The sequence below is a fragment of the Styela clava genome, chromosome 8 (assembly GCF_964204865.1).
Source record: "Styela clava chromosome 8, kaStyClav1.hap1.2, whole genome shotgun sequence".
NCBI lineage: Eukaryota > Metazoa > Chordata > Ascidiacea > Stolidobranchia > Styelidae > Styela > Styela clava.
The window spans coordinates 8,250,516-8,322,604 of NC_135257.1; the positions used below are offsets into that span (position 1 = coordinate 8,250,516).

Consider the following 72,089-nt stretch of genomic DNA (forward strand, 5'->3'; position numbering starts at 1 on the left):
ATAATCGCGGCTGGCTGACCGATAATGTTGCTTGCGCATACATTCAGCAATTGACTCGCATTTACAACGAAATTATAAGAAAATAATATTTATGGTTCTTGTGATGCTTTGTTCACTAACCATATTTTATCTGGGAAAAAAATAAAAAACTCTACCAACATGAAACAGGAATTAACTACACCTACCAATAACAAGATTCTTCGTGAGCATACATTTTATCCAATATTGTACGAAAATCATTTTACTTTTCACGACTCGCAACCTGTATAATATGAAAAAGTCTCAAGTAGGAGGATCTCCAGTCATCGTCAACATCATGAATGTGTATCGCAACCTGGTGGACTTAGTTTCAATAAATCATGAAGCTGTTGAAAAGTATATTCGTATGATATGTGCGTGCCTTGGCTGGAGGTTCGGTTTACAACAAGATGCACAGGAGTTCCTACTTCAATCAGGCCTATTAGCCGCTTTAAAAAACTATGGATACAAACACGAAGTGTCAGTAAGGTCACATAGGACGTGCAATAATTGTAACTGGGCTTCAATTGGACAATTTATCAAGGAGACATGCATTATTCTAAATATGTATGGAGATTTGACTGATGGATGCTGTATTGCTGACTACATCAAACACTATCAGCGCATGCCGTCCGATATGGTCTGTCCGTCTTGTCAAAACCAAGGCATTTCAGAAAAAGTTCATTTTGAAAATATGCCTATATATTTGATTATTTGGCTTGCAAGGTACGAATACTCGGATCAAAAATGTTCCAAGATTATTTTTCCAAGTATTGAATTGGAGCTAAATGAGACAACGTACAATTTGAACAGTGTACTTGTACACCTAGGAAATGATACACGATCTGGCCATTACCTGACCTATAATCTCATTGATAACAATTTTATTAAATGTGACGACGAACAAATTTCGTTGGCTTCTCACACAAACGCAGTTCGGGATATTGGCGAAAATGGGTATTTGTACTTCTTCACGCGCGGTCGCCATTCACCAATCGAGGACTCTATAACCAGGAAAAAAAAAATCGGCAAATCTTTGTCGTCGGTTGCCTGGTGAGCTTCCTCCCGTAGTCGTCACTATTACCAACGTTGAAGATTCATATGAAATAAAATTCGATCGTGAATGGGAGAAAAGCAATGGGGCATTGTTAAAGAAATAATATGTATTTTGACCACTACTGCTCAACTGACATACGAAAAATCAAGAACTGACTGTAGATATTTCAGACATTGTTTGTTTATGAAGGGATTTAAAGATACGAATGCTCCTATAAAAGAATTAGCTACAGTAGACGAGGACACACTTAACAACCTTCGTCCTCATTTTTTTTCGAAATTTTGTAGACGCACTATCAGGAAGCGAATGAATGGGAAACATGAACTATCCCGCTTCACTTCGCCCATACCTATTCATAATTCGACCCTCATTGGACATCAAACAGAACTTGAACACATATTTACCAAAAAAAAAGGGACGATAACAGAGTATATAGATAGAGTTTTGATTTTGGAAGGAATTATATTAATTAATGCAAGTATCCAGGGCATCGGTTATGAACAGTCATCGGAGGCCTTGTTCCAAATTCCCCCATGCTCCTTCAATGATTTTATAAAGGATAGAAACTATTAACATGAAAAAGAAAGAAAAAGAAGATAAATAGGTTACAATGCTGGATAAACATCATCAACAGCATGCAACGCTTCACTATAATTCATTATTTTTTATTTCAAAAGAAACGTTTTATTTAGACAGAGGATTACATTTTGCACTGATTGGTAAAATTAACAGTATAGCGTATTTTATAGCATGGATATGGAGTCTGGCGTGTTTCAATCGGAATCGAAACGACACCTATGTTTTCTAGTATAGTTTAAAATATTTGTACGTAGAACAATCTAGTTTATCGCAATTGCTTTCTATTTTAAATATTTGTGAAAAACTCATACCGTCCACATTGGTGTTTATTTTTTGGGCACGAAATGGACCTATGCATCGTTTTGTTTTTATGTTGTTGTTGTTCTTTGGCATAAAATTGTATCGTTATGAAAAAATTATTTCGAGCGTTTTCGCGTTCGAATATCAGACCTACAGGGTACGGTACCAGTAAGTTACCGCATATACATGATATTCGGGAAATTGATGATGAAATATTTGTTTTACCACACCTGTCCATATTTTTTGTCATACGTGTACATATATTGTTACGTCGCCTTCTTGTGTTATTATGTTGTTGTCTTGTTGGATACGAAATGTACCTATGGATCTTTTTGTCATTATGTTGTTCTTCATATTGTTGGTATTTTTCCTTTCTACCGTTATGAAAAAATCGCTGGACCATTCGTTTCAAATTTTAGTTTGCTTGAAGATGTTATTTTTTTAGAACGTTATAATTTTGGTCTTTGATTAATCATAGCATTTGGTTCTTGAATAACTGAATTATAATGTGTATTAAAAAAAATCTTTACGATTGTTGTATTTCCATTGCTGCCGTAACTCTAGATAAAGAGGTCAAAGACCATTACAGCGATAGTTATTAGATAGTGAGTTGCTAAGACAAATACCATTAAACTTTAATATCAGACTCGAAATATACTGGATTTTGTAGTAAAAAAAACAATGCTTTTATGGTCAACTAGACTAGAGCAGGGGTTCTCAAACTTTTGGTGTCGCGGAGCCCTTGAAAAGGTTGACTATTATTCACGGAGCCCCAAAATAAATGTTAAAATTGTTACTTTCAGATTTATATTCCTGAGCAAGTTAAAAGTACTTTACTCAATTTAAATGCTGAACCTTTTTTAATAGGGTTAATACAAGTCATAAATAAATCTTAATTTCAAACATAAATTATATATACTAAAGCTATAAATTTGACACTTGACAGAAATACTATCTTTTCCTTTTTGACATTTTTGGAAGACTTAAAAGGCCGCTAATAATGTGCGCGATTGCATTTTGTTACAATCGCCGATTTTTTTCCTCAGCTTGGCGTGTTTTTGAACCTTTGAACATCTTTACGCCGGTGTTTATTCTCCCTAAATCAAAAATTTCCCTCGTCATATACATGTATTGTTACACAATGACGACGTTAATTGCTTTTTTGTTCTCGTGGAGAATTTTGAGTTCAATGTGAAAAACATGTTACCATATTATAGTCATCGACGGCGAAATGATAAATATAATAATTAATAAAGAGGTAAATCCGCAACTCGAATTTCTTGATTGAAAAGCGGCATTCTAAAATTTTAAAACTAAAACTTAAAATGAAAGATTTGGTTTCACGTTTGGTTTCAGCAGACTCAACTAGGATTGAAAACGCTTTCGTAGACATTGTAAATCACAAAATTTGGTGTTATGTTAGGTTTTCATCGTAGTAACTGCGAAATCGAAACACAGTCAATTGTTCGCGCGATGTACCTTTTTCTCATTCTGAAACTACAGACGGAGCCGTATGCAATAAAATGTTCGTATTTTGCTCAGACATTGTGATATTTTAAACGGCGATATCGTGCTTAAAAATAATCTCAAACGCGAAAGAACAAATCAAGTTTGACAAATCCCAAGATCGCAAAAATACGACTCCAATTTATTTACAGTTGGCAGTTTATCACATATTTTATGTTATTTTAGAATACTATTATTTCATTTTAGTAATCCTAATAGTAATCTCGAATCAAACGTGAGTAACGATGAGCACAATTACATTATAACGACGAGACACGTTAAATGCCCGCATCGGTCATGAATTGAATATTTTACGCAACAGAAATTTCGTTATACGTTTTTTTAATCGCGAAGAATGTTTCGCGGAAATTTTCGATTTTAATTTTGAATTTGAACCACCTCCCTCTCAAGAATCCTGACTGCGCTCCTGCTTATAAATAATGTCATTTTTTAATTCCGTCTCTTTGCCATATTTCGAGGCTATATTATTGTCCGATTTTATCAAAGCTGTTATTGCCTCTTTGAACAGTCACAAAATTAGTCATTATTTTGAAAAGTAATTGAATAGCTCGCGGAGCCCCTGGGTTTCTCTTGCGGAGCCCTGGGGCTCCGTACGGAGCACTTTGAGAACCTATGGACTAGAGGACCAACCAATATTGTCATATATCAAGTAAAATTGTTTTCATTATCACGGGTTCCCAGAAAGTCTAATATTTAATCAAATATTACGCTGTCTTAGCGTTGTTGGTGGAACCGCTTTTATATGTTGAAAGCGAAAAAAAATTATACAATATGTTTACAATATTCAAACTGAAAAAAGTTTGAAAACGCTAGATGTCACCCCAATTATAGTTCTCATTATATTAGTTTAGTCCTGGGGTCGGCAAACTTATGTCGTTCGCGGGCCAAAATTATAGGCGGGACGCGCATAAGTTAAAAACCGAAAGAATGGCCAATGAATCACAGATTTCAGTTAAATTTCAAGCAGTGCGCGAAGACTGATCATTTGAATATTTTCTGCGCCATTAAACCATGTGCACTCAGCATCAACTTTTTTTACATTCTGTTGACATTTGTCTAATTATAATCAATTTATAGGCTCATTAAACGAGTGATCGTGAATTATATACTTGTTAGGTTGGTGTCTCAAAACGAATTCTGTTACGTAAAGAAAATAATCGTCAATACAGTTGTTTTGTTAATATAATTCAGTGAAACGTCGCGGGCTGGATTATATTGTTCCGCGGGTCGGATCTGGCCCGCGGGCCGTAGTTTGCCGACCCTTGGTTCAATCTATTAATTGGTAATTTCAATATTCGAAACCAAAGAAGTTTGAAAAATCGCAGGAAAGCACCAAAATTTTTTTGTTGCGCTGAGTTTTTATATTAGTCCTCTATTCATTGATCAACTCATATTTTTGGCCCCGGGACCGGAAAAGTTCAAAAAAATAGGTTATCTTACCAAAATTGTCATTTTTTTTCACAATTCCCAATATTCGAACCCAAAAAAGTTTGAAAAATCGCAGAAAAGCACCAAAATTTTTTTGTTGCGTTGAGTTCGCATGTTAGTCCTCTATTCATTGGTAAATTCATATTTTTGCCCCCTGGACCGAAAAAGTTCAAAAAAATCAGTTATCTTAACAAAATTTTCAATTTTTTCACAATTCCCGATATTCGAACCCGAAAAAGTTTGAAAAATCGCAGGAAAACACCAAAATTTTTTTGTTGCGTTGAGTTTTTATATTAGTCCTCTATTCATTGATAAATTCATATTTTTGCCCCCGGTACCGGAAAAGTTAAACAAAATCGGTTATCTTACAAATATTTTTAATTTTTTCACAATTACCGATATTCGAACCCAAAAAAGTTCGAAAAATCGCAGGAAACACCAAAATTTCTTTGCTGCGTTGGGTTTTTATATTAGTCCTCTATTCATTGATCAATTCATATTTTTGCCCCCGGAAACGGAAAAGTTCAAAAAAATAGGTTATCTTACCGAAATTTTCATTTTTTTCACAATTCCCAATATATGGACCCAAAAAAGTTTGAAAAATCGCAGGAAAGCACCAAAATTTTTTTGTTGCGTTGAGTTTTTATATTAGTCCTCTATTCATTGATCAATTCATTTTTTTGCCCCCGGGACCGGAAAAGTTCAAAAAAATCCGTTATATTTCCGAAATTTTTAATTTTTTCACAATTTCCAATATTCGAACCCAAAAAAGTTTGAAAAATCGCCGGAAAGCACCAAAACTTTTTTGTTGCGTTGAGTTTTTATGTTAGTCCTCTATTCATTGACCAATTCATATTTTTTCCCCCGGTACCGGAAAAGTTCAATAAAATCGGTTATCTTACAAATATTTTTAATTTTTTCACAATTACCGATATTCGAACCCAAAAAAGTTCAAAAAATCGAAGAAAAGCACCAAAATTTTTTTGTTGCGTTGAGTTTTTATATTAGTCCTCTATTCATTGATCAATTCGTATTTTTGCCCCCGGGACCGGAAAAGTTCAGAAAAATCCGTTATATTTTCGAAATTTTTAATTTTTTCACAACTTCCAATATTCGAACCCAAAAAAGTTTGAAAAATCGCAGGAAAGCACCAAAATTTTTTTGTTGCGTTGAGTTTTTATGTTAGTCTTCTATTCATTGATCAATTCATATTTTTGCCCCCGGTACCGGAAAAGTTCAACAAAATCGGTTATCTCACAAATATTTTTTATTTTTTCACAATTACCGATATTCGAACCCAAAAAAGTTCGAAAAATCGCAGGAAAACACCAAAATTTCTTTGTTGCGTTGAGTTTTTATATTAGTCTTCTATTCATTGATCAATTCATATTTTTGCCCCCGGGACCGGAAAAGTTCAAAAAAATAGGTTATCTTACCAAAATTTTCATTTTTTTCACAGTTCCCAATATTCGAACCCAAAAAAGTTTGAAAAATCGCAGGAAAGCACCAAAATTTTTTTGTTTCGTTGAGTTCGCATGTTAGTCCTCTATTCATTGATAAATTCATATTTTTGTTCCCGGGACCGGAAAAGTTCAAAAAAATCTGTTATCTCAACAAAATTTTCAATTTTTTCAGTTTCCAATATTCGAACCCAAAAAAGTTTGAAAAATCGCAGGAAAGCACCAAAATTTTTTTGTTGCGTTGAGTTCGCATATTAGTTTTCTATTCATTGGTAAATTCATATTTTTGCCCCCGGGACCGGAAAAGTTCAAAAAAATCTGTTATCTTAACAAAATTTTCAATTTTTTCACAGTTTCCAATATTCGAACCCAAAAAAGTTTGAAATTTTTGTTGCGTTGAGTTTGCATGTTAGTCCTCTATTCATTGGTAATTCATATTTTTGCCCCCGGCACCGGAAAAATTCAAAAAAATCGGTTATATTACCGAAATTTTTAATTTTTTCACAATTCCCAATTTTCGAACCCAAAAAAGTTCGAAAAATCGCAGGAAAGCACCAAAATTTCTTTGCTGCGTTGAGTTTTTATATTAGTCCTCTATTCATTGATCAATTCATATTTTTGCCCCCGAGACCGGAAAAGTTCAAAAAAATAGGTTATCTTACCAAAATTTTCATTTTTTTCACAATTCCCAATATTCGAACCCAAAAAAGTTTGAAAAATCGCAGGAAAAAACCAAAATTTTTTTGTTGCGTTGAATTTTTATATTAGTCCTCTATTCATTGATCAACTCATATTTTTGCCCCCGGGACCGGAAAAGTTCAAAAAAATAGGTTATCATACAAAAAATTTTAATTTTTTCACAATTACCAATATTCGAACCCAAAAAAGTTCGAAAAATCGCAGGAAAGCATCAAAATTTCTTTGTTGCGTTAGGTTTTCATGTTAGTCCTCTATTCAGTGGTAACCTCATATTTGCCATGAATCCACGATAAATATGGTAAAAATGTAAATATATCTTCTGTTCCTCATTTTGGGATTCAAGGCACACAGGCGTTGAGTTTTTATGTTAGTCTTCTCTATTCATTGATCAATTCATATTTTTGCCCCCGGTACCGGAAAAGTTCAACAAAATCGGTTATCTCACAAATATTTTTTATTTTTTCACAATTACCGATATTCGAACCCAAAAAAGTTCGAAAAATCGCAGGAAAACACCAAAATTTCTTTGTTGCGTTGAGTTTTTATATTAGTCCTCTATTCATTGAGCAATTCATATTTTTGCCCCCGGGACCGGAAAAGTTCAAAAAAATAGGTTATCTTACCAAAATTTTCATTTTTTTCACAATTCCCAATATTCGAACCCAAAAAAGTTTGAAAAATCGCAGGAAAGCACCAAAATTTTTTTGTTTCATTGAGTTCGCATGTTAGTCCTCTATTCATTGATAAATTCATATTTTTGCCCCCGGGACCGGAAAAGTTCAAAAAAATCTGTTATCTTAACAAAATTTTCAATTTTTTCAGTTTCCAATATTCGAACCCAAAAAAGTTTGAAAAATCGCAGGAAAGCACAAAAATTTTTTTGTTGCGTTGAGTTCGCATATTAGTCTTCTATTCATTGATAAATTCATATTTTTGCCCCCGGGACCGGAAAAGTTCAAAAAAATCTGTTATCTTAACAAAATTTTCAATTTTTTCACAGTTTCCAATATTCGAACCCAAAAAAGTTTGAAATTTTTGTTGCGTTGAGTTTGCATGTTAGTCCTCTATTCATTGGTAAATTCATATTTTTGCCCCCGGCACCGGAAAAATTCAAAAAAATCGGTTATATTACCGAAATTTTTAATTTTTTCACAATTCCCAATATTCGAACCCAAAAAAGTTCGAAAAATCGCAGGAAAGCACCAAAATTTCTTTGCTGCGTTGAATTTTTATTTTAGTCCTCTATTCATTGATCAATTCATATTTTTGCCCCCGGGACCGGAAAAGTTCAAAAAAAATAGGTTATTTTACCAACATTTTCATTTTTTTCACACTTTCCAATATTCGAACCCAAAAAAGTTTGAAAAATCGCAGGAAAGCACCAAAATTTTTTTGTTGCGTTGAATTTTTATATTAGTCCTCTATTCATTGATCAACTCATATTTTTGCCCCCGGGACCGGAAAAGTTCAAAAAAATAGGTTATCTTACCAAAATTTTCATTTTTTTCCCAATTCCCAATATTCGAACCCAGAAAAGTTTGAAAAATCGCTGGAAAGCACCAAAATTTTTTTGTTGTGTTGAGTTTTTATATTAGTCCTCTATTCATTGATAAATTCATATTTTTGCCCCCGGGACCGGAAAAGTTCAAAAAAATTGGTTATATTACCGAAATGTTTAATTTTTTCACATTCCCTATATTCGAACCAAAAAAAGTTTGAGAAATCGCAGGAAAGCACCACAATTTTTCTGTTGCGTTGAGAGTTCATATTAGTCCTCTATTCATTGGTTCATATTTTTGCCCCCGGGACCGGAATAGTTCAACAAAATCGGTTATCATACAAAAAATTTTAATTTTTTCACAATTACCAATATTCGAACCCAAAAAAGTTCGAAAAATCGCAGGAAAGCATCAAAATTTCTTTGTTGCGTTAAGTTTTCATGTTAGTCCTCTATTCAGTGGTAACCTCATATTTGCCATGAATCCACGATAAATATGGTAAAAATGTAAATATATCTTCTGTTCCTCATTTTGGGATTCAAGGCACACCCTGGTATGACACCCGGTACAATGCTTAAAACATTTGGCTGGAATTTTGCTGGTATTGCGGTGGCCTCCATGCTTGATGTACCGGTACTGCGGCGTGGGAAATCCCTTTTTGCCGTGAGCAAGGCACAAAATAATTTCAATCTGAACATTTAGTCGTGACTCGCAACCAGGGTTCGATTTTCCGGATAGCGGATAACCGAGAGGTATTTTGCAATCTAATATACGATTATTATAGTGAAGTTATCCGGATAACAAATTAGCATGAATAACGCATATGCTAATTGGTAAATTTGATATTTTCTGTTAAGTGACGGCTGACATCTTCCAGAGCATATAATATCATCTTTTATTAACACTTCATTGCCTATATCCTAGCTCAGGGGTGGGCAATTACTTTCCTGAGTGGGCCGGATGCGGATAATAGGCTGGATTACTGTGCCGGATGATCAAAACTCAATATGATTAAAAACGGTTTTGCAAATTCGCAACTCGAAAGTCTATCAATCATTAGTCAATCGCCTTCCCGTTTCACTAATCGCGTTTAAGTGATGTAAAGCATCAGGTATTTGCAGCAGGGGATATAGTAAATACCATTGAAATATTAGCGTTAAAAGAACATTGAAAATGTCATGAGTACAGACAGAATAATTGAAGTACTGTAAATCATGTACTAGACTAGTGGTTTTCGAACTTTTTTCGCCCCATACTGTACTTTTAACGGTATCATTGCCCCCCAAAACTACAACAAAACATCAAGTTACAAACAAATTTATTGCGAATCAATTAAGAAATAGCATGGTACCTGATGTTGTTAATAAGATGGAGGAATTTTACTCAGGTACAATCTAAAATCCTCATCAATATTACCATCAAATATGATGTTAGAAATGAAAGAATCAACAATTTTAGTTTGTCAAAAATGCCAGATGACTTGCGGTTACTATATTTTCAGTACATTTACAGGGGAAACGAGTCGTCGCGCTTACGATGTTCATTAAAATTGCTGACTTTGTCACCGATGATGATTTTCTGTTGCGTAAAATATTCAGTTTATGGCCGATACGAGCATTAAAATTGTCTCGCGATATTAATTCAATTATTTTCAACGTAAATCGCCGTTGCGCCGAGTTACAATAAATGAAAATTTCACTATTCTGAAATACTACAATCTGAATTTTGGTTTAAGATAATTTTAGGATATCACCGTTTGCAAAATCCCAATGTCTGAGTACAATTTAATACGATAAAGTAAAAGCATTATAACTCTAATGGCGCCGCACAAACAAAATGTTTGGGAACCGCTGGACCAAGCAATAGTTTCCGATTGAAAATTTCAAGATAATTTAGTTAACCGACATAATTTTGATGTTCTCGGCTTAAATACCCACGTCAGGATAACAATCGGTGTTTTAAACTTAATTTTACTCACCGAAAATGCGCAATTGCCCCCTGTCGCCCCTTTTGTTATCTCTTTTGCCCCCACTTTGGGAATCGTTGTACTAGATTAGACAAAAGGAAAGAACATATGTTGGGGCATCCACAAACGCACGAAAAAATTTGCAGGCCCAAATGCTGATATATCAGGAGCATAAGTTTTTTTAATGACTTAAATGATTCGGATGGATGATTTTTGCACATCATATTCAGGTGCTTATGATACGCGATAAAATACGGTGTTTACTTTAGCCGACGATCAGTTTCAATTTATATCATCGATATTTTCAACGGATATTTATATTCCTAAAAACTATGGTCATAATTTCAGCGGGCACGAGTGGGCCGGATGAAACACTTCGGTGGGCCGGATCCGGCCCACAATTTATCAACCCCTGTCCTAGCTTTAGTCATGCGCTCACATGAACTTCACTATCACATCACAAAATACGCAAAACAAATTTCATTATCATGTAATGCATTCGCTTTATAAAATATCAGTGGCCGCTTTTATGTAGCCTCGACTTGTTCGGAGCAAAAGGCATGAGTATAAACGAGTAAAAAAAATGAGTAAAAAAAATGCCCCCCCCCCCCATCAAAAAATGGACTAGCTACGCTCTTTTGTTGTCGGTGGTGGATGGCCTCGGCCCTATCCTATATTTTGAATTCGTTTGTATTCTGGCGCGGCTGAGTGGTACATTGTGATCGCTATATGAAATGTAACGCACGGATTGGAGTCTCAAACTGCGCTACGTTCATACCCAACCACTGACAAGTACCACGTCCCGGTTCTCCTACAATTTGTAATGCAAACTCGTAACAATCAGTCCCCACTCACAGTCTTGAACCACTGAACCCCAACACCTCAGAAGATCACACGAACTGAATAAACTTTGTTGTAATATTCCACTTGAACACACGATCGAATAATAGGGCAATAACACTCACAAAATGCACTTGTGAATAACACACCGGGTCTTGAGTTTGACTAATACACACAGAGTTTGATTTCAAATATTGATAGATTCCGGGATTAAATAACTAAATAAAATACAGAACAGTTAGTAAATATCAACACACAATAAATCCCAGCTTATCCTATATACTAACATAATGATCCCTACTAGATAGTAAACTAACAGCAATCTAAAAACGATTCATAATACATGCACTACTCTAAATCCTAAAAGACCGACAAAGCAGATAACGGCAGATTGCGCCATCACAGCTCGTCGCGCTCACGCAAGCATAGAGCAATACAGGATACTAACTACAGAGCAAGAGTCGTCGTCGGTCGATTGCCGCAGCCAATAGCGTGCAAGGTAAACACGTATTGCACCATAGCTAATCTCATTCTCTCGAATACGATAATAAAGAAATACATAAATGCAACCTGCGTCCATTACATGAAGCACTGCTCATTATACAACCTACCTCTGCGGAAGCAGAAGGAGCATTCAGTGCATCTGATTCCGGACTGTTCGTGAGAAAACTTCGTTCTTGTTTATATGACTCGACAATTGATGCGTTGTGGCTTGTGGTTCATACAAAATGCATTACAGAAAAGGAATAAATCTGGCTTCATCGAAACCCTATTCTGTATCTTACACAGTTTGTCTGTTTTCACCACTGGAGCATTTTCTAGGTACTTCTCACCAAAAAACTGCTTGAAATGCGTGAACATGATTTTATTTTTAGTTGAAAGACAAAATATACGGATATATATGCGTATACTGTATCTAGAATTAGACAGTAAAAATACTAGATATTCGAACTCAACTAACCCAAGTCGTACCGGTCGTAAAATATCTCCTTCATGTCCGTAATAACCATTACGCAAGGTAGACTGAAGCATCGACATTCCATATTGAACTCTTATTCATTCTCGAGTTATTCTTTAAATTGTAAAGGCTTGTTGCAGAATACAGCCGGTAAAAATGTTATAATGTTGTTTGTAGTTTTTACCAGGTTAATAATTATTGCCACAAATATTTTAAAATGAATCGAAAACGGTCGAATGAGAAGAATAAAATGATAATTTTGTTCGTCACTAATGTTCGCCAACATCTCCCCATCGCGACAAGGAGGTATTATCGTAGTAGTATATATTTACGGTATTATGACGTTAGGTTTTCTGGCGCTAATTGTTACAGCCTCAAGGTCATATCCGCAGAAAGTTTTAAAATAAATAAGAGCCTTCTAGCAAAAATACAAGCGTTAACTACTTAAGTTAAAAAGAAAAACAAATTTTTCATGGAAGAAAAATACTAACAAGAAACACAACGCAATAACAAAACGTATTTGTTTTCATATTCTTCTATCTATACCATATTCTATATAGTATGTACAATGGTACGAGATTCTGTGAGTAAGATGGTTGAGTTATTCAATAAATTTATATTATTAATAAAAATATTAAAAAAAAAAGTTTAGTGAGCTCAACGACTAACATACCGGTGAGCTTGATCTTACTTAGCGCGATAAAAGGCCGCAAAGGCGCTACGGTTCCTGGGAATACAAACGGCGATTTTAATATTGAGCATTTCAACGTTCTCATAAAACTATATTATAAAATGGTTAGGTTAAGTTTTGTGTTACTTGTGAAGATTAATCCTTTCAATATGGACAGAACTGACCTATCATTTTAGTAAGATAGTTCTTTTATGAATTAAAATTTTAAGAATGAACAGAATAGAGACGCAGTCTTTTTAGTTTAGTATAGACCAGGGCAGGGGCGGATTAAGCCCCTTTGGTGCCCTAAGCACTGAAGACTTTAGTGCCCCCTCATGTGTAATTTAATTATAAAAACAATAAACCACATAAGTGTATTATCCATTAAAAATAATCACAACCAACAGTAAATAAACAACTTTTACGAACATTTTTAGGTTTTTTAACTCTTATATATAGCCGATATATATATCGGCCGTTTACTGCCGATAATATATATATGCAAACACGCAATATCGGGCCGATATATCGGTTGAGCTCTAATCCTGAGGAAGTGTGACAATAAAGATTCATGCCTCAAGTCCTCAACGTGAATCGAAATGCCATAGGATACAAGTCACAACTGTAGTTTGAAATTTTACCGGTACCTTGTAGTCTACCTCAGAGTGGTTCAAGGTTGCTAGGTTGAAGGACCGCAAAAACTTTTGAGGAGGTCTCGCGGGCCGCAAGTCGGAAACCCAAAAGTGATCAAAATATCGCGAGTTTACTTACTTTAAATTTAATAAACAACGAGAGTTTACCGTTCTAATCAGACTATTATTATGTTGCATGGTTGGCGTCCGTTTGAAGAAGATATATAAAGCCTTCAGTTATTTTGAATTTAATTCCCGAGAATTACCGTTGTATTTTGCGCATCTCGCGTTTAATGTCGCTTCAAATTATATTCTTTCGTGACAGATATTACTTGAAATCAAACCAGACACTGCGTGATGGGCAAGGAAATACATTTCCGCCGTGTTCTCTTATGTCACCTTTCTTGCGACACTCATTTTATTACGAATTGTTATATTGAATAATTTAAAAACTTGAAGCGTGAGCAAGCTTAGTGACATCGTCAAATACCAACCAAGTCAGTCTAAGTTGGTTTTCGGGACCTAGCTAAAAAAAACTGGATTACGTGGCGTTATGTCGGCTCTGCGTTTCGTCACTACTGTCACATGGCCGACGCTTGTAAACAGAGGAGTGTTTTTACTAAAATAAAGGCACAAAGCGTTAGAAAAAGGGTTTGAATTTCGGGATCCCAACCCCAGTTGGAATATCTAAAAAAAAAAAAACTCAAAAACGTTGCTCCATTAGATACAAATATACACTAAAATTATTCTGTGAGTCGCACGGAATGTATCAGCATCACAGAGTTTGGACCACCCTGGTCTACCTTATCAAGAAACTCCCGACTTTGCTGACAAATATATCGTTGAAATGCGATCGTGGAACCGCCACATAGGCTAAATAGTTCATTGATCCAATTGTTGAAGAGAATAGAAATTATTTTCAAAATAAAAGTGTAACAACAAGGTGAATACTAAAAAGAAAAAACAACAACAATTTAAGAAAACGACTTATAGACCCATTTCGTGTCCAATAAATAAGTTTCAGTGTTTATTTTTAGTAAAGAAGGGTAATATGATACTTGAAGACAAAAAATAAGCGAATATTTTGAAGTTTGAGTCGCCTGGTGAACTCGTAATATTTTAATAAACACCGATAAACTATATAAAATTCTGCTATAAAATTTCTGTGGTGTCCCTCTTTGCTTGGTCCCTTAAGCACGTGCTTATATTGTTTAATGGTTAATCCGGCGCTGCTTAGAGGTGATGTCACATTCAAATCAATTAAAGTATTCCAGGCGCCAAGAAGATCTTCCGCTGTTGGATATATGATGTTGGTGTATACACTCCGATTCATCGAATACCTGAAAATTTTGAGACTATGTTATAAATAGCGTTGTATTTCGAAAATAATTATCATAGTGAATATTGGTATGAACTAATCACGGCGCCACGGTTTCAGTTTTGAGACCTTATTTTACACACTTTGGAATTATTTCATTTTATATGATTATGGCATCATTTATTTTGTGCTGAAAAAGTACTATAGTTTTATTTCATTTAATGCGTTTGATGTTTCCGCTCTAAACTTGCGGTTGTATGCAAAGTAAAAGTTAATTTGTTTTCTGCACTTGTTACACTTCAAAAATTACCTTCAAATTTATTACAATCAACAGTCAGGATAAATAAACAAGAGGGCTATTCTCAAATATATAGACACGTTACGCTGAAATTCACTGTGGTACGGTACGGTAACTTACCAGCAGGCTTGACCACGGAACCTGTTCGTTGATCAAGTGATCGATATATGTTTGCGGAATCGCCACATGGTGGCAAATTCTGATGACGTCATAGCTCAAAATAAAAACGAATCTCATAAAGCTCACAGGAATATTTGAAATTAATATAAGAAATAGCCTTCTAGAACAAAATTCCATCTTTAACTACTAAAAATTTCAAAGCAATTGGTCCAGTAATCAAAGAAAAAAGCGACTTTTTAAAAAAGTGTCAAAGAACAAGAACAGGAACAATAAGAACAACGACTATATTGCGGAAACTGGCTGTAATCCAATCACAATGTTTGGTTGCATTAAAAAGTACTCCTATTTTAGCGTTACAATCCCAGTGTAACGAAATGCCTTTACATATTATACATTATAGAAAATGTCTACATTACAAATGCAGAATGATTCCTCATGACAGCGAAATTACAGCACAATTATTCAAACAGTCGTAGGAAGAACATTTTCCTGGCAAACCGTCATTTGCAACGTTTATTATGTAAACAACCAACGCCTTTTTACCGACTTCTCTGTTGCAAAAGATGGCAATTTCAAGATTCCTCCCTGGATAATGAAGCCACCGCAAATGATACATCGTTAACGATTTATGGTACAACATGTTCACCAACAATACTTCAAACGTCATTTCTTGATCATACACACGAAAACTATCGAGACTATTGCAACGGTACGACTTAACCGGAATACCGGTAGGTGCTCGCCACTGATACAGTCTAGTAATACTGTAATAATTAGCTAGAAGATCCAATGTGCTGCAAAGACACACAAATAGGTTCGAAGTTCACGATGCAAACGAAGAGACCTTATTAAAATAGTGTAAAATCCACGCTTAAAGCAGATAACATAAGAGCGACAAAATACCGTCCTTACTCAGCGACAGCAAAGAAAACCGAACACTGCGTACGCAGCACAGTTCACATATGCAGTGGTGGTTGGAGTCGAGTTACTGGATCAAACTATCGGACGAATTAGGGCTCAGACTCCAAACACCAATGCATATACATTAACTAGACAAGAAATACAAGTAAAACTAGAGCCGCGTGCAGCTTTAACAGGCTTCCCGCGTAAAAAAAACTGAAGACGCGTTTTGCTCACTGGAGCGTGAACGCGTGGTCAGTCATGCATAAAATTTGCAATTTATGATGGGGCACTTATTATCTGCATGTGATGTAAATTTCAAGTCTCTAAGTAGTGTCGTTCTCGAGAAGAAGATGAAAATGTAAAATCCTATTTTGCTCACTGGAGCGTATCGCCGAGGTCACTCATGCGTATCCTTGACATATCGTATCCGGAACATGTCCATTAATCATTGTTATGAATTTCAACCCAATAGCATGTATCAATTTTGAGAAATCGCGAAAAAACTGAAAACGCGTTTTGCTCACTGAAGCGTGAAAGCGTGGTCAGTCATGCATAAAATTTGCAATTTATCATGGGGGACTTATTATCTGCATGTGATGTAAATTTCAAGGCTCTGAGTATTGTCGTTCTCGAGAAGAAGATGAAAATGTGAAATCATATATTGCTCACTGGAGCGTATCGCCGAGGTCACTCATGCGTATCCTTGACATATCGTATCCGGAACACGTCCATTAATCATTGTTATGAATTTCAACCCAATACCATGTATCAATTTTGAGAAATCGCAAAAAAACTGAATACGCGTTTTGCTCACTGGAGCGTGAAAGCGTGGTCAGTCATGCATAAAATTTGCATTTTATTGCTAGCTGAGAACTTCTGCACATTTGAGGTGAATTTCAAGTTTGTAGGACCAATTTGAAAAAAAAATAATAAAAATAAATAATAATAATAATAATAATAATAAATAATAATAATAAAACACAGGAATACAATAGGTTCCCTGCTGACAAGCAGCGGGAAGCCTAATAATAAAACAATAAAAAATAGAACAATCCAGTCCAGCCACAATACCACCCTTTTCATTAGAGAAAATTAACAAAAAATTTACTCTTAAAAAAAATAAAAACATCTCCTAAGAAAAGTATATTAACACAGTAAGAATACAAAACTCGTAAAAAACACAATGTGTATGTCCATCGGCAGGTATTAGCAAAATATGAAACACAGTGGAACGAAATATCAAACAGTAGAAAGCATTCCTGAAAGTATAACAAATATGAAGCATACTATTTACAAATACACAATAAAAATACAAAAAATTCCCAACTACAAAATCAAATAAACCCTATGTAAAAACACTAACTAGTCCTACCTAACCATATACATTATAGCACAATTCCCAATGTAATTCAAAACAAAATGTTACAGCGCATAAATCAAGTATGAAAATCATCCAAGTAGGCAGGTCTACGCCTTGACCTACCAGAACGAGTAACAGTCTGATGATCAGAATCCCTAACAGGCAAATCAGGATTAACTTCTGGTTCAATAACAACATCCTGTACATCATCATTGGAAATAGCAATATTGTCTGGGAAATCGGCATTAATATTAGGTAAATTGTCACAATCTTCCATCAAATATAAACGAAGATGATCAACATGAGCTATTCTACAATTACCAGTGTTAACATTCTTGATACGATAAACAAAATGTGAAAAACAATCTAACACTTCAAAAGGACCTATCCAACCAGTCGAAAGTTTTCTACTTTTAGGAGGATCAAAATACCACACAAGATCACCAACATTAAAGGATAAAGGCTTAACAGTTGCATTAAAATTACGTTTCTGTCGGACAGCAGATTTACCCCCAACTGTTCTCGAGCAAATTCAAAAGCTTCAGATGTAGCATTATCAAACCATTCAACAAATTCATCATAACACTTACGGACATTATGATCAGGAGATTTACCAAAAAGTAAATCAGTCGGCAATGAAATTTCACGTCCAAACATTAAACGATTCGGAGTAAAACCTGTACTTTCATGTACAGTAGATCTATAAGCCATTGAAAGATAAGGAATGTTCAAAAAATTCCGTTACAAGTACATCGGCTGCTGTACTGGCCTTTTGATTAGGCAAAGGATAAGCCTCAACCCATTTAGTAAAATAGTCTGTGACTACTAACAAATGTTCATTGCCCCGTTCAGTTTTAGGCAAAGGACCCACAAAATCAAGACTAATTCTGAGAAGTGGCTCAGTACAAATCATTTTACACATTTCTGCACGACGTTTTCCATGAGGGGTTTTGGTAGCAGTGCAAGCTTCACAATAACGACACCAAGAGGATACTTGACTGTGCATTCTAGGCCAATAAAATCGTTCCCTAAATTTTTTATAAGTTCGTTCTTTACCCAAATGTCCACCAGTACGCAATCCATGGGGTTGTCGATACATTTCGCGACGCAAAACTAAAGGCAACACAATTTGAAAAATGGATTTCCCTACAGGCGCGGATGGCAAAAACTCTCGATGAAGCACTCCATCGATGACTCTCAATAATTTCCACTGACTGCACAGGATTCGAACTTCTCTGGAGAAAAACAAGAGTTCTGCAGCTGGAGGTGGTTGATCCAACGTTTCCTTCATTGTCAGTACTTTAGAGATGTTATCGTCCTTCATCTGCATCTCACGCATATCGGTCGATGAATACGAAGCGAGCCATTCCATAGAATTACCATGACTCGGTTGCAAAGCAGCAACTTTGACAGTTCCCAATTCACACGGCTGATCACCATTCCCACAACTATTGCAGGAATCACGCTTACATCGGCGACGAATACGACTCAAACCATCAGCATTGCCATGCTTGGAACCAGCACGATGTTCAACTGTAAAATCGTAAGTGTCCAGAACTGATATCCAACGAGCTACAATGCCTTCAGGATTTTTAAAATTCAGAAGCCAACGTAGTGAAGCATGGTCAGTTCTCAGTTTGAAATGTCGACCCCACAGGAAGTGACGAAAATGTTTAATCCCCCACTGCAACGCAAAAAGTTCTCGGTACGTTGCACAATGTCTCTTCTGTGCCTTGTTAAGGGTAACGCTGGCATATGCAATAACTTTTTCCTTGCCATTCTGGATTTGACTTAAAACTGCGCCAGCTCCAAAACCAGAACAATCAGTATCTAAAATGAATTCGTCTCCATTTTCCTGTGGAAATGATAAAACAGGAGCACGAACTAAAAGTTCTTTCAAGCGACTAAAAGCGACATCACACTGCTTTGTCCAAGCAAATTCTACTTTCTTCTTCGTCAGATGAACAAGAGGATGTGCAATGGTAGAGAAATCTTCAACAAAGTGTCTGTAATAATTACAATTCTTTGACATTAGCAGGCTTGGGCCAATCACGAACAGCAGCCATTTTTCCATCGCTACAGCTTACACCATATTCAGATATTACATGTCCCAAATATTCCACCTTACGACGAAAATGTTTACACTTCTCCGGCTTGAATTTAAGTCCAGCAGCACGAATTCTTACAAAAACTTCACGTAAGCTGCTCATGGCCAGATCAAAGTTTTCTCCATAGGACAAAATATTATCCAAGAATGCAAGACAAATTTTTCATAGAATTCCAGCCAAAATTTTGTCCATTAAACGCTGGAAACAAGATGGCGCATTGGCCAGACCGAAGGCAAGGACACGGAATTGAAAATGATTATTTCCTGGCAAGCTGAATGCTGTTTTTTCCCGATCATCTGGGTCGAGTTCTACTTGCCAGTACCCACTCGCCAAGTCCAACGATGAAAACCACTTTGCTTTACCTAATGCATCCAAAATATCATCAATTCTTGGCAAACTGTAGGCATCTTTGAAGGTTACCACTTACCAGATTAATTTTCCGGAAATCGATACAAAAACGACAACTTCCGTCTTTCTTAGGAACGAGAACAATAGGCGAATTATAGGGACTTTCACTCGGTTCTATTACACTTGATCAAGCATGCTCTGCACTTGTTTCTCTGCGATTTCTCTCTTCGACCATCCCATACGTCGCGGTGGAACTTTGATTGGTTCAGATGTTGACGTTTTAATCTTACGTTTGACTACAGAAGTTCGTCCCAGTTTGCCATCAGGACCAGCAAAAATATCCTGAAATTCGACGAGCAAATCACGAACACTTTGACGTTGTTCAACCGTTAAATCTTCTGGATCGTCGACGAGCTTCTTTAAATGTTCAGGTAGTTCCCTGGTGTCCATGACATCACCAGGCACCATTTGTTCCAGAGAAGAGACAGTCAGGTTTTCTCTTGGGCATAGTAAACCGATAAGCTACCGCTTCCTTGCTAACATTGACCACCATGAGAGGCACTAGAGAGCATGAGACGTCCACCACTCCGGGAAATAAAAATAAACCACGATGGCCATACTCGCTCTCAAACACACACGCAGCCTCTGCCACAGCTATGACGTCACTATTGGGTTTCCATGGGCAATTCAAACGACCATAAATCACCATCTCACTCTCTCTGGGGACAGTCACACATTTATCTACAACAATTCTACAACTAGGAACAGACGAAACAGACTTAGTCAGAGAAACTGTTTTACCATCAACCTCCATTTGACCTACAGACATATGCAAAACACAGTCATGCTCTTGGAAATAATCCATACCAAGCAAACCATAGGGGGCACTAAGATCTGCAATAATCACTCTCTGAACAGCACACACAGAATCAATACAAATTTTCAAATCAATCATACCACGAGCTTTCAGAGAAGTACCATTAGCAGTTTGAAAACAAACATCACAAGGAGACAAATCACACTCCTTTCCACCAATAGAACAAAATACTGCATAATCTATAAGAGTAGCAGCACTACCAGAATCAATAAGAAAACGTACAGTAATGCCATTCACATCAACCATAGCATACCAGCTAGTGGGTAATCTCAAAAAACAAATCAAATTATCAAAATCATGGTCCATGCATACATTCGTCATCTTTCCAGTAGCAACTGAGGACCCCCGTGCTACTGATTGCTGTTTAAAGGCATATCATTATTCTTGGGAGCAGGGTGAAACTGGGGAATATTCCCACCGTCACGAGGAGTTTGGCCATTCCCACCCCAGGCAGAATTGGAGCTATTCCCTGGTGAAAAATTTCCTACTGAGCCATTGAACGTTGGCTGGGCCGAATACGCAGTAGAAGGCTGCGAATTCCGTGGAACATAATATCTATCACACTGAGAAGCTATATGACCCCTGCCGTGACATCTCTGGCACTGGTACTCAGGGCTATTCCTACGTATGTGACCCTTGGCACCACAGCCATAACAAGTAATACCTTCATTCCTACGCCCACCCTTCTGACAGGAAAATCGGGGTTGATGACCTTTGTCAAACATGACATGGCAACAGTCAAGCATCTCCCTAATATCATTCCGCAGCTTACTAAATTCAGATTCACACACACCATCATCCCGCTCAGAATTATTCACAACAGCTACCATGGGCTTACTAGCACGATTACAACCAGGTGCACTGTGCGTAGCATCAATAGAATGACATACATCAGCCACAGTAATTAATTCATCTAAACTCCTAGTCTGCCTGATTGTCAAAGTCTTAAACATCTCGAAATCAGGAAAACCTGAAATGAAACGCTGCTTAATCAGATTCTCACGAGCAATAACATCCAAAGAAGGATAAGCCTTCCTCGACAATGCACGGAGAGAAGTAGCATATTCAGTTGGCGTCTCAGTGGCCAACTTCTTCCTGTTATTAAACAAAGTAGCAAAGTATGACTCCTTACCCTCTGGATAATAACGCTTTTTCCAAGTCATTCACTGCCACACTCAAACTGTGTCTATCCGTAAGGGATAATTCATTCAACAAGGACAAAGCCTTCCCACGCATACATGCAGCAAAATGAACATCAGCAATTTTATCAGTCCATCCATTACAGGTAGTAATGGATGAAAAATTACACAAATAATCATCCAAAGACATACCATCTCCATTGAAAGTATCAGGCTGGATATCCACTCTCATACTATTATTCATACCAAAAGGAACTGCCTTGCAATCAGTAACGTTACCATTCACACTTGCATGCATAGGTGTAGACTGGTCAACCCCACACTCATCAGCAAAATTCAATTTTTTAATAGTACCGGTACCATTCATCAAACATTCATTATCAGGGCAGTCTGGTTCACCATTCCTATCAACACTCTTAGGCGCCTCAGGGGTTTTTAAAATAAGTTTAGGAATGAATGATGGCACCTCACTCTCAGCCATGACCTCGTCAATGTTCTCCAGACGGCATATCACCCGTTCGAGTACTTCCTTCGTGCCAAAATCTCTTTCTTCAAGTTGTATAACACTGGTCTTGACTACTTTCAGTTGAGACAAAGCATCTTGCAGTTGTCTAGCCAGTTCTTTATTCTCAGCTACCAGTGATTTATTCTTATCTTCAATTTCTTTATTCAAGTTTTCAATCTCTTTGTTTTTGGTTTCCATCTGGGCAATTTTAACCCATATAACATCTCATTCCTGGTCGCAATTCTTTCTTCGGTGTGACATCATGAACTTTTAATCAAAAAATCGTCTGATTTTTCAATCCTGGCGTGTCGCCAATTTGCAACGGTACGACTTAACCGGGATACCGGTAGGTGCTCGCCACTGATACAGTCTAGTAATACTGTAATAATTAGTTCAGAAGATCCAATGTGCTGCAAAGACACACAAATAGGTTCGAAGTTCACGATGCAAACGAAGAGACTTTATTAAATTAGTGTAAAATCCACGCTTAAAGCAGATAACATAAGAGCGACAAAATACGGTCCTTACTCAGCGACAGCAAAAGCAAAGAAAACCGAACACTGCGTACGCAGCACAGTTCACAAATGCAGTGGTGGTTGGAGTCGAGTTACTGGATCAAACTATCGGGCGAATTAGGGCTCAGACTCCAAACACCAATGCATATACATTAACTAGACAAGAAATACAAGTAAAATAATAAAACAATAAAAAATAGAACAATCCAGTCCCGCCACACTATGTACAAGTATTTACTGACGGTTCGAAAAATCGATTTGGCGTAGGTGTTGCATATTATGTGCCTCAAGCGAAAGTAGAGAAAAAACTGAAATTACATCATAAAAAGTATTAATATTCCGTGGCAAAAAAAGTTTGGGAAGCGCTAGCTTAGGTAGGGATAGTGGGAGGAAGCCGCCAGCAATCATCTGGTACTAAATTATCCCCTACTAGATTTGAACCTGCGAATCCAAGCGGGGTAATCTTAGGCTTGAATTCAAGCGTAGTCCTAAGGCTTAGCACAATGCGCCACTCAACGCGAACGTAGTCAACTGCAGTGCACTGGCTGACATAGATACTAAACACATTAATATACGTCTATACCCTTACGCTGGATGACGAAATCTCAGGTTTGTTCTTTATGGCCGTACATACCTGTATCATGATCGCTTTAAGTCTACTGTAGAGACAGACTCAAAGTGCTTCATACAGAACTAGAGTCTCCGTTAACTATTCGTTTACTCAAAATGACATTAATAAAATTTAAGAAGCAGCAAATACATCCGAGTTATTAAATAGAGTAATTTCAAATCACTTATTAATATCAATCGGTAAGTAACACATTGTTATTGTTACGTTCTTATTGTGGGGCTCCGTAAATAACAGTCTATCTATTCACGAGCTCCATAACACCAAATATGTGAATCAGTCGTTGTCGTCGGTATGCACTTGTATTGAGCAGTCAATTACCGTATTTACTTCACATAGAACCGTGATTAATGCTGTTGCTGATGTTATGTCTCTGCCGTTTGGTTTGGGCGGAGAAATTACCTTTACTGTAGGGATAGGCATCGAAACAACATCACATTGTGACTCCACCTTTAAGGACATCGCCGGCACGTTATTGTATGTAAACATTCTTGGCTGCGAAAGTCAATGAGCTAAGATTTGTACGTCAATTTAGAGAATGCATTGATATAACGCTAAACACGCCGTTATTCTTTCATTGAGTGGAAGGATGGTTACATTTTTGATGACATCCACGTGCGCGTTTCTCGACAAATATGAAAAGACAAATATAATGGAAATGCTGGATTCTTTGTACTAAGCTCCCGTCACTGATGTATAAATGTGAGATCTGAGATGAACGGTTCCATTACGTTTGAACCCGTGTACATTTGAACCCACGACAATTGCACCTGCGTACTGTTGCACTTGTGGATTTTTTCGTTTTACGGTTATCTGAACCCATACTAACCATAACCCATGGGTTTAGCACCCGCATATAGATTGAACCCGCGGATATACACATGGGTTCAAATGTACATGGTTCAAATGTACGTGGGTTGAAATGTACGGTCACCGAAATAAACACCCCCGAAAATACTATGAACTAGGTATTATGCGATCAGAAAATGTATGAAGCAAATCCCAACCGTCATCTTCATTTTGCAACTTTGAGATCACGCGTTAGAAGCGTGATCGGCTCATAACGGCAACCTGGAGTAATTAAAGTAATCAGTTAAAAATATTTGATTACTAACAACCAGTTAGCTTTTTTCGTCAAATATTTGTGCGCGGGAAACCACAAGCGACATCGCAGTCACAGATGTTCGTCGTAGGATGAGGTTCGATTTTGTGTAAGATGTATGGATAAGCTGACTGTTGGGTTATGACAGCGAGTTCGAAACGATATTCAGGTGAGCTAAATGTTTTTTTATACTTATTGCTTTCATTTTTCTATTGTATAAGTGGTAAATTAGAGGTTTTCGGGCCTATACGAATTGAAATTATTAACCTAATACAGACGTCTAGATTATTGGGTGATTCTCTTTTGTATCGAACTCACTAACATCGGGTTTCATCGTTTCCTCACAACTGGTCGAACTTTAAGGCTATATGGCAATACATAGACTTATCATATTAAGAAACTTAAACGTAATATACTAATCTACGTCACTACGTAAGCTGCATTCAACAGGACAAGATTTACATGAATGTATTGCATAACTTTCAAAACTTTCGCAAATGTAGCGCAAAATCAATGGTTTATTAGAGATTCGCGTAGCCTTTCCACTTTCATATTTTATTGTGTATAGGGTACTCCCATAGTATTCGTACCAAGATGGCGCACAACCTGAACACAGTATGTGTACCTGGTTTGGGTTCAAGTTGTGCGTCATCTTGAATTTCCAGCACGATCTGCATTCCTAACTTAAACTACCGAGATGGCGCACAACCTGAACACAGTATGTGTACCTGGTTAGGGTTCAGGTTGTGCGCCATCTTGGTAGTTTAAGTTAGGAATGCAGATTGTGCTGTAAATTCAAATTTTTAAATCATTCCTACCCCCAAATTGATAATTACTAATATGTCACTTTAAAATGTGGCGGGAGCTTTGTGCAGAAAATCCGATAGATTCAGCCCCGCTGTTCATTGAATATGCTAGCTACAGTTCTGCGACAGTTTATTTATCAATATTTTAACTTTTTTCAGATACAAAACTATTAAAGGTTGAAGATTCAAAGACACAAAGTAACGAACGAGGAATAATACAAGTAAATATCATTTAAACATTTTGTTTGACTTTTTCGCCTATTTCATTCCTGTACACCACTGTTTTCGTTTAGAATGCTAAACAATTAGATGCGAGCGCACCGCGTCTCGGGTCTTGCGATCAAAGTCGGCATCGTTATGCCACATATTTGATCGTGTGTTTTCCCTCGAGATTTATATTTTCACAAGTTTTAATAATTGTCTTTCGAATCAAAATTCCAAAAAAGTAAGACCCACGTTCACGTTTAAAATGATAAATAGTTCGATGCGAGCCAACATTGTTATGCCGCTTATTTTATCATGTGCATTCTATCGAAATTTAAGATTTAGATTTTGCAAGTTTTAATAATTGTGTTTTGAAGCAGAAGTCCGAAATAGTACTATAAATATAGTACCTTGTATCAAATTGGTGTACTCTTTGCGACCCCTAAGATTCGTTGCTCGCTTCTCTGCTGGATAGCGATCTCCACTTTGCGATCCCCACCGTGAACAATGTGATAATTCTACAAGTTACTGATCAGAGGTAATTAGTCATATATTCCACGAAACAGTTATAAAAGTTCATTGGGTATTTTACTGTTATTGTAATATTTGCAACTCGTGCAGTTTGAAAACTACACCTGATATGTTATAAAATATTAAGCTGAATTTATGAAATTGAATGATTACATATACCTGTAACTGTAAAGTCGATGAAAAGCAATTTCTATGGTAATCTATAATATTTGAAATTTAATGGCAATCCTGAATAAATTTTATTCGTCTAAATTTACCCGTTACATATTTTATTGAAACTAACGTCTATTTTTTGCTTTGCAGTGTCTCTGTCAAATAGCATTTGTGTGAATTAACTACTTGACATAGTTGGCTCAACGAAATTTAGTTTGAATCAAATTTACATTTGGCTTGCACAAAATCATGACATATATATTGATTTTCAGCTTAAAACACTGCTTGAAAGTTGACAGGACAATTTATCATTGTACCAAAAGGAATTCGTCAAGTGCCAGCTTTTCATCACCGAGTGAGATGGAGGCCTATCAAGTCTGAAAAGCAAGTATGTAACCAAATCATTTGAAATCTTTTCATTTTAGATGTCTATAGTATAAATAAATGATATATTGTATTTTTTTCGTGAAATCTACGGATAAATATTATGTTCAATATATTGAGTATGAGCTCAGTTTTGGTTTGTGTGTCAAATGAAATTTTCTAAAAATTACAATCTCAAAATTTCATAATAACATGATACGCACAACTACCGTTTTATTCTGGCTATTGAGTCGGCCCAGTGAATAAGGCTAGGGCCATGTTTTAGAAATAAAAATTAAGCTTTTTTTTGTACCCGCCCAATAGTCGAGATACAGGAATGCATTAATTTGATCTTATTTTTGTCAGTTTGGGCACCAATGCGCGCTCATAATTGTTTATGGCAAAATCTGTTAAACCAAACCATGCTCATTACGTAGAATCGCGGAATTAAAAATTCTGTCCTACGAATTAACTGTAGCAATATCCGGTGAAAAATAACATAGTCAGTACAGCGCAGGGGCTAACTGCTGTGTTGTCCCATCTGCTGTCGTTTCGTTTAATCGTCCAAACCAAAAGGCCAATTACTATCTTGAAATGTCAGTCTATTTAAAGGTTATTAGGCCAGCATAAATAAAAGGTGTTTCACCGCTATAGGGTGTCACGTTGTGATTACGACAACAGTGAAATTTTTTCATAGTGATACTTTTAGTTCAGCAGTGTATATCTGCAGAGGAACTGGAAGAGTTTGAACTATGCCTCGTTAAGTGCAATTCGGTTAAAACACAACCCCAACTTAATAACCATGCAAATATTAAAACTTATTGTTTACCTTGTTGTTTATCATAGGATGCCCATATATCAGTGATTCTCAAACCCTATAAGATGCAATAAATGAGAGATAAGATGATAAGATGATAGATAAGATGCAATAGTGACGCAACAGTGAGCGTTTTCGCGGCCAATCGGACACTTTTCACTTGGAAAGATTTTTAGACCTGGCTGTAATCATTGGCTTGCTTTCGTGGATTTTCAGTTTTTGTAGCATTTCTAGATCTTATGTATAAATCAAATAACTCGATGATTATTTTAATTTCTATAGCATTTTAATTTTGTTCCAGTAATCGAAAATAGTCTCGAAAAATGTGGCGATCATCTCAAGCAGCTACTGCACCTTACATCCTCAACGATTACGACCCGCTTTGAAAACTTATCAGAAATCAAAGCCTAAATAAATAGCTGTTCGGCTAGGGTGGGCAAAATGGAATTTTTTTTCGAATCGAATGATTTGAATATTTTTTTTATACATAACAGGGATCCAGAACTTCGGAGGTCGATACTCCATTCGGAAATTAATAGAAACATTAAAAAGTCGGCAATAAAGCGTTTTTTAATTGGTAATTTTATCATAATTGCTGATTGTCTTTGTCACCGCGATCGTTTTGGCGGCGATATCCTAAAGTTGGTATTCTATATTTCTGCCCTTTCTCGTTTTTGCAAGAATAAGCGGTCGCCGAATATCAAAATTTCATATTTCTAGTATACCCTTGCGTTCACATCAGCGACAGCTGTTGAATACATTTAAGGACTAATTTTAGAACCAAATTAATTCTATTCTGAGTTTTATCCTCTGCCTTGGATTCGATCTTCCTTATCACCGCTTGTAAATTAACCGTGCATGTTTAAAGTGAACGGTAACCGAGATGCAGATATTTATTATAATGATATTTGAGTTTCTCATGCTTTTCTATGGTGTCCGTGTTATTTTAGTATTAGATAGATACACCTAGCAAATTTACGATTGCGTGAATCCTGCATGTTGATTTAAAATAGCGATTAAATAAATTGGCAATAAAGGCATTTCTAGGCCTTTGTGTCTAATAGAGGGTCAGACTCTAATTATACCTAATTCCTTCAAGTTTTATCGTTTTTTTTTTCAACAAAACAACACCCCTATGGTTATTATAGCTAAAATACTTACTGAGTAATGCTCAATTTTCTTTACGGAATTTGCAAATTCAGCACTTCGCTTAATGATTTCGATTATGTCATACCTTGAGACTTAATTATTACTGCCCAAATGCTTCAAAATTTAACAATTGTAATCATTTTCGATGATAATAGACGCAACAATTCGTGAACGAGTCAGTGCTTTAAAGGGAGTAGGACATGACATTTCTTATCCGGTTACAACTTAATGAGTGTTTTCCATACAAGTAACTCATACCAGCTTTTGGAAAAAACTTTTGGTCATTTTTAAATCCATGCTATTTACATAACTAGAGTGTTTTAACGACCTAAAATCGCCTTTTTCACAATGAAACGCCTAAAAGTCATTTTAACATTTAATTTTAAGCAAGTTTATGTTCGGTAATGCAAGAAATGGCTAACGACATGCCACCAAGCATGCCGAGTGTAAATCTGGGAAATTTATTTTAAATACCTAATCTGGTTTGACGTTTCTAAATTTACGGAACGGTCGGTACGTTTTTTTTTTGCAAAATGATGAATTGAAAGGATACGTTAGGTGCAAAAATAAGCATATAACACCATAACGCAAAGACGACTTTTCAAATTTTTCAATTTTTTTCTGATAGCGAGCGCCTTTGGGAAATCTCGCACAATTCACGATTGAGTTGGAGACGCTCGAGTTCGGTGTCCAAGCAGAGCGGCGCAGGTCACGTGGTACCGGATATCCGAATCGTAAAATGCCATTCGAATATTTTATTATTCGAAAATTTTGCCCAGCCCTAGTTGTTACGTGTGTTGTTGTTACGCTGACTTAGTATTTTAATTACGCGCTGAAGGTTTGTTGCTATTTTACCTTGCGTTGTTTGTGTGCGGCTCTTCATACCTTTGAGGTTTGAAATGGGGCTCTGGGACTAAAAAAGTTTGAGAACCACTGCTATATATATTAATATGTCTGACATTTTTGAAATCGTAGTCCTGGTCTTTTTCATTAATCTGATGAATACAAATGGTAGTTGACACTAACTAACATACTATATAAAGTAATCAGGCTAATTTTTTAAATGTAACTGTGGCTCATTGTGACCTGTACGCTCGGGTAGTTCACAGTTGATATTCATGCCAATGATGTTCCCAACTAGTTCAAACTGGAATCGTCCCAAATTTCCAATAATTATATTATAAGAGTGAGTCATACTACTGTGAATTAAGATAGCCGTTAATCTTACACCTTAAAGAACTCGTGTTTCAACTAAATTTTCCAAAAACGATACTGTATAAATCATATTCAACCAAGTGTAAACTCCTTTTTGGTTCTCATCCCCTTGGTAAAAGTCCTACGTTATCATACCATCCATGTTCATGTCTATTTAAAAATAGAGAAATAGAAATGTGTGTCCTATTTTCCCCATTGTTAGTGCGGGTCACGTCATGTTATGCCTAATCATGTGTATTGAGAAGAGCTTAATTAATATAAACTCTCCTATAGAATTTCTACTGAAAGGTCTCTTTCATATACGTCACTCCACGTCAATATAAGATATAGTAGTTTCGAAACTCTAGAATTCTTACTTTTTTAATTAGATATTAGAAACTTTGGTGTCGCTGCTCGATAACCGGTTCCCCGCTACGTCCCTTCCCCAGTAAAACGGTGTAAATTTTCTCTGTGTCTTATTTTATGGTTGTGATACTTATTACTGGTTGGAAAAAAAAACTTGACTTGACTTGATTATTCGTGTATCTTACCCCCTTTGGTACTAGTTAACCATGACATTCGTGTTCACATGTGTTTCGAACTAAAATCGCATTAAGTTTCCAATAACGATATTATATGAGTGAGTAGAATCAAGTGCACCAATATGCATCAATATAACCGGGAATCGTACACCCTTTAGTACCGGTTAACAATGGGATTTGTGTCGAAAACTAAAATTTCGAAGGTTACTATATACATGAGATCCCACCAATTGTAAATCTACTATAGTCAGCCTATATCCCTATTGCTAGTAGCCTTATGTTCATAAGCGTTTGAATCTGGGAATATATTCCTTATTTCGCTATCGTTTATTCCCTGGTTATGATCTGTCATGTTCTTATATTTATATATATAATGTCTAAAATGTCTTTGGCTGAAGTTATTTATAGATGTATATTTTCAGGCCTCTGGGATGGGAAGGAAAGTCTATAGAGAACTTGAAGGTAAAATATAACACACTAATAAATAATTTACTAGTTAAGATTTAGATAATGAGATACAACATAGCACACTGACAGATCATTCTGAATAAGTAATATTTATAATGTTGAAAATCTGCAAAGAATATAGAATGAACGTAAATGAATATCAGTACAAGTTGTCGTCCTTGTATCTTTAGAATAAGCATAGCTTATCACAAGAGCGTGGACAATTTTTTCGAGGGGCGTAAAGGTAATTAGAAACAGAAATATTTGTTAAATTTTATCTTTTCCGCCTTATTTTTGATATTTACATTTCTTAATAGCCGTATTTTCAACGTGCTTTTGAATGAATATAAATATAATTTATATGATGTGTTGCAATATTATACACTGACAGATCATTCCAAAGTAATGTTAGTAAATAAGGGGGAAATCTGAATAATTTGTCAATGAACTGAAAATTAATATTTTTATTTTATGTATCCAAAGTATAAGCATAGCTTCTCTGTGCTCCTGTCAATTTGCATTTTCAGTAACTTATAAATCTAAAACTTAATAATGACTTAGTTCGAACAACTATATTTATTCAAATCAATATTATACAAAATTTACGTGCAGTTCATTATCTCGCATAAAGTTCAGCTTTCTGAAACTCTGCTTGAAAGCGAAAAAGACAGTTTAATATTATACATCAAAAGACATGCGGAGTTATTTGTCCGATTATGCATCACTGAGAGAGGTGGATGATCGAGTCTAAAGGGCAAGTATGTTTTTAAAATCTTCTGAATCTTTTTATTTACATTCATCACAAACAAGTTAGAATACAATATTATAAAAATCGGTGAAGAAATAAATGATAAAGAGGTGAATACGCAACCCAATTTCTTGATTGCGGCATTATAAAATATTAAAATTGAAATATAAAACGGAAGATATCACCATAAGTTTTGTTTTAGCAGTCTCGCAGCAGATTGAAAACGCTTTTTAGACATTGTAAATCACAAAATTTGGTGTTATGTTAGGATTTTTTCAAAATATATACCATAATAGTAACTGAAATCGAAACACAGTAAATTGTTCACGCGATGTACCTTTTGTCTATTTTGATACTAACTACCTATGGAGCCCCTACGACGTTTTCTCGGTATGTGACGATATATAAAATAATTAATGCAAAATATATCGATTGAATTTTTTTCGCAATAATTTAAATTACAATCGTTCGTATTTTTTATATATCTTGGGATATTTCAAACGGTGAAACCTTAAAAAGAATCAGAGTGACAGGCCTGCGGCGGGGCGGATTCAGTGTTGTTACACTTGGTTTCATTGTTCTTCATTTCAAGTCAATTGATTGACGCGGTAATTTTGAGTTGTGATGATTTTATATTGTCGTAAGACGTAAGTCGTCGCAACTGCAGGTTTCATTGAACACAATTGAGCCAATAAATACCGCATTTTAAATATTGCCGAATCCAAGGGTGCAGCCAGGATTTTCCAATGGGGGTTACGTTGTAGCCCGTCTCTGTTTGCCTGATGGTGTTGGTGAATATTTTACAAGTCGTATTTCAAACGTCGACTATTAATCCGTAGTCAGCGGGTACCCGCATTTGGAAATAAAACATCAAAAATTCGGGAAAATTAATTTCAGAGAGAACTAAAACTCGCAGATGTCAGTAGTGTCATAATGGTCAAAAATAAGCTCGCATGTAGCGCCGATCAAATGCATGAAATGTGAAACTATTACTTGAAATTTATTGTTATGAAGTTGAAGTTTTATTTCCATTCAATGATTATTTATCTGCGCCGTGATCACTGGCGGGCAAAATCGTATTTTTTATTCGAGTTAATCGAATATTTTTAACGGACACCGAATAATCAGTATTGTCATTTTGAACGACATCAATTGGGATGTCGGCCGCCGAAACCATCGCCGTGACAATACTTTTTTTTTTCGGATTTTACTAGAACAGTGCGGCTTTTTTTATTTCATAATATTGTCGTAATCGAAGGCCTCAGTGAATTATTTGTCACCGCGATCGTTTTGGCGGCCGACAATCCAATTAATGTTGTTAGACTATATTAAAGCACTTTTTTATTCACTAGTAAATATTAATTATCACGGCGGATATCGGTGTTTATATTTCGGACATGATTGTGAGTTCACAATCACGTACAACAAGTGCATTCACAACACAAATTAATTTTATTATGATTTCTATCTTCTGTGTAGGATTTCTATCACAGTTTGTAAATTACGGTCCCAATTTTAGGCGAACAATACCATCATTATTGACCCCGGGGTGCGATATTTTTGAAGCGGATAGTTGGACATTTCTATGCGTTTAATTTTAGATCGTGTCGGTGTTACTTTTGTGTTAAATAATAAGTACAGAACTTCGCAAATTGGTAACCACTACAATACTCACTGTTGACTGTTCACGAAACTCAACTTTGTTAAAACACTTTTTTAATTGATACTAACCCATGAATAAATCGGCAATAATGGCATTTCCACGTGGTTAAAATAATATTGTTTATGTATTTTTAATATAAGCTTACCTTTGCTTTACCTCTGTTAATAAGCTTTTTTTTTTGTGATTTGTAACTCCAAAACTTGATAATGAAACTATATATTTATTTTCAGTTTTCTAAGTCACTGCTTGAAAGAGTCATTGCATCCAACGGACGTTGTTATTAGTCTGGTACCTCACGGAGTGAGATGGAAGCCTATATAGTGTAAAGAGTAAAGAGCAAGTATGAAATCTTATGTCACTGCTTGAAAGAGTCATTGCATCAAACGGACATTGTTATTAGTCTGGTGCCTCACGGAGTGAGATGGAAGCCTATATAGTGTAAAGAGTAAAAAGCAAGTATGAAATCTTATAAATCTTTCAATTCATATTTTGTCAGGTATAAACTGATATATCATGTTAAATCCCGCTAGTCAGGAAGAACTGCAAATATTTGAATTATCCTCACAAGATGTACATAATATTCCGCCCAATTTTATTTATATAATTTCGTAAAGTCATATAATGCAATGGTTTCCACCCGCTAGTTCACGGAAGGTGTGTGGTTTTTAGCTGGTATGCAATAAATGTTCCTGCTTTGTTAGTTTCGTATGCACAATTCCCGAAAAGACGCGGGTTATGTCTTTGAAACATCTTCGATTGCTATGGCAAACCAAGAATTTTCAACCTGAATCCTTTCATTTTCTATAACCTTGCACGAAATTATGCTTCCCCTTTATAAAGTCTTAATTGGGCGCCTAATTTCAACCATCTGGTACAATGGGGTTTGGCGGGAGCTTTCAGGATAGTGCAAGAGTTCGACAGGCTTGGAATGGTTAGGGTTTAGAATTTGGAAAATCTACGGTGTATTATTTTATTTGATGTTGCCATATCGCTAGAGCAGACAGGTACGAATAGATTTGTTTAAATATATATCCAATTCATATCTAATTTATCAAATTACATTTTCGGTCATTCATAAACCCAAAACTTGACATAGTTCATATAGTTCACATAATGTCATAGTTTGAAAAATTATTGGTACATTCAAATTTTAACCCCCAAGCCGAAATTAGATCGAAATAATTAAATATTTTTCTGAAATCAATCAATTTTTGTAAAATTTACCATCTTCGAATACCACATTGTGCCACTGCAAGTTTTTGTTGAATTAAGTTTTTGGACACGCCAGTGTACATAACGATCGTTTCAATATTATGTTGTTGTTCTTGTTAGTATTCTTCTCTTTCGTCATGATGATATCGCTTGTCTTTACGAATACTGAACAATTGCTTTGAAATTTTCAGTGGGGAAAGATTGATTTTTTTGCCATAAGGCTATTACTTTTACTTATTTCAATAATTTCTGTGGACCTAAAAGATTCGCGTTTTTTATGTGTTGGAATAAAAAATAGCGACACCTTGTGACGTGTTCAAATATTTGAGCACAGCTCTCTTGTTTATATTAGTCCTCGATTTATTGGAATATTCAAATATTTCCCCGCTAGATCGGAAAAGTTTCTTTGAAAAAAGAGAGATTTGATTTGAAATTAATGCTTTCATCGAATTGAATTTAAATCCGTCGTTAACAAATTAGTGGTTGTCCGGCTTGGGTTAGGTTTCGGGTTAGGAGAAATTGAAAAATTTGAAATCTGCATTCAGGGGTGTTTTTTAAAATAAATGCTTTCGTTGAATTGAATTTAAATCTGTTGTTAACTTAAATGCCCAACCCAGATTTGTATTTGGTAAATTTTTATTTAAATACAAAAAATTCTGATAAATAATAATTTATTTCTAAGTCATTGTCGCGTGAATGTCTTAGTCGTACAAAAATACATTTGTGAATGCTAAATGATGTGAATTGTATTTTACTTTGAGTTAAACAGTAAATATGCAAAGTAAGAATGTTAAGCTAAATAGTGGGGTAATGAAAGAAAATGTATTAACAAAAAAGCGCTGGATGTTTCCACGAATTTAAGAAATAAATGAAATGGTCACTTCTAATTCTCCGATGAAGCGTAATAAATTGGTAGATTCGAAAACACGCAACATGAGGACTTTTTATCAAATTTTCAGAATTTTCTGATTTTGTCGCAACGACACTGATCAGTTTGTTCTTCATTAGGGATTGTGAATACTTTAGAATAGTTCTGTTTTATTAGCTGAATTGTTATTTATCCGACGCTGACACTGAATATTCATAGTTTCTAATATGTGTGTTAAAATGGTTTATTTTTGAACGAAAAATTAAAATGTTTTAAGCGTGCTGACAAGCTTGAAAAATCTTAGTTACACTGCACGCATGCCAGGTCATATTTATTAATTCCTCGCTCAATCGTATGTTTTTCTTTTTTAGCTGATCCTCTGCTAATAAGTGCTAATACAATACAATGCAGCAATAATCGCAAAAGTCGTTCAGGTTCATTCTTGAGCCGTTTTTCCAGAGTTTCCATCATTTCAAATTTTTCATTTTGTCAAGGCTAGTTTTTTATTTCACATTTTGTTTTGTCTCTGTACAAAATATTTCATATAGTTTATAATTGTTATCAAATTGCTGTGTTTGATTATTGCTCGATCTGTTTATCCTCGGTTTGTGCGCTCGATATTCCAACGGTTGTTGTTCTGACTCCTTTTCAGAAGGTGCAGTCTGGTTGTCGGGTATTCAATGTAGTAAAAAAAAAGGATTTCCTGTGATCGGTTGCTAAGTCTGTTCTAGGCTGCACTGTTGTATATTATACGCTTACACTGGATATTCAGATTTTCCAGCGCATAGAAAACAGTCCCAAACAGGCTGGCAAGACAGAAAATATCCAATTTACATTGCACACATGCCGAGTCATATTATTTAGGCCTTCGCTTAATCGTTTGTTCCTCTATTGTAGGACATTTATAAACTCGTTTTTCCCTCTCAACTTGCTTCTAATTTTGAAGATGGAGAGTGTTAGAATACTTTAGGATAAAACACGTCCAATCAACTGTTACCTGAAGGCGCTTGTTGGATGTAATTGTGACAAAATTTTACAAGTTTGAGTTTTTAAAAAAAATAAAAATGCGAATTCTACTGATGGCTTTCATGTAGGTACATATCAAAACTCTTATTTTTAGTGCGATTGCTTTAATTAAAATTATATTTTAAAATATGTTAACGTGAATATAAATATTATAGAAAACGAATCTCCCAAATCAAATAAACCCTCTTTGGGTTTAGTACAAAATATACAACGCCGTTATCATTATAAAGAGGAAAATATGGGATACCTGTAAAGAAGAAAAATGTCCGTCCATTTTATATTTCTACGACCATTTTCTGCAGTTCTTTGCGTTTCATACTTTTTCATTTCTGATTGTTGTCAAGACTTTATGATTTTTTTTTACAGTTTTTTGCTCTTGGTTTAAAAAAGACCATAATATTATAGTGTGAATTTTTACACGCATTTTCTACTTGAGTCTCTCGCTTATCGTTTGTTCTCCTTTCCCCCCTAATAATAGGTCATCTATAAACTTGTTTTGGTATCACGATGCCATGAAAATATAATGTCATTTGAACTTACGGGTTATGTTCTGATATTCGCGTTTTTTTACTGTAACTTGGTTCTAATTTTATTGCTCGATTAAAATTAGAAGGATTTTAAGTCCTTATTAACTGAGGACAGCTAAACTAACCCAATATGATATGTTCATTTTACAATATTATTTTTTGCCTTGAATAGTAATTTTTTAACAAATGTTCATATAACTATCGTGTATTATTTACTTGTTTTATTTTATCATTAATTGCGGTAAATTGACTTTTCATTTATTTCAATTTCGGTTTGGAATGATTAAAATGAGTGTTTTACCTTCTGCTTAAAACAAACATCAGTGTCGTTATACAGTCAGTGCTTGTCAAAACTAATTTAAAAAGCTTTCGGTAAAAGGTATCGGGTATCGGTAATATCGGCAATTTTTTTGGTATCGGCATTCGTATCGATATCGGCTAAATGTAGACTGATATTTTCAAGATAATAAACTTTTATTCTATTCCAGAATGTTTTGAAAAGTAGGTTGAAATACTGACATGAAAATTATTTTTTGCTTGGAGTGATCGTGTTCGCGGTATTAGCCTCGTTAGGTAGGAACAATGTTGTTTCCCGACCGCGCGAATAGAAACGGGAATATGATTATGACATGATTTTAGCCATTTACCACCTCAACTAATTTGGCTATTTTTGCAGCCAATTTTTTATATTGACATTTTTAACATTGCACGGGAATTATGAAGAAATATATCGAATGGGAATTTTTCGATGTGAAAAATACAAAATACGACGTTATAATGGGTTAAATTCTGTGCACGCAACTCAGTATGTATCAGTTAGATAGAATGAGTGAACATTTATTTATTTTACCACCCACAGTAGCCAAACCCGAATAGCCAAAGACATAGTTCGAACAACTATATCTCTTCTCTGTATTTCTGTCTTGTGAATCAAATAACTTGATAATGTCTTAGGTCAACGAAATTTAGTTCCACCTAAAATAAGATGGACTCGGTATGCACATAATATGGCATTAAATTGATATTTTTATGTATTTTTATTATAAGATTACCTTTGCTTTACCTCTGTCAAACAGCATTTTTTGGGATTTATGACTCCAAAACTTGATAATGAAACCATATATATATTTATTTTCAGTTTTCTAAAACACTGCTTGAAAAAGTCATTGCATCAAACGGAATCGACAGTGTTAATACTATGGTGCATCACAGAGTTAGATGGAAGCCTATTTATTCTAGAGAGTAAAGAGCAAGTATGTAATCTTATAAATCTTTCAATTCATATTTTGTCCGGTATAAACTAATATATGATGTTAAATCCCGCTAGTCATGGAGAGCTGCAAATATGTGAATTATTCTCACAAGATGTCCAAAATATTTCGCCCATTTTTTTTTTATAATTTCTTAGAGTCATGTAATGCAATGGTTTCCACCCTCTAGTTCACGGGCGAGTGTGCAGTTTTTAGCTGGTATGCGATAAATTTTGCTAATTGGTTAATTTCGTATACACAATTCCCGGAAAGACGCGGGTTATGTTCCCTTTTGGGCGTTCTTCCATCGTTTGACAAGTATCGACGTATGCGCCAGTCGCCAACAATGGGGTTATAATACAGGCAATGAGGGCATTTGCAGCTGCATTAATACAATTGGTCGGGCCTCATTTCATAGTATTTATTGTATTCGTACTTCATGGGTTTATTTCTTTGCCATAGCGTTTTGTCAGTTTTTCAATAGTTTAGAACAGTAGTTTTTAATTAACCAGGGTTAAATCGAATTTTTGGTGTTTGTTGGTGTTGTTCCAGGGATTTGACGAGGTTCCTTTAAATTAAAACAGTTTTATATTATGGGACTTTTCTATCACATTGTCTATTAATTATGCAAATTTAACTACAGTTCATCTCAGATATTCAAAGTTACACTTTCAACAACTAATAAATTAGCGTTTCTGTTTGTATAGCGTTGAGCAGTTGTAAGTTTTAGTGAACCCGTCATCTCCACGGATGTCGAGCGCTCTGGTGTTTCTGCTTATATGATAGTGCCCTTAGATGCTTTCTGATTATGACTTTGAAACATCTTGGGTTGTTATGGCAAGCCAAGGATTTTCAACCTGAATCTTTTAATTTTCTATAACCTTGCACGAAATTATGCTTCCCCTTTATAAAGTCGGGAATTGGGCTCCCAATTACAACCTTTTGGTACAATGGGGCTTGGCGGGAGCTTTCAGGATAGCGCAGGAGTTCGACAGGCTTGGAATGGTTAGGGTTTAGAATTTGGAAAATCTACGGAGTGTTGTTTTATTTGATGTTGCCTTTGTGCTAGAGCAGACAGGTACAAATAGATTTCTTGAAATATGTATCCAATTCATATCTAATTTATCAAATTACATTTTCTGCCATTCATAAACTCAAAACTTGACATAGTTCATATAGTTCACATAATGTCATAGTTCGAAAAATTATTGGTACATTCAAATTTCAAACCCCAAGCCGAAATTAGATCAAAATAATTAAATATTTTTCTGAAATCAATCAATTTTTGTAAAATTTATCATTTTCGAATACCACATTGTCCCACCACAACTTTTTGTTGAATTAAGTTATTTATTCAATCCTCGATTTGATGGAATATTCAAATTTTTCCCCGCTGGGTCGGAAAAGTTCGAAATAATTCAATATTTTTGAAAAAACGTATAGTGCAATATACTAATTATTTAGGTATATTACCACAGTTGTAAATGTTTCTTTGAAAAATGAGAGATTTGATTTGAAAAAAATGCCTCCATTGAATTGAACTTAAAACTTAAAGCTTTAAAATAACAAATAAGTAGTTGTCCAGCTTGGGTTAGGATTCGGGTTAGGAATAATTGAAAAAATTGAAATCTGCATTCGGTGGTGTTTTTTGAAATTAATGCTTTCGTTTAATTGAATTGAATTCTGTTGTTAACTTGAATGCCCGACCCAGATTTGTCTTTGGTAAATTTTTATTTAAATACAAAAAATTCTAATAAATAATAATAATTTATTTCTAAGTCATTGTCGCGTTAATGTCTTAGCCGTACAAAAATACATTTGTGAATGCTAAATGATGTTTATTGTAAGAGTAAAACAATAAAGATGCAAAGTAAGAATGTTAAGCTAAATAGTGGGGAAATGAAAGAAAACGTATCAACAAAAAAGCGTTGGACGTTTCCACAAATTTAAAAAAGAAATGAAATGGTCACTTCTAATTCTCTGATGAAGCGTAATAAATTGGTAGATTTGAAAGCACGCAACATGAGGACCTTTAGGAGGTAAATTTTCAGAATTTTCTGAATTTGTCGCAACGACCTTGATCAGTTTGTTTTTCATTAGGGATTGCGAGTACTTTTGCGGAGCAATGCTGTATTATATAATGATATTTTGCAAAAATCTTAATCTATGTAATGAAGAGAGGTAAATGAACTGCAAAATTCTTGTTTCTAACACCCTTTTTTACACAAAATTCCTCACACTATATCTCCGCCATAACAAAAACGCTTGATCAGATGTTTGAAAGCTGCACAGCAACAGATTCATAAAAAAAACGCAAGTTACTTTTCGGATTTTGTCTCCCTTATATTTTTCATTAGACACGACTTAGTTTTGGTGGTAAAAAATGTAAATCAAACAGCAGGGTTGTACAAATTATAATACAGGAAGACCAGAAAGAAATAACTGGGTGAAAAGTAATTACTTAGTATCTCACGAGCCAACATTGAGTTTCTCGTGGAATTTAATCGTATTTTCAACCATAAATATTAACTTTTTAATATGCTTGTAGGAAGTAAAATGATATTTTCTGTTGTTTGCTGTCTAGTTCAGTTTTATTAGCTGAATTGTTATTTATCCGACGCTGACACTAAATATTCATAGTTTCTAATATGTGTATTGAAATGGTTTATTTTTGAACGAAAAGTTAACAAGGTAAGTTGTTTTAAGCAAGCTGACAAGCTATAAAAATCTTAGTTACAATGCACGCATGCCAGGTCATATTTATTAATCCCTCCTCGCTTACTTTTTTTTGCTCATCCTCTGCTAATAGGTGGTCATTTTGTACACGAAACTGGATGTAATGAAATACAATAATATGCAGCAATAATCGCAAAAGTCGTTCGGGTTCATTCGCAGGCCGTTTTTCCGGAGTTCCTAACATTTTAAATTTTTCATTTTGTCAAGGCTAGTTTTTTCTTTTACATTTTGTTTTGTCTCTGTACAAAATATTTCATATAGTTTTTGATTGTTATTAAATTGATGTGTTTGATTATTGCTCGATCTGTTTATAATCGCTTTGTGCGCTTGATATTCCAACGGTTGTTGTTCCGACTTCTTTTCAGAAGGTGCACTCTGGCTGTCGGGTATCCAATGTAGTAGAAAAAATGATTTCTTGTGATTGGTTGCTAAATCTGTAGTAGGCTGCACTGTTGTATACTTGACGCTTACATAGAATATTCATATTTTCCAGCGCATAGAAAACAGTCCCAAACAGGCTGGCAAGGCAGAAAATATCCCATTTACATTGCACACATGCCGAGCCATATTATTTAAGCCTTTGCTTAATCGTTTGTTCTTCTATTTTAGCTGATCCTCTGCTAATAAGTGGGCATTTATAAACTCATTTTACTACTTTAACTTGCTTCTAATTTTAATGTTGGAGAGTGTTAGAATATTTTAGAATAAAACACGTCCAGCTAACTGTTAACTGAAGGCGCGTGTTGGATGTAACTGTGACAAAATCATATCAGTCTAAGCTTTTAAAAAAATAAAAATGCGGATTCTACTGGCTGAAACTCCTATTTGTAGTGCGATTATTTTAAAATCAAATTCTAAAATATGTTAACGTGACTATAAATATTAAAGAAAACAAATCTCCCAAATCAAATAAACCCTCTTTTAGTTTAGTACAAAATAAAACGCCGTTAACAATATAAAGAGGAAAATATGGGATACCTGTAAAGAAGAAAAATGTCTGTCCATTACATACTTCTACGAACATTTGTTTCTGTAGTTCTTTGCGTTTCATGCTTTTTCATTTTTCTTGTTGTCAAGACTTTATGATAGTTTTTGATTTTACAGTTTTTTGCTCTTGGTTTAAAAAAGAACATAATAGTATAGTGTGAATTTAAAAAGTAGGTTGAAATACTGATATAAAAATCATTTTTTGCTTGGAGTGATCGTGTTTGCGGTATTAGCCTCGTTAGATAGGAGCAATGCTGTTTCCCAACCGCGCGAATAGAAACGGGAATATGATTATGAACTGATTTTAGCCATTTATCAGCCCAACTAGCTCAACTAATTTGGCTATCTTTGCAACCTATTTTTTATATTGACAATTTTAACATTACATGGAAATTATGAAGAAGTATATCGAATGTGAATTTTTCGATGTGCAAAATACAAAATACGATGTTGGCATGACATAAAATTATGCGCACACAACTCGACTTATCAGTTGGATAGATTGAGTGAACATTTATTTTTTTTACCACCTACAGTATCCAAACCCTATGAGTTTTCTAACCGAACACCGATATAATTAACATCAGTGTACAATGTATTTAAATAAAAAAACGTAGCAGGATCCAAAACATTAATTTCTTTTTATCTGAAATATGGCTTTTTCAAATTTGAAAAATTGTGTGGCATGAATAATGCTTGCAAACTGTTACTTTAACTTGTTTGGACTGAACACCTGAGATAATAATTACATAGCATGTAAATGTCGGCAATTTCTGCTTTAAAATATTAATATCGTCGTTTTATCGGTGTTGTCGGATTGGTATCGGCGACAAAAGGTATCGGTACATCTCTTAGTTGGAATCTCTAGTATAATGTAATGGACGTTAATGTATTGTTTAAAATAGATATACACTTCATGCGTTATTGTATCAAATAATATGTTGTAAAACAATGTACTCTTTTACTGCAAACCTCGTATGATATCAAATACCATCTTTTTTAAGCCATCTCAAGCATGTAATAGTATGTTACACATACCACTACTAAGATTTATTTCCTCAGCAACAGACAAAGTTAAATTGTTTTCTTCCGTATATATATTTGACCCGGGGTTATTTCAAAAGTTATCGGGCGTTGTACTTTCAGTGAATGACCGCTCATAGACATCTCTCTTTAAGGCAATTCATCTTCTGTTCGTGGGGAGAAAAGAGGCATGTTGGCTTCAACAAAATCTTGTATCGGTTTTGTCTCCTCATATTCTTGTTTGTTTATAGTTATTTCGGATCATTGCAGGTCGGCTATTTAAAAGTTAATTCTCATTGGAAGTTTGTCGTTCAAGTAGTGTTAATTTAATTGCTGTAATAATCGGATTGTTTGCTTGTTTTATATTTTGGTTAAATGATAGGGTTTATTCAAATTGCATAAATTAATGTTGCTATTGTTTGCATCTTTTGGAATTAAGTATGTTGTAGACATACTTAGGTTGGTCGTAAACTTTAGCAACCCAATACATTATGACCGAGTATGACAGATGTCCCAATATATTGGCTTATGTGAAAAGTAGAGTTAATTGTTTTGGCTTCTACATTATGCGTTTCGACCTCTACAATGATCATTTTTATCAGCACACTATTTGACGTTTTTCATCACATATTATTCGTACTTTGGTTCATGTAGACTGGATATTTCATTGCCAGTAACAGACTTCAATCATATTCAAAGATGTGTAGTTGTTAATATCGAGAAAACTGGCAGGTTATAAGTCTTAAGGGAGTTGATGTCGCGCAGCGTCACCGCCCAACACGTTATAGGCGTTTTGTAGAGCCTCATCATACGTAATAAGTTGCTCATAATTTACTTCCTTTACTATAAAAGTGCATAAGAAATAAATGTATATATAATTTTACAGGATTCTTCAATTATGGAACTTGACGAATCTTTCTGTTTTTCAAAAGAAAATACAACTCAATTATTTGAATAAGAAGAAGAGTTTTATTAAACATAACTGAGATGTGCTAGCCAACAAATGCATCGAGTCCACACACAAGACTTTGATATAGAAAAATAGACTGATGTTTGAGACTGTATTTCATTGCCATACGTACTTTAAGCTCGTATGTATGTGCACTGATTACTAATATGTGATCGCAAAAAAATGCATTGGGCAGCACATACACATGTCTTTTATATCAAATAAGACTGTTGTTTAAAACTATACCAAAATGTCATACACACTGTAAAAGAATTGTATGCGGAAGTTTAACATGGGTCGACCCGTGAGGAACTAACTATTTATGTAATTTGAATAATTGCAAACGGATTTTTTATTGTATATTTATTAATGAATTGAATCATAGCTCAGAAAAATAAATACAATTGTTATTTGTATTCTAACACCCTGCAATGCAATCCTGTGTTTGATGTTCTGTTATGAAAAGTTTAAAATGATTCTTTCGTTTTACGTTATATTTATATTTTTATTACTGTTATTGTATATTACTGATTCATTAATTATATTGTCGTTTATTACTGATATTGTATATTTTTTAATAAGCTTTTTTTGTAATATGCTGTTTCTATATTTAGCAATCTTATTTGTCATATTCATTATTTTATATTGTATTTTTGGAGATATTTTCAACAGGTAAACAAGATATCGTGACAACGACAAAGGAAGAAAAGTATTAACAGGGCTTGCCATCTATAGTGTTAATTTTGATTTTAGTCGGTATAATATTTTTCTAAAGAAATTAATACTGATACAATATTGCACGAAGTATGATGTTTATTGCTGATATTGAATATTTATTAATAAAGCTTTTTTAGTAATATGCTGTATCCATATTTTCCTATCTGTGTTTGTCATAATCATTAATTTCTCTTCTATTTTTAAGATATTTTCAACAGGAACCAGGATATCGTGACACCGACAAAAGAAGAAAAGTATTAACAGATCTTGCCATGGCTTTTTTGTTATTAATATTTTATTTGGTATAGATAGATTTAGACCCATTCCCGCCATTAGGAATAATAGCGTTTTTATTAGGCTTAGATATTTTTATTGTTATTCTAGTTTCTCAGGCACAGAACTATGAAGGGACTTGGAAAATTAGGAAAAGACTGATGCAAAGAATATCTACAAATTACATGTAAATATTTTTACTAATTTTATTAGGCTTAGATATTGTTAATATTATCTTAGCTTCTCAGGCACAGAATTTTGAAGGCACTGGAGAAATTGAAAAAAAGAAGGAATCAGAGACAAATCTGAAAGTCCGGTAAGTATGTTACAAGTGTTTCATTAGTCAGGCTTTCTCCTATCTAGTGTTCATTTTGATTTAAGTTCGATATAATACTTTTTTGATTATATTAATACTGATACAGATTCCTATCTGTGTTTGTAATAATCATTAGTTTCTCTTCTATTTTTAAGATATTTTCAACAGGAACCAGGATATCGTGACACCGACAAAAGAAGAAAAGTATTAACAGGGTTGCCATGGCTTTTTTGTTTGTAATATTTTATTCGGTATAGATAGATTTAGACCCATTCCCGCCATTAGGAATAATAGGGTTTTTATTAGGCTTAGATACTTTTAATGTTATTCTAGCTTCTCAGGCACAGAACTATGAAGGGACTGGGAAAATTAGAAAAAGACGGATGCAAGGAAAATCTGCAAATTACATGTAAATATTTTTACAAATTTTATTAGGCTTAGATATTGTTAATAATATCTTAGCTATTCAGGCTCAAAATTTTGAAGGAACTGGAGAAATTGAAAAAAGACGAAATCAGAGACAAATCGGAAATTCCGGTAAGTATGTTGCAAGTGTTTCATTAGTCAGGCTTACTCCTTCTATCTAGTGTTCATTTTGATTTAAGTTCGATATAATACTTTTTTGCTTATATTAATACTGATACAGTAATGCACGAAGTACTATGTTCATTGCTGATATTGAATATTCAATATTATTTAATAAAGCTTTTTTCGTAATATGCTGTATCCATATTTTCCTATCTGTGTTTGTCATAATCATTTATTTCTCTTCTATTTTTAAGATATTTTCAACAGGAACCAGGATATCGTGACACCGACAAAAGAAGAAAAGTTTTTACAGGGTTGCCATGGCTTTTTCGTTTTTAATATTTTATTTGGTATAGATAGATTTGGACCCATTCCCGCCATTAGGAATAATAGGGTTTTTATTAGGCTTAGATATTTTTAATGGTATTCTAGATTCTCAGGCACAGAACTATGAAGGGACTGGGAAAATTAGAAAAAGACGGATGCAAGGAAAATCTACAAATTACATGTAAATATTTTTACAAATTTTATTAGGCATACATATTATTATTATTATCTTAGCTTCTCAGGCTCAAAATTTTGAAGGCTCTGGAGAAATTGAAAAAAGACGGAATCAGAGACAAATCTGAAATTCCGGTAAGTATGTTGCAAGTGTTTCATTAGTCAGGCTTACTCCTTCTATCTAGTGTTCATTTTGATTTTAGTTCGATATAATACTTTTTTGATTATATTAATACTGATACAGTAATGCACGAAGTACTATGTTTATTGCTGATATTGAATATTTAATATTATTTAATAAAGCTTTTTTCGAAATATGCTGTATCCATATTTTCCTATCTGTGTTTATCATAATCATTAATTTCTCTTCTACTTTTAAGATATTTTCAACAGGAACCAGGATATCGTGACACCGACAAAAGAAGAAAAGTATTAACAGGGTTGCCATGGCTTTTTTGTTTTTAATATTTTATTTGGTATAGATAGATTTAGACCCATTCCCGCCATTAGGAATAATAGGGTTTTTATTAGGCTTAGATATTTTTAATGGTATTCTAGATTCTCAGGCACAGAACTATGAAGGGACTGGGAAAATTAGAAAAAAGACGGATGCAAGGAAAATCCACAAATTACATGTAAATATTTTTACAAATTTTATTAGGCTTACATATTATTATTATTATCTTAGCTTCTCAGGCTCAAAATTTTGAAGGCACTAGAGAAATTGAAAAAAGACGGAATCAGAGACAAATCTGAAATTCCGGTAAGTATGTTGCAAGTGTTTCATTAGTCAGGCTTACTCCTATCTAGTGTTCATTTTGATTTTAGTTCGATATATTACTCTTTTGATTATATTAATACTGATACAGTAATGCAAGAAGTATTATGTTCATTGCTGATATTGAATATTTATTGTTAAAGCTTTTTTAGTAAAATGCTCTTTCCATATTTCCCTATCTTATTTGTCTTAATCATTATTTTCTCTTCTTTTTTTGAAGTATTTTCAACAGGAACCAGGATATCGTGACACAGACAAAAGAAGAAAAGTATTAACAGATCTTGCAATGGCTTCTTTGTTTTTAATATTTTATCCGGTATAGATAGATTTAGACCCATTCCCGCCATTAGGAATAATAGGGTTTTTATTAGGCTTAGATTACTTTAATGTTTTTCTAGCTTCTCAGGCACAGAACTTTGAAGGCACTAAAGAAATTAAAAAAGACAGATAAAAGGAAAATCTACACATTACATGTAAATATTTTCACGAATTTCATTAGGCATAGATATTTTTAATGGTGAGAAGTTCAATTAAGTGAATTTTATTATTAATTTCGATTCTATTGAATATTTTTATTAAATGGTTTTTGTTTTCAGAAGATTACTTACCGAGAAATAGAAGAAGCCGAACAAGATCTGTGAAGACAATCACTATGAGGTATTATATAATGCATTAATGACCGGGTGGGTTTTTATGATTTTGACAAGCCACTATTTGTGGGAGTCAACCTTTTGATTGTTCACTGTGGTTTTATTGGTATAGTCATGTATCCGTTTGGCATTTAAATATGGGCATAGGGCGTTTCAGATTTTTCTGGAGCGCGATAGGACCCCATCAACAAGTCCTAACGAGTGGGAAAACCGACACCCCTTGGGTCCACATGGAAGCTCGGTATTATATTTTGACATTTTAGAAAATCCTTTTTTATTTTATTTATTAAAAAATGCAATGTTACTATATGCAATTGAATATATATTACTGACAAATCTATTTAGATTATTTAAATAAATATGTGACTACTCCACTTACTTTGCAATATGTTTTAGTTGTATTTTGCATATATATAATAAATGAAGAAAATATATCTGTATAATAAAAAAATTTATTTGCTTTGATAAATTTTGAATGTCTTGTTCTATACCGTTTCGAAATGGCAGAGCTAGTCCACAGTTAAAGTGATAAGTGATATTAGATACTAGACAAATATTCCGAAAGACTATCACCAAAAGAAATGCAGTGAGAGGCCACCAAGAAACTTCATGCATGGGTAGTGAGCATGATCAGTTTTACTTTGCAACTTCATGCATGGATGAGCATAGTCAGTTTACTTTGCAACTTCGAATTGCAGTTTTGCAACTTCATGAATGGGTGCGCATAGTCAGTTTTACTTTGCAACTTCATGCATGGGTGAGCATAGTCGGTTTTAATTTGTAATTTCATGCATGAGTGAGCGTAGTCGTGTTTATTCATCGGGTTGTACTTTGTAACGCCGTGCATGGGTGAGCGTACTTTGTTTTACTGTAACTTCATGCATGAGTGAGCATAGTCATTTTTATTTCGTATCGTCATGCATGAGTGAGCGTAGTCGGTTTTACTTTGTAACTTCATGCGTCATGCATGAGTGGGCGTAGTCGGTTTTAATTTGTTATTTCATGCATAAGTGAGCGTAGTCGGGTTTATTCATCGGGTTGTACTTTGTAACGCCGTGCATGGGTGAGCGTAGTTTGTTTTACTGTAACTTCATGCATGAGTCAGCATAGTCATTTTTATTTCGTATCGTCATGCATGAGTGAGCACATAGTCAGTTTTACTTTGTAACTTCATGCATGAATGAGCATAGTTAGTTTTACTTTGTAACGTCAAGCATGTGTGAGCGTAGTCAGTTGTACTTTGTAACTCCATGCATGGGTGAGCGTAATCAGTTGTACTTTTTAACTCCATGCATGGGTGACCGTAGTCAGTTTTACTTTGTAGCTTAATGCGTGGCTGAGCGTAGTCAGTTTTACTTTTTTAACGTCATTCATGCATGAGTGAGCATAGTCAGTTTTACTTTGTAACGTCATGCATGAGTGAGCGTAGTCGGTTTTACTTTGTAACTTCATGCGTCATGCATGAGTGGGCGTAGTCGGGTTTACTTTGTAACGCCATGCAGGAGTAAGTGTAGCCAGTTTTACTTTGTAACTTCATGCATGAGTGAGCACATAGTCAGTTTTACTTTATAACCTCATGCAAGAGTGAGCATAGTCAGTTTTAGTTTGTAACTTCATGCATGAGTGAGCATAGTCGGTTTCATTTTGTTTGTAACTTTATGCATGGGTCAACGAGTCAGTTTTAATTTGTAAATTAATGCATGGGTGAGCGTAGTCAGTTTTACTTTTGAACTTCATGCGTGAGTGAGCGTAGTCAGTTTTACTTTGGAACTTCATGCATGAGTGAGCACAGTCAGTTGTACTTTGTAACTTCTTGCATGGGTGACCGTAGTCAGTTTTACTTTGTAACTTCATGCGTGAGTGAGCGTAGTTAGTTTTACTTTGGAACTTCATGCGTGAGTGAGTGTAGTCAGTTTTACTTTGGAACTCTTTGCCTGAGTGAGCACAGTCAGTTGTACTTTGAACTTCATGCAAGGGTGACTGTAGCCAGTTTTACTTTGTAACTTCATGCATAATTGAGCGTAGTTAGTTTCACTTTGTAACTTCATGCGTGAGTGAGCGTAGTCAGTTTTACTTTGGAACTTCTTGCATGAGTGAGCACAGTTAGTTTTACTTTAAATTTCATGCATGGGTGACCGTAGTCAGTTTTACTTTGTAACTTCATGCGTGAGTGAGCGTAGTTAGTTTTACTTTGGAACTTCATGCGTGAGTGAGCGTAGTCAGTTTTACTTTGGAACTTCTTGCATGGGTGAGCGCAGTCAGTTGTATTTTGTAAATTCATGCATGAGTGAGCACAATCAGTGTTTTTTTAACCTTATGCGTGGGTGAGCGTAATCAGTTTTACTTTTTAACATCATGCAAGATTGAGCGTAGTCAGTTTTACTTTGTAACGTCATTCATGCATAAGTGAGCATAGTCAGTTTTACTTTGTAATGTCATGCATGGGTGACCGTAGTCAGTTTTACTTTGTAACTTCATGCGTGAGTGAGCGTAGTTAGTTTTACTTTGGAACTTCATGCGTGAGTGAGCGCAGTCAGTTTTACTTTGGAACTTCTTGCATGCGTGAGCGCAGTCAGTTGTACTTTGTAAATTTCTGCATGGGTGAGCGTAGTCAGTTTTGGTTTGTATCTTCATGCGTGGGTGAGCGTAGTCAGCTTTACCTTGTAACATCATTCATGAGTGAGCACAATCAGATTTTTTTTAACCTTATGCGTGGGTGAGCGTAATCAGTTTTACTTTTTAACATCATGCAAGATTGAGCGTAGTCAGTTTTACTTTGTAACGTCATTCATACATGAGTGAGCATAGTCAGTTTTACTTTGTAACGTCATGCATGGGTGAGCGTAGTCAGTTTTACTTTGTAACTTCATGCATGAGTGAGCACATAGTCAGTTTTACTTTGTAACTTCATGCATAAATGAGCATAGTTAGTTTTACTTTGTAACGTCAAGCATGTGTGAGCGTAGCCAGTTGTACTTTGTAACTCCATGCATGAGTGAGCGTAATCAGTTGTACTTTTTAACTCCATGCATGGGTGAGCGTAGTCAGTTTTACTTTGTAGCTTCATGCGTGGGTGAGCGTAGTCAGTATTACTTTGTAACGTCATGCATGGGTGAGCGTAGTCAGTTGTACTTTGTAACTCCATGCATGGGTGAGCGTAGTCGGTTTTACTGTATAGCTTCTTGCGTGGGTGAGCGAAGTCAGCTTTACTTTGTAACGTCATGCACGAGTGAGCGTAGTCAGTTTTAGTTTGGAACGTCATTCATGCATGAGTGAGCATAGTCCGTGTTACTTTGTAACGTCATGCATGGGTGAGCGTAGTCAGTTTTACTTTGTAACATCATGCATGAGTGAGCGTAGCCAGTTTTACTTTAGAATGCCATTCATGCATGAGTGAGCATAGTCAGTTTTACTTTGTAACGTCATGCATAGAGAATTTTCTTTCTAGGGTCACTTGGGCCAACATCTTGCTATTTTAACCAAAAACGTGACAATTTATACCAGCCAATCCTTAGTTTCGTCACGCAGTTTTGTACATATATGTTAAGCTAATACAACAGCGAGTGTCAATATGTTATGTAGAATATAAGAGACTTAGTATTAATGATGAGACTCTACAAGAAGCCTATAACGTGTTGGGCGGTGACACTTTGGGCTATTAACTGCCTTTGATGTATCCCTGCCAGGTTTCACGATAATTAATAACTTAACCACTTTGAATATGTAAATGTGATGAATTAAAACGACGAAATTGTGTGGTGATAAAAACAAATGATTCCAGTATCGTAGATATAGACCTGTGAATAATTCTTGTAATGTAGAGGTCCAAATAAATATATAGTAATGTTGAGGGTTGCTAAAGTTTACGACAAACCCAACAGGCAGGTTACTAACATACTTTATTCTAAAATATGTAAACAATAGCAACATTAAATTATGCAAAACAAATCAAACCTCGTCATTTAACTTAAAATCAAGCAAACATATCCGCTCATTGCGGCAAGTAAATTAGCACTACTCAACGGCAAACTCCTAACAATAAATAAATAGTAAACGGCCGACTGGCAATGATTCGAAATAATAAATAAACAAGAATATGAGAAACAGAAAAGATTGATAAAGGGTTTTGTTTACGCTGACATGCCTATTCCCACGGACGGATGGTGAAATTGTTCTAAAAAGGGAGTAATTTATGAGCGGTTGACCATAAAACAAACCTCAATGACCGATATCTCTTAAAATAAACACGGTCAAATATATACAAAATAAAACAAAGAAATTTGTCTGTAACATGTTACGTCGATATGTTAATTAATTAATTTAAGTCTCTGCTTAAGATAGTTATTTAACCCGATGTCAGTCATTCAAAGCTTGCACAAGGTTTTAAAATGCCAGCTGAAGCCCCATAAACGGCGCTCCAGAAGTGTGTGTACAAATATGGAGGTAACTAATTTTGTTGCCCACTTTACATCAAGGACTGAAACCTACGGTCCGGGTTATATTTACTTGGCCAACACAGGCAGTTCGATTTCAAAATATAACAAAAATAATGAAAATCTGAATAAAGTTATTGCTTATTAACGCTAACCCAGTTCACATACTACGTGAATATTTATCCTATAAACTTATGGCAATGTGCAGAATAGGAACCAGCTTCCATTTTTTTTTACAATTACCAGAATAATAATGAACGTGAAAGACTTCTAACATATTTCCACCCATGTTTGTTTTTTGCCTAGACATGGGCCTTTGTCACAATATTCAAACATAGGTGAAGCAAGTATTTGCCTGAAGCAGCGGGCTAAGATTTTTTTGCAATTTTGTAATTTTCATGGCATACGACGCTTCTGTTATTGAAGCTGACGTTTGCTATCTGTGCCCAAATCGAGATTTTAATACAACGATGACTTGTAATATCTTCTCACAATGGAATTGTTTGTTGGACAATGGTCAGAACAGTCACTCTAAACTTCATGGTCAGCGAAAGTAATTTTGCTGTCACCGATTTTGACAGACGGATCTTGATGGGCGACGTACCAACAGTTGAAAAAATGGATTGGTCTTCTTGTACAAGAGCTTTTCTACTTGTAATTACTGTCACGTTTCCAGTTGGTTTTGATAATTTTGGCAGTTTTGTAAAGCTGGGCGATTTATGCTGCTCAAACATACTTCCATAAAAAGCCACGATCTGCATTGCGCTGATAACAATATTGTCATATCATCTCTATTGTACATATTAAATAATGCCCAGATACGTTTTAATAATACTCCCACACCCCTCTCTTTGAAGTCCCAGATGAGCGATTTCATAAAAAATACAAAAAGGGTAGAATTTGGGTCAAGTCCCTGCTCCCTTGGCACAAATAGAAATAGCTACTCTGACTTCAAATTTACAGGTAATGCGTTTTATTAGTTTTCTATATTCAATTTAATATTTAGTATACTTGCGTGATTAACATACAGATCTTCCGTACAACGGAAATTTTTATATTAATTTATGACATCATATTACATGAACATCTTTGTTATGACCCCAAAATTAATTTCACTAAGAAAACCATATGACGTCACTATGATTTTTCGCATTGTTGGAAATACATGATACTAATTACATTAACTGGCGTAACTTATTTCAAACTATCCATAATCAAATGAATTATGATAACCTCTAGTACATTGTGAGCTATTTTCACAGAGATATATAAATATAGAGTGTGCTTTTCTCTCGTTTTCGCGGGATCGTTTGAAGCCTCTCTCGTTTTGACGATATGCTTCCAAATTTTCCGATGCGCGCAATGCATGATTTTACAGAAATTAATTATTTGCGTCGATTTTTTTTGCATATTCGCATGTTCTTGATTCGTTTCTCACTATATATCAAACGCTAATATACCCCAGCTTAGCATCTTTAAGGAAAAGTTTTAAAAAATAGAAAGTCATATATTTGACAAAATGCCGAAACTTATGCCTTTTTAATAAAACAAACTAAGCACTGTTGCAAACTATCGCCACAACAAAAAGACGATATGCAATACTGTTGTATAAAATATACCAAGTAACCCATTAGTAAACGGGAGAAATCTAATGGAAATCCTATGTTATGATCTGATTTATTCAATACTTGTACATTACTTTCTATTGTGACCACTTGTAACACAAACATTTGTATACCTTATGTGTTTATTCTTACAGTTGAATCTCATGCGAATAGCAACACAAAGATCTTATTTGCATCAGATTATTTAACATATATTCTTGCTGTTGATTGTAATAAATTTGAAGGTAATTTTTGAAGTGTAACAATTGCAGGGAACAAATTAGTTTTTACTTTGCGTTTAATTAAAATTGAGTAGAAATCTTATATTTCAAGACCCCGTTTCGAGAAACATCAAATGCGTTAAATGAGACAAAAAAACATAGTAGCATTGTGTTTCCAAAGCAATCAGACACGCACAAAATAACAGATGTCATAATCTAATAAAATGAAATAAGACCGCTTAAGTCAGTGGTTCTTTAACTTTGTGAGCCTGCCGAACCCCTACGCTATTCTGCAAGCTTCTGTCGAACCCCAAAAAGCGCAACCTGAACTTATTGAGGGTAAGTCGATTTTGTACAAATTTATAGAAAATTTGACCGTCTTCAATTGATAAAATATGAATTCGTTGCCTTATAGGTTGTTTTTGCGAGTTAAATTTGAAGGAAATGCTTTGTCAAGAGAGTATCAACCACCGAAAAAAAAAAACTGGCTACTCCATTGGTTGTAGCAGAATAAATTGCAACAAACAGTAAACTTCAAATATTCATTAGATTTATTAGTGATACTTCTGCTGCTGTTTTTCGGTAACCAATTGAGAGATACGTGGCTTCAATTCAAAAGGGGCAATTCTCACGCCATTCTCGCATTGGAGTCACGTTCAGTTGACCAGGTAAAGCCATACTGCAAATAGTCATCAGACCAAGTTCTTTTCTTGGATGACATATTTAACAAAAAAAATTCTCGGAATTGCAAAGAGTTTTTGTAGTAAAGAAACGTTGAACAAATCTGAAAATTGTGGTGCAATCTCAGATACCAGTACGCCGGGTCGAAATGACTTGGAAGTCATTTGTGATATTTTTTATAGCTTGCCAATTGACTACTCTCGAAAACATTCCATCTGGAGATTTAGATGACAGATACCAGACTGAAGAAGGTATCTATCAAGAAAAGTTAAATATAATTTGATCATATTTGCAATTGGGTATTAAAGAGTTTCCCAAGATTGCTGCACCCCATTGCGAAGGGCAAGTGTTCTCATAATTACTTATTGAAGTATTCAATTAGTTTAGCATGTATACTTCATACATCAAATACGTTCATAAATACTTGCCTGGGACAAGTCTACATTCTCTTTTGGTGTCTTGGTGTCAAACCACATTTGTCATAAATGAACGAGGCTGGATGGCTATGGACATCTATATCCACAGTAATGCACGCTGTTAGTAATAGGCTGCATGTCAACATAATGCAGTTTATACAACCTTCTTCCAGCAAGATTTTCAGAATTATATCGTCAGATGTAAGTCATTCCATATAGACATCAGACGTGATAGGAAATGACGTTTCCAGAGATACTACATGATTTCTACAGCTTTGTTTAAAATTCTCTTCCGTGTACTGTTATATATCTGCACATTTTCTAGGTGAACCTCACAGTTGTAAAGCTTTAGGTTTTCGCAAAAAAAAACGGCAGAATATAATTCAGAAAATAAAAATCACTCTGAAATTAACGCCTTCCGAAATCAAAATTTTAGAAAAGTTACAGTAAGGAATATCGATCACGACATTCTTTATTCCATCATATTATATGATACTACGTTTCAAAATCATTACTGAAAGAATATTATTTGACTGTTTTATTATGCTTTGAAATAAATAACCAGAAATAAGAAATGTTTATAAAATTAAACGAAACCATGCAGTAAAACGAAATTCGGCATCTTTTCATTATTATGGCGGTATGCGATTGGCACGGATATAAAACCTATAGTTACACCGTGGAAAATCCTGTTGCATTTCTGATGCTAATTTTACTTCAAGCATATTTATGTTTGCTCATTTGTTCAACTAAAGCTAATTCATCACGAGTTTATTAAAATTTGTGATAAAGGCATAAAAGCTTTCAAAGTTCATATATATATCCTGAATTGAGTTAAGTAAATATTTGTGTGAAATACATACTCTTGACATATCAAAAGTTTTATATGTATTGCAAAAAAACAATTCGTAGCATGAATTGGTGAGAGATATCACAAAGTGTGGTTCAAATCATTGTCAAAATAGTACCGGGCCCTTTTCTCTCCCTTGTACCCGAATAACGAGAGGAAATATATATAAGAAATCCGGTTTGAACAAATACATGAATCGCCGTGGTTATGAATATTATTGGTCCAAAAATTTATTCGTAGTGCATCATCTTTCTAATTAATAAAGTGTGACTTCGTTTAACTTATTATATATATACTGTAACAAAGACATCGAGAGCGAAATCATTGTGGGTTATTGGTCAAAAATTTGGGTGGTCAATATCAGCAGCCTCAGTCAAGGCAACTTCATTACATATTCTTATCAATACCACCGATGTAGATTGCTCGGCGTTGAGACTTGATTTGCTATTTGGAATTGAAAATGTTGAATCATTAGATAACGGACTTTGTGGTGAATTACGCGTCAAAATAATTCGTGTCCCAATTGTATGATTGTCACCTCATGTGAATACCGTAATCATTTGCTCCAATATATATGTATATTCTATAATCTATATGGTAACAGTTAGAATAGTGGGACATTTGGTATATGTGAGACAAATGCCCTAAAATGGCACAAATTAGAAACGGCATTTGTAGACACCGTAGGCTACCGGTACTGTGTCATTGTTAGTCATTGTACCTTCGTACCCTTTGGACATTGCTCTCTTAGAATGGAATAAATGAAAAATACTTTTTTAGAATAAAAACGAAGACTTCTGCATATTTCAGAGAAAAACGGTGTTTTTCACTCTTGTTCAATCTGACCAATTTGTTTCTCTGTGGAACTAGAGATGAGTGGAATTCTATCAAACAAAAGCTGAACGCTAAGACACGAGACCTGTGGCAAATAAATCCATTAAAACCGTTTTTCCTGCTTTTACCAGCTATGATACACCAGGGACTCTATTGAGCCCATTTCCCTTTGAGTCACCAATCGTTTTTAGATGTTCTTACACCGTGCATAATATACTTTTTTTTATTTTCTATCAGCTCTCTCTATCTGTATTTTTGTCTATTTAAAAGGTAAACAAAAATTAACATTTACATAAAAAAATCGGCTTAGTTTTCATGGCATTATTTGTAGGGTTTGAATCAGCAGAAATCAATTACAGCCACTTCAATGAACCGAGCTGACCTTAGATGACGCTGGAAGCAGAGTCCGATCCATCGCACAAACATGTGTATCATAATGACGCACAACCTGAACCATAACCTGTTACAATACTATATTCAGGTTGTGCGCAATCTTGGTGCACAAACTACGCAAGCACCAAATTTACTAGGAAATAAAATCAATAACTTTTAGGTATTTGTTGAGCCTAGCTCTGGGTCGCGACCCATATATAGTATATGGAAATATTGTCGAAATATACGCGTAAATAAAGAGTACTATTTCAAAATACCCGTTTTTGTTGCAATTAACAATACAAGCCTGCTAATGCAGTCGCCAGTGGTTCAAGTGGATATGCGCCCGGTGAAGAACAGTCAATTATTTGTTAGCGAGAATTGTTATGCAGCGGGATGATCACGACGACGCAGTGAAAGATAATGATATCACGAGAACAAGAATGAGAAAATTGCTACATTATATAGTATATCCCTGGGAAAAAATGTAGTTCATTCTTATGTTCCATGCCAATGATTTTCAAACTACCAAAGACTCTCAACACTTTTGCTTTTTCTCTTCTATAAAAATACATTGTTATTATAAATTCGCATTTCCATCTGTTTGTTCGTGCTCCCAGATAACCGATCAGTGGCCTCCAAGGACGACGGGGTTCCCTTTTAAGAAACCCTGTCATAAACTAAAAGAGGCGACCGTGCTTCTCTTGCCTGTTGTCATGCTGTCCCTGGAATTCAGCTACAACAAAAATTTGACAAAAACGGATTTTTAAATTTTATTAATATTCTCAACAATGAATGATATACGGGTGGTGAAATGCCAAGTTATTCCAACAACATGATCATGTTTTGCAATTTACAATCAATATTTTGTATGTAATTTTGTTTGACAGAGCCCCAAGAGCTCTAACTACAAATATCAAAAATGTGAGGCCAAAAAAGTCACACTACAACATTGTCAAATATGCTGTATTTACGATAGATTTTAGGTGTTTGTTTCGGAAGTTTAATAACAGACTTAATTGTGGTTGTTGGGGATGTTTTAAAAAAAGGTTACGTGGAAAAAAGTTTTCACAAAATGTCAAGGCTTGATAGTAGTAGAGTAGTAGAAAAAATACTCCCATGTTTTTTTTTCATTTGATAACCACGCCACAGAACTTCCCCGATAAGTATACGCAGCAATTGCGAGAGGCAGAAATGCCAAGATGGGATTTCATCGCATTGCAAATCAATATTAGCAATTCTTATATATATTCGCGCATTCCCATCTGAACAGCGTGGAAAAGATTATACCCATCTACACATTTTTAGAACTATGTCAGATGAGGGTCTTATTATCGAATATCAATAAAGGAATAGTGCAATGGAAAAAGACATATAAGGCGGAACTTTCAGTAGTATGCAATCAAATAATCTTATTGTATAATATATATTTGAAAAAATTTCGTCACGCCAACTGCAGTCCGAAACTTTTTGTCTCTGGCTGAGGTTAGATACCAATTGGCACTCATGTAAACTGGTAAGACTGTAAGAGGCACGCGATGGAGCAGATACTAAGAGTATCTATCTCCCAGCTGTCATTTGAGTGAGTACTGCTGTTTTTATTGCAGATGTTACTGATCTTTTCGTATTAAAGATTTACTGGCATCACCGATTTAAGGATGTTGGAAACCAACACGCAATATTACAAAACTTACTTTCAACACGCGGTTTGAATGAATGAAAAAGCTTAAACTAGTATTCTTTAGAACAGCATACAAATTCTATGGAATGAAATCATACGCAAGAGCTCGTCAAAAACATATAGCTCAATAATAATCAAGTGGAATTTGATGCATGTGCGCAAAACTGTGCGCGTTACTACGTACAACCGAAGCACGCAGGAAATGTGTGTGATGTACTAGTATTCAAAACGTTTGACTCAACTATGTTGGCATAACAGGTGCACATCTCGGTTTTGCATACGCATACTTTCTATCTCCACAAGAATATATTAATTTTATCAAAGTCAATGCAGCACTGAAAGGTTGCGGTTCTTCCAAAAGAAAACACGTTACACCTCTTTAGATACCAGTGGATGATTTTACATGGCCTTGTTCGGAGTGAAAGACGAGGTCGAATATTCCAATCCAATTCAATTAATAAAATATTCCCCAAGTCCCTAAGCTTAAACTAGGAAAACCAAATGCGCGTGGCAACGCAAATGTAGTTCGAAGAGCGCAATAGAAAGTGGCTAGATGCTGTCGATGGATCTTGGCTTGTATTAGTAAAGGAAACTACCATTTATTCTACTAAAATTCATTGTAAGGAGATTCAATGTTACTATGTATGCAAAACTAAACCATGTAGTTATGAAATAGTTTTTTTTTAACAAAAAGGCGCTCCTGAAGTATATGTACCAAGATGGCGCACAACCTGAACATTGTATATTTACCAGGTTCGGGTTCAGGATGTGCGTCATCTTGGACCGAATACTTTAAATCCTAAAATTGTACAAATGTCTACACATGCCGCGCACCGCGCACAGTCTGTCTCCAACATCATGAAGATAGTTTAGATTATATAACATATATATTCTAGAATCTAGAGCAATGGTTCTAAACTTTTTTTCATTCGTGGCACATTTTCGCTGCACAATAATTCTGAGGCCCACTAAATTTTTCATGCTGGTGAAAAATTTCACAAAAAACACAAAAAATTTTCTGCAAAAATTGACAATTGACCGGCAAACTATTACTCGACCTCCCTCAACTTTCACATCCTCGAACCACCGCCCTATCTCCATCAACCTCTCTCTTTTCGACCTACTGCCCTATCTCCCTCAACCTACCTACCCTCGGACCCACTGCCCGACCTTCCTCAACGTTCCTATTCTCGACCCACTGCCCTAGCTCCTTCAACCTTCCTATCCTCGACCCACTGCTCTATCTCCCCAACTTTCACATCCTCGAACCACCGCTTTATCTCCCTCAACCTCTCTCTTTTCGACCTACTGTCCTACCTCCCTCAACCTACCTATCCTCGGATCCACTGCCCTATCTGCCACAACTTACCTAACTTTGACCTGCGGTGCCATACTATTCGGTACCTGACCTAACGGCGCTTTATTCACGACCCGATCGCCACACTGAACTTTATTATCTTGCGACCAACTTCCATGGGTTATACTGGTCGTGTATGCCAATGAGATGATTCAATCGTACGCCGACAAAACATGATTGAAAGCATTCGTATATGTAGGCTGGAATCTCGAATATTAAACAATAACCTTAATTGGCAGTTTAAAAATGTTTTACTAATTGGGCTACTGATGGTTTTTAGTTGGGAATAACAGTTTTCTAAATTTTAACAGGCCATTTTATGCCCTCAATAATTGGCCATGTCGTGAGTAGGGCTGGGCATTTTCGAATACCTTGTGATTTCAGAATCGAATCGAATAATTTTTTCGAATCGAATCGAATCTCGAATACTTGATAATATATAATTTTAAGCGACTTTATTATAGTAATTGATCCTCTCAACAAATGAATTACTGAAGACATAGAATAAATCACCCAGATAGATTACTGAGCGTTCACACAGAATAACAAACACGTTTTATCAATAACTCACTACAGAAAATAGTCATATGTTAGAATTTCGTTGAATAAATATGACTCTAAGGAAAAAAAAATTGGGAAAAATTGGGAATTCACCTCGACCATTAGCGGAAAGATGAGTACAAGATGGCGGCGATTCGAAATTTAGCTCTGAACCGATTCGAATAATTTACTATTCGATTCGATTCGAATCGAAATGCCCAGCCCTAGTCGTGAGTCACGTAACAAATATGATGCTGATCCGAAATAAGCAATAGTGTTCTGGTCCGTATAAAGTATTTATCTTCAACATTTTATAGTAAAAGCGATGCCAAAGATTAGGTACTAACTGCGTCCTTTTCAACTTCATTAAGTTGCAGATAAGATAAGCTTAATTTTGGAACTATACGCTGAATTAAAGGGCAGTTGGCAACGCTATCTACGACAAAACATTTCATGGCTCTAAAATAGTTTGGAAGGGATTACACTCACTGAGCGACTTATATTTTTGACTGTTTTTGACTTCTCAGCCTTCTCAGTCACATAAAAGAAATTTTTATATACAACAGAATATGGCAGAACATTCGTTGAAAATACTAAGCGTGCAAATATTTTATTATTTCCTCATCGTTTTGCCTTGAACGGAAATACAAGCGACATTGAATGAGTTTCGGAAAATGAACTCAGGTATGTCGATATCGAATGGCGATTCAAAATTTTAAAAACAGCCACCTCAAACCCGACGCCATCAGTAGCCTAATTAGTAGCACATTTTTAAGCCACTCATTATGGTTATTGATTACCAATTGAGCTTCAAGCCTATATTTAAGAATGCTGTCAATCATGTTTTGTCGACGTACGATTGAATCATCTCATTGGCATACTCGACCAGTATAACACATGGAAGTTGGTTGCAAGATGGTGGAGTTCTTTTAGACGATCTAGTCGTGAGTGTAGTGCCGTTAGGTTAGGGGCTGAGTGGTATAGCGTCGTAGGTCGAAGATAAGTAAGTTGATGGAGGTCGGAAAGTGGGTCGAGGGTGGGACATTTGAGGCAGATAGTGCAGTGGATAGAGGAAAGAAAAGTTGAGGCAGATATGGCAATGGGACGAGGATAAAGGGGTTGAAGGGGATAGGAAGTTTGGGGGAAATAGGACAGTGTGTCGAGGATAGGACGGTTGAGGGAGATAGCGCGGTCGGTCGAGGATAGGAAGGTTGAGTGAGATAAGGCAGTAACTTCACTGGCTCTGAAGTCTAAACGAGAGGTCGGCAAACTTTTGTCGTTTGCGGGCCAAAAGTACTCCGTTAAAGACTGCCCTAGCTCCCTCAACCTTCCTATCCTCGACCCACTGCTCTATCTCCCTCGACCTCTCTCTTTTCGACCTACTGTCCTATCTCCCTCAACCTACCTATCCTTGGACCCACTGCACTATCTGCCACAACTTACCTATCTCTGACCTACGGTGATATACTATTCGGTACCTGATACACTATTCGGTACCTGACCTAACGGCGCTTTATTCACGACCCAATCGCCACACTGAACCTTACTATCTTGTGACCAAAACTTCCATGGGTTATACTGGTCGTGTATGCCAATGAGATGATTCAATCGTACGTTGACAAAACAGGATTGACAGCATTCGTATATGAAGGCTGGAATCTCAAATATTAAACAATAACCTTAATTGGCAGTTTAAAAATGTTTTACTAATTGGGCTACTGATGATTTTTTGATGGGAATAACAGTTTTCTAAATTTTAACAGGCCCTCTTATGCCTTTAATAATTGCCCATGCAGGGAGTCTTGTTACAATATGATGGTGATCCGTATAAAGTATTTTTCTTCTACATTTTATAGTAAAAGCGATGCCAAAGATTACGTACGAACTGCGTCTTTTGCAACTTCAATAAGTTGCGGATAAGATAAGCTCAATTTTGGAACTATACGCTGAATTAAAGGGCAGTTGGCAACGCTAGCTATGACAAAACATTTCATGGCTCTAAAATAGTTTGGAAGGGATTACACTCACTGAGCGACTTATATTTTTGACTGCTTGTGACTTTTCAGCCTTCTCAATCACATAAAAGAAATTTGTATATACAACAGAATATGGCAGAACATTCGTTGAAAATGACTAAGCGTGCAAATATTTGATTATTTCCTCATCGTTTCGTCTTGAACGGAAATACAAGCGACATTGAATGAGTTTCTGAAAATGAACTCAGGTATGTCGATATCGAATGGCCTTTTGAAATATTAAAAACAGTTTCCTCAAAGCCGAGGCCATCAGTAGCTTAATTAGTAGCACATTTTAAGCCACTAATTATGGTTATTGATTACCAATTGAGATTCCAGCCTACATTTACGAATGCCGTCAATCATGTTTTGTCGACGTACGATTGAATCATCTCATTGGCATACTCGACCAGTATAACACATGGTCGCAAGATAGTGGAGTGTTTTTTGACGATATAGTCGTGATTGTAGCGCCGATAGGTTAGGGGCCGAGTGGTGTAGCGTCGTGGGTCGAAGATAAGTAAGTTGATGGAGGTCCGACAGTGGGTCGAGAGTGGGAAATTTGAGGCAGATAGTGCAGTGGATAGAGGAAAGAAAAGTTGAGGGAGATATGGCAATGAGTCCAGGATAAAGAGGTTGAAGGGGATAGGAGTTTGGGTGAAATAGGACAGTCGGTCGAGGATAGGACGGTTGAGGGAGATAGGGCGGTGGGTCGAAAATAGGGAGGTGGAGCAGTTGGGCGAGGGAGACAGGGCAAAGGATCGAGAATAGGAAAGTGGAGGGAGAAAGGGCACAGTGGTCGCGGATTTGTGTTGGGATGACTGTTTAACGTCACTGGCTCTGGAGTCTAAACCAGAGGTCGGCAAACTTTTGTCGTTTGCAGGCCAAAATTACTCCGTTAATGACACTTAAAAAACTGTCCTCGACCCACTGCCCTATCTTCATCTACTTACCTATTTATACTCGACCTCCCTCAACTTTCCTATCCTCGACCCACTGCCCTAGCTCCCTCAACCTTCCTATCCTCGACCCACTGCTCTATCTCCCCAACTTTCAAATCCTCAAACCACCGCTTTATCTCCCTCAACCTCTCTCTTTTCAAGGACCAACCTTGCGGGTCGAGGATTTGTGTTGGGATGACTGTATAACTTCACTGGCTCTAAAGTGTAAACCAGAGGTCGGCAAACTTTTGTCGTTTGCGGGCCAAAATTAAAAGTTGCAAGTCATTGGCGGGTAGCACGTATTTTGGAAAGTTAAAAACCAAAGGAATGGCCAATGAATCACATTTTTTACCCAGAAATTTCAAGCAGTGCGCGAAGACTGATTCTTTGAATATTTTCAGCGTCCCTAATCCATTTGAGCTCAGCATCTACTTTTTCACGCTCTGTTGCAATTTCTCTAATTATAATCAATTATAGGCTCATTAAAAGAGTGATTTTGAATTATATACTTGTTAGGTTATAGTATAATTTAGTTTCTCAAAACAAATTTTGTCACGTAAAGAATATATTCGTCAATAAGAAGCTGTTTTGTTAATATAATTCAGTGAAGCGTCGCGGGCCGAATGCGGCCCGCGGGCCGTAGTTTGCCGACCCCTGAAATAAACCCTTGAATGAAAGTTTGATCATTTCACAGAGTCGGCGGATATTTGTCTAATCACTGCATCTAGAAATCACTGATACATTTATGCATGGACCGATTTCGATATGAAGGTATCAAATATAATTGGCTTCATAACTGCAAACTCTCCCTTAACAACGAAACATTGCGATAATCCTAAGTGCTGAAAGAGCAACTCAAAAATACGATTTCAATTCATTTAATTGCTAGTTCATGGGTAAACAATGTTTAATAAATTTACTTCATTTTTGTACAAGTATGTGTTCTCCCTGCAATATGGTGCTGCAATGCGTGATCAGTCTCACAATCATTGAAACTATGAAAATATGGTAAGTCTGTGAAATAACAAAAATATATTTTAATTAATATTCGATAATATTTAACTTTGTTTTAATAGATTTCATCGTCAGATTGGTATCTTTCGTTCAAATCATCAGATGAAATATTTTCGAAAGTTGTCAATTGTCAAGTGGTAAAAATATCACAAATGACCACGAAGGCATGTGAAACTTCATTTTGGGAACTATTATTATTCTGGGTAAGTTGTGATTGTTATGATAATGATATTGTTGAATTTAATGGGCATTTTGACATTGCATTCCCGCGGCAGCAACATTCTGTTATTAGGGCGCCAAAGCATATCGATTGTGCAGATAAATAAATTTTGAGTGTATCCTGTGAAGGATTGTGCGAAGCACATTAACAAAATTGGATTTCTTTTTGTGTAGATAATGAGAAACATTGTTTTAGAAAGCTTAATACAGATCATGAAGACTCTCGAGTTTCTCCTCACGTCCATGACACAGCAGCTGCGCAAGAAGATATTGTGTTATTTTCAAAAGGAATTCATCAGGATTTCACGGCGATTAAATTTAACAAACTTATAGTTATCACGAGGAATTTCAGATAAGTACACAAATTATATACATGTTCGAAAGCAGCAGATAGTGGTAGCTGAAGAATGAGCTTTTTTCGTGAATACAGCCTTGCGTGGAAATAAGTATATATGTGAAAATGTGGCATTGGGCCAACGGACGAGATACTAGAATTTTCGATTTATTAAAAAAGTAACAATGCACTGGAATCCATTTTTAGCAAAAAAAGCAATATCTGATATCTAATAAACTAGGGGAAGTCATTAGTCAACGAGGGCAGTGTTAAAAAATAACATTTTTTAATCTGATTGATTCAATATTTCTATATAGTGTGATCAATTACTTCGATTGTGATCACTATGGTTGTAACAAAACCGTTTGTATAATCCATGTGTGTACGGTTACAGTTGAATCTATTGAAAATGGCGAAACGGAGATCACGGTTGCAACCGACTATTCAACATACATCGTTTGTATTGATTGTAATATTTTTAAAGGTAATTTGCTTATGATTTGGAGATGGCAAGAAACGAATTAGCTTTTTATTCATACACAACCGTAAGTATATGAAAACGAGTTAAGCATCTTATTTGTAAATTAACTGATTCAAGTTACAGCAAATGCGTTAACTGAAATCGAAGTATAACTTTGAAATGTGGTTTTGAGTATTGTGCTGCCGGGGAAATCAGACAAGCACAAGAAAACAGCTGCCATAATCATCTATTGTTACGTGAAATGGTATCGCATTTATTGTTGATTATTTCATACAAATATCAAACATGTCTTATTTCAAATTACAATGTCAATAACATCATAGATAATATCTTGCAGGGATTCAGTGGATCGGAGTGTATACACCAACACCATATCCATCAGCAAAAGACATTCTTGACATTAGGAATGCTTTGATTGATTTAAACGCCATTTCACCTCTAAATAATTCTCAATGCTCAGATGTTATAAGTGCTTTCGACATATCAACGAAATAATGCAGCGACGCAAATATTACATTATCTGACGCTTATTAGGACTTATAATTATCTACTCATTTTATTATAGAACAATGTAGCAAATAAATATTCAGACATAGGCTATAATAGAATGTTTCTTTTAGAATAGTAACGTAGATTTCGGCAGGCCTGGAACGCATTATTTTAAACTTTTGTATGGTCTTATGCGATCGCTTCATTGTGGAAGTGGGAATAAGTCAAAAGCCATCAAATGAAAGTCGGGCACTCGGACGAAGTAACAAAATTTGTCGCAATGCCACAGGAACGCTTATTAATGCTTTACATATTATCGGTGATTCGTTATATCACAATCCGAAACATATCTACCGTAAATACTTTTGAGTCACCGATTTTATTGTTCGTTTGATATTCTTTGTTTAAAATACTTTCCATATTTACTATCTATTTTGAAGGTAGGTTACCACGAAAAATTATTTTCAAGAATTTGATTCTATTTAATTATCCAGGACTTTTGGTTTACGAAATACCGGCTAAGTTTTTAAGAAATGAGGGATTTTTGAGGAACACTGAGGAAAGTGTGCGAAATGAACTAGAAAGTGTCTTACTATAAGTAAACAGCAAAGTTCTAGGTGAAATATCGGGTCCTGTAAGACATAGTTTCTCAAAGTGCTCCAAACGGAGACCCAGGGCTCCGTGAGACGAACCTAGGGGCTCCGCGAGCTACTCTATTCCTTGTCAAAATACGGATTCGACTATTCTGTAACTGTTCAAAGAAGCGAATACACCATTAATAAAATTTGACACCAGCAGGGTCTAATATGGCAACGAGGCGGTGATTTAAGTTTGACATGATCTACAAGCAGAAGCGAGGTCAGGATTTTTAAAAGAAAGAGGGGAGAGTACAAAATTGGAATTGGAAATTACCAGGCACTATTATTCGCGATTAGGCCACTCGTTAAAAAAAACTTTGTCAGTGGATAACGAGTTTCCATCCATGGCCGTTGCGAGCATTTAAACTGTCTTGTCATAATAATTTAATTGTGTTTATCGTTACCTGTCTTTGAGTCGAGATTACGATTAATGAAATGAGGAATACTATTACTATTCTAAAATAACATAAAATAAGTGCCAAACTGCCAACTATAAATAGATTGGAATCATATTTTTGCGATCTGGAGATTTATCAAATTTGAGTTGTTATCTCAGCGTTGTTCAAATATCAATGAGTACAATTTACAATTGCGCAATCCTTGACCGATGCCTGCATGTTCAAATGCCTTGTTTATTGGCTTCATTGTGTTCAATGTAACCTGCGGATGCGTTGACTTACAACAATATATAATCATTACAAACCAGAATTACCACGCCAATCCGCGGACATCAAATGAGAAACAACAAATGTATTTTGTTCGCAATAACAAATTGTTTAATAAACTCATATTGCATCGCATCGCGAATGAAAAATGTCGCATTTGGCTTTATCGGTAGTTTCAGAATGGATAAAGAGGTACAATTGAATCGATTTAGGTAACTCGCATGATATAAATTCATAGATAACCTAACATAACATCAAAGTTTGTGATTTAAAATATCTAAAAAAGCGTTTTTAATCTGTCGCGAGTTCGTTAAAACAAAACTTATCATATTATCTTCCGTTTTGGTTTTAATGTTTTATAATACCGCTTTTCAATCAAGAAATTTTGGTTGCCATTCACCTCTTTATTAACTATTTCTAGCATCTCGTCGCCGATAATTATAATATACTAACTCGTATTCCACACTGAACTCATATTTCCGCACGAGAACAAAAAAGTAATTATCGTCGTCCTCGGGTAACAATACAAGCTCACGTAATAACTTATCGTCTTACTGCGCCAACCACGTTTGTGGTCGCACTGAACTACAGCTTGAGAAAGTGTGTATGAGCCGTTATCGATATTTGAGGCGTTTCGAAAGATTCATTGCAAATAAGAAGCGCTTGGCAAGTTTTACATCCATTTTCTTTCAACCTATTTAATACAAAAAAATCCAATAGTACATCCATTTTGAAAAAAAACAGGCAAAAAAAACAACAACTTGATTTTAAACAATTGTTTTAAAACAATTCTCTTTGAACAAATCCCTTTCCTCCACCATCAGGTCCATGGTACCGAAGACAAATAACTAACTAATCCAATACCCGACATGGAATGGTAACCGGACGAGAGGCCGTGGTTCTCCAAATGGTTTAAGCTTATTTTAAAATACAATGTAAATAATGACATAGTCAACATCTCGCAGGGATTCAGTGGATCGAAGTGTACACACCAACCCCATATCCATCGGAAAACTACCTTTATGACATTAGGAATACTTTGATTGATTTGAACGTGACATCAACTCTAAATAATTGTCAATGCTCAGATGTTATGAGTGCTTACGACTTCTCAACGAAATAATGCAACGACGCAAATATTTTATTATCTCTCTGACGGTTCTTAGGACTTATAATTATCTACTCATTTTATTATAGAACAATGTAGCAAATAAATATTTAGACATAGGCTATAATAGAATGTTTCTTTTAGAATAGTAACGTTGATTTCGGCAGGCCTGGAACGCATTATTTTTAACTTTTGTATGGTCTTATGCGATCTCTTCATTGTGGAAGTGGGAATAAGTCAAAAGCCATCAAATGAAAGTCGGGCACTCGGACGAAGTAACCAAATTTGTCGCAATGCCGCAGGAACGCTTATTGATGCTTTACATATTATCGGTGATTCGTTATATCACAATCCGAAACATATCTACCGTAAATACTTTTGAGTCACCGATTTTATTGTTCGTTTGATATACTTTGTTTAAAATACTTTCCATATTTACTATCTATTTTGAAGGTAGGTTACCACGAAAATTTATTTTCAAGAATTTGATTCTATTTAATTATCTAGGACTTTGGTTTACGAAAGGTCGGCTAAGTTTTCAAGAAATGAGGGATTTTTGAGGAACACTGAGGAAAGTGTGCGAAATGAACTAGAAAGTGTCTTACTATAAGTAAACAGCAAAGTTCTAGGTTAAATATCGGGTCCTGTAAGACATAGTTTCTCAAAGTGCTCCATACGGAGCCCCAGGGCTCCGTGAGACGAACCTAGGGGCTCCGCGAGCTACTCTATTACTTGTCAAAATACGGACTCGACTATTCTGTAACTGTTCAAAGAAGCGAATACACCATTAATAGAATTTGACACCAGCAGGGTCGTAATATGGCAACGAGGCGGTGATTTAAGTATGACATGATCTACAAGCAGAAGCGAGGTCATGATTTTTAAAAGGAAGAGGGGAGAGTACAAAATTGGAATTGGAAATTACCAGGCACTATTATTCGCGATTAGGCCACTCGTTAAAAAAAACTTTGTCAGTGGATAACGAGTTTCCATCCATGGCCGATGCGAGCATTTAAACTGTCTTGTCATAATAATTTAATTGTGTTTATCGTTACTTGTCTTTGAGTCGAGATTACGATTAATGAAATGAGGAATACTATTACTATTCTAAAATAACATAAAATAAGTGCCAAACTGCCAACTATAAATAGATTGGAATCATATTTTTGCGATCTGGAGATTTATCAAATTTGAGTTGTTATCTCAGCGTTGTTTAAATATCAATGAGTACAATTTACAATTGCGCAATCCTTGACCGATGCCTGCATGTTCAAATGCCTTGTTTATTGGCTTCATTGTGTTCAATGTAACCTGCGGATGCGTTGACTTACAACAATATATAATCATTACAAACCAGAATTACCACGCCAATCTGCGGACATCAAATGAGAAACAACAAATGTATTTTGTTCGCAATAACAAATTGTTTAATAAACTCATATTGCATCGCATCGCGAATGAAAAATGTCGCATTTGGCTTTATCGGTAGTTTCAGAATGGATAAAGAGGTACAATTGAATCGATTTAGGTAACTCGCATGATATAAATTCATAGATAACCTAACATAACATCAAAGTTTGTGATTTAAAATATCTAAAAAAGCGTTTTTAATCTGTGGCGAGTTCGTTAAAACAAAACTTATCATATTATCTTCCGTTTTGGTTTTAATGTTTTATAATACCGCTTTTCAATCAAGAAATTTTGGTTGCCATTCACCTCTTTATTAACTATTTCTAGCATCTCGTCGCCGATGATTATAATATACTAACTCGTTTTCCACACTGAACTCATATTTCCGCACGAGAACAAAAAAGTAATTATCGTCGTCCTCGGGTAACAATACAAGCTCACGTAATAACTTATCGTCTTACTGCGCCAACCACGTTTGTGGTCGCACTGAACTACAGCTTGAGAAAGTGTGTATGAGCCGTTATCGATATTTGCGGCGTTTCGAAGGATTCATTGCAAATAAGAAGCGCTTGGCAAGTTTTACATCCATTTTCTTTCAACCTATTTAATACAAAAAAATCCAATAGTACATCCATTTTGAAAAAAAACAGGCAAAAAAAACAACAACTTGATTTTAAACAATTGTTTTAAAACAATTCTCTTTGAACAAATCCCTTTCCTCCACCATCAGGTCCATGGTACCGAAGACAAATAACTAACTAATCCCATACCTGACATGGAATGGTAACCGGACGAGAGGCCGTGGTTCTCCAAATGGTTTAAGCTTATTTTAAAATACAATGTAAATAATGACATAGTCAACATCTCGCAGGGATTCAGTGGATCGAAGTGTACACACCAACCCCATATCCATCGGAAAACTACCTTTATGACATTAGGAATACTTTGATTGATTTGAACGTGACATCAACTCTAAATAATTGTCAATGCTCAGATGTTATGAGTGCTTACGACTTCTCAACGAAATAATGCAACGACGCAAATATTTTATTATCTCTCTGACGGTTCTTAGGACTTATAATTATCTACTCATTTTATTATAGAACAATGTAGCAAATAAATATTTAGACATAGGCTATAATAGAATGTTTCTTTTAGAATAGTAACGTTAATTTCGGCAGGCCTGGAACGCATTATTTTTAACTTTTGTATGGTCTTATGCGATCTCTTCATTGTGGAAGTGGGAATAAGTCAAAAGCCATCAAATGAAAGTCGGGCACTCGGACGAAGTAACCAAATTTGTCGCAATGCCGCAGGAACGCTTATTGATGCTTTACATATTATCGGTGATTCGTTATATCACAATCCGAAACATATCTACCGTAAATACTTTTGAGTCACCGATTTTATTGTTCGTTTGATATACTTTGTTTAAAATACTTTCCATATTTACTATCTATTTTGAAGGTAGGTTACCACGAAAATTTATTTTCAAGAATTTGATTCTATTTAATTATCTAGGACTTTGGTTTACGAAAGGTCGGCTAAGTTTTCAAGAAATGAGGGATTTTTGAGGAACACTGAGGAAAGTGTGCGAAATGAACTAGAAAGTGTCTTACTATAAGTAAACAGCAAAGTTCTAGGTTAAATATCGGGTCCTGTAAGACATAGTTTCTCAAAGTGCTCCATACGGAGCCCCAGGGCTCCGTGAGACGAACCTAGGGGCTCCGCGAGCTACTCTATTACTTGTCAAAATACGGACTCGACTATTCTGTAACTGTTCAAAGAAGCGAATACACCATTAATAGAATTTGACACCAGCAGGGTCGTAATATGGCAACGAGGCGGTGATTTAAGTATGACATGATCTACAAGCAGAAGCGAGGTCATGATTTTTAAAAGGAAGAGGGGAGAGTACAAAATTGGAATTGGAAATTACCAGGCACTATTATTCGCGATTAGGCCACTCGTTAA

General features: G+C 35.4%; 1 protein-coding gene and 4 long non-coding RNA genes across 5 annotated transcripts; 4 read left to right on the forward strand and 1 right to left on the reverse strand.

The window, feature by feature from the left end:
- The first annotated feature begins 271 nt into the window (after positions 1-271).
- On the forward strand, positions 272-1,075 carry LOC144425717 (ubiquitin carboxyl-terminal hydrolase 46-like). The gene has a single exon (XM_078115254.1). The coding sequence runs from the start codon at positions 272-274 to the stop codon at positions 1,073-1,075; it is 804 nt and encodes a 267-aa protein (XP_077971380.1).
- Positions 1,076-14,715: 13,640 nt separating this feature from the next.
- On the reverse strand, positions 14,716-15,551 carry LOC144425898 (uncharacterized). Its single transcript, XR_013477712.1, has 2 exons — positions 15,370-15,551; positions 14,716-14,973 (listed from the first exon to the last, which is right to left on the reverse strand). It is a non-coding gene; the product is annotated as an uncharacterized LOC144425898 (long non-coding RNA).
- A 9,364-nt stretch (positions 15,552-24,915) lies between these two features.
- Positions 24,916-26,938, forward strand: LOC144425774 (uncharacterized). Its single transcript, XR_013477646.1, has 3 exons — positions 24,916-25,023; positions 25,820-25,881; positions 26,821-26,938. It is a non-coding gene; the product is annotated as an uncharacterized LOC144425774 (long non-coding RNA).
- A 4,094-nt stretch (positions 26,939-31,032) lies between these two features.
- LOC144425775 (uncharacterized) lies at positions 31,033-45,073 on the forward strand. Its single transcript, XR_013477647.1, has 5 exons — positions 31,033-31,075; positions 31,673-31,818; positions 33,702-33,927; positions 38,243-38,357; positions 43,987-45,073. It is a non-coding gene; the product is annotated as an uncharacterized LOC144425775 (long non-coding RNA).
- A 19,598-nt stretch (positions 45,074-64,671) lies between these two features.
- On the forward strand, positions 64,672-66,304 carry LOC144425601 (uncharacterized). The gene is made up of 3 exons (XR_013477546.1): positions 64,672-64,765; positions 64,834-64,974; positions 65,187-66,304. It is a non-coding gene; the product is annotated as an uncharacterized LOC144425601 (long non-coding RNA).
- The last annotated feature ends 5,785 nt before the right edge of the window (positions 66,305-72,089 follow it).

Bases quoted from the DNA above. Each gene is read 5' to 3' on its own strand.
- LOC144425717 (XM_078115254.1), top strand. From the start codon at position 272: ATGAAAAAGTCTCAAGTAGGAGGATCTCCAGTCATCGTCAACATCATG.